Here is a 72,089-nt window from a genome sequence, read left to right on the forward strand (position 1 = left end):
TTGATTCCTTAACTCTGCCTATCTCTTTGTAAGAAACCCTTCATCCATGCCTTTTCATCTGAAACATCTGCAGTGAATTGTTTCCTATGGGACCCTGACTGTTACTACCCAAGACTGAATGGAGAAATAGTGGACTCCCCCGGCAAGGCTGGGACCTGAGCCAACCTTGTTCTTTAACAGAACTCTGGGCTGGGCTATTGGAAGCTTCAACTGCATTGCTATGAGGCTTTGGACAATTCCCTGCCCTTCTCTGAGTCCAAGTGGCTTGACCCATTAATTCAGGAGAAATTGAATTTGATGATTCTTTTTATCACTCTGAAAGCAATATTTTATGTTCTTTAGTGTCAAGTTTGTACTATGGTCTTGTGGGGAAGTTGGCCTTTTTCTGACCCAGTATCTCTCTTCTAGGGTTGGAACCTTGTCCCTGAAAATGCCTCACAGAAAAGGACTTAAAGCATTATGAGTCTGGCATAAACACAAGACCTCTCAGCGACCCAAATTGAAAGGGACAGTGGCAAGCATAGGCAAGTCGAGCCTCAGTTTTATTATCTGGAAAATGGGTATAAAGGGTGAGTATCAATGACCTCCTTGTTTGGGTTAAATAAGATAGTGTTTAGAAAGTGCCTGAAACACCAAGGTGCTTATATAAAAAGGCAGTTGTTGTGCCAATGATTATACCAAGAATTGCTTTCTGTTTGCTCCTCCAAAGAACCAAGGCAGGATACCTATGTCTAATTTTTTTTGAAGCCCAAAACCTTTGTTTCTCTCCAGCCATTTTGGGACTATCAGCCAGGCTGTTTCTTAGGTTGTTTGTGACTTTCCCGGCTGCCGGCTCCGCCCACTCTGGGCTCTGCTGGTGTGTTTGGAGGCCGGCACTGGCAAAGCGCCTGGGACTAGCTTATAAGAAAACCGAGGGTAGCAGGAGGAGCCTGGGTGACTGCAACTTTAGCCATGGCGTCCGTCTTGCTCTCCCTGAGCCTCTCTCACCTGAGCTTGTGGGCTTCTGGACTGATCGTGGTCTTAGGCTTGCTCAAGCTCATTCATCTGCTAAAGCGAAGGCAGTTCTTGGCCAGGGCTATGGACAGCTTCCCAGGGCCTCCCACCCACTGGTTCTTTGGGCACGCCCTTGAGGTATGTGGGGGTACAAGGAAGGAGGGGTAGAGAAAGAAACGGCTTCTTTTTCTTCAAAGAATTCAGAGCAACCTCCTGGGGCATGGAGGGAGACCATACTCGGGCAGAAAAATGATACTCTGAGAGCCATGGTTCCCAGTCAGCTTTCTCACCAGATCACCCCCCTGGTCTCGCCTTTTGAGCTCACCTGGCCAGGGGTACTTTAAAGTTGGGACCCAAGCAGGCCACAGATTCCTTCTCATTGTTCTGAAGTCCAAGGTTCAGACAAAGCTCTGCTAACGGCATGATGATAGCACTGGGGCCAAAACCTTGGAGAGTCTAATCAAATTAGGCAATCTTGTTTAAAGTTTAGCCAGCAGCCTCTTTGTTCTTTGTAGTGTAAAGATTTTAATTTTGAAGGCAGAAATTTAAAATGAAGATAGAGATGAGTTCTGTCACCTGAGAGACATCCCAGGACATCTAAACTGTTGGTGCCCCCAGAGGTGGGGTTCTCCTGGCCATGCCTATGGGCTGGCCCAGGGGCTTTGGCATCATCTTGTGTTCAGATCATGACTTGTCCTCCCTAGTTACTTCAGGATGGGGAGACTACCTTAACATACCATTGTCAGGGACAACGTTAGCTCCCTACCTTCATGGGGATCTAGACCAGAGATTTCTAAACACAGGGCAAGGACACCTGCATTGGAATCAACTGCAAGGAATCAAAAAGTAGATTCCAGCCCTGGCCGGTTGGCTCAGCGGTAGAGCATCAGCCTGGTGTGTGGAAGTCCCGGGTTTGATTCCCAGTCAGGGCACACAGGAGAAGCGCCCATCTGTGTGCCCGGGTGATGGGGACGGCTCCATGGCCTCCATCTCAGGCGCTAGAATGGCTCTGGCCACAGTGGAGCAATGCCTCAGATGGGCAGAGCATTGCCCCCCTGATGGGCATGCTGGGTAGATCCTGGTAGGGTGCATGTGGGAGTCTGTCTCTCTGCCTCCCTTCCTCTCACTAAAAATAAAAAAAATTAAAAAAAGTAGATTCCTTGGCCCATGGTCCCTGGAGATCTTAATTAACATATTGCAAATAGGTGTTTGAATTAAAAAATTTCCATGAGTGTTTTGTTCTGCAGCCAGGTTTGGGAGCCCAGGTATAGATGCCAGAGATTAAGGCTCAGAGAGAGGCATAATTACTTCTTCTACCTCCTGAGTACCTTCTCCCATTCTCACTCTGAGGGTAATTCAATGGGTGCATTGAGGCTATGGATCAGACTCAGGCCCTGCTCTCAAGGAGCTAGCAAAAACTGACACCAGAGCCTGGGGCAGCATGTGAGCATGTCTAACCAGGTGCTGGCATCAGCTTCATGCTGTATCTCAGCACTTGTCTTACTGGGTTGCAATTTTCTGTTTATTTGTTCATCTTCCCCTCTAGACCGTGACCTCTAGAGGATGGAGAGCAGTTCTGATTCATTCTTGTACCCACAGGGTCTAGCACAAAGCCTGGTTTATTCACTGAATGAACAAACAGTGAATGTTGGAGAGTAGGGAGGGGTATCAATAGAAGAGACAGTGACGGAGAAAACAAATGGAGGTAAATTCAATGGGTGAAGTCTATGAAAGGGAACTTTACAAAGAGGAAAAGCAGGGGCACACTTGTACAGACCTCAGCATGACTGACACACCCTACGATTCTGCAGTGCACAAATTATGTAACTAAATGCAGTAGCCCTGACAGACTTCAATGTGCAGAAGAAAATGTGGGGGCTCTCACCTAAGTTAGAGTGGTACAAACCTACAAGAAATAAGCAAGCAGTTCACATCTTTGAGCCTCAGTTTTCTCATCTGTAAAATGGGAGTAATTACCCATTCTGCATGAGACAATTTATGAACTCACTCACATAACACCTGACATGTAGGAGATACTCAATACATATCTGTTCCCTCTCATCTCCTATGTCAAGAGATAGAATGCAGGCCAAGGCTCAATTAGAGTGAGTTGGCCCCGGGCGCTGAGGATGGCTCCACGACCTCCACCTCAGGAGCTAAAGAATGTCTCCGGTTGCAATGGAGCAACGCCCCAGATGGGCAGAGCATCGCCCCCCTGGTGGGCATGCTGGGTGGATCCCGGTCGGGTGCATGCGGGAGTCTGTCTCTACCTCCCCTCCCCTCACTAAGATAAAAAAAAAGAAAAAAAAGATAGAATGCAGAAATAAACAGCAAATCTGGACAGTAGGGAGAGCAGGCCGGTTAGGGCCAGCTGGAAAAAACAAATAAAATTCTGCAATGTTGTTTGCCAAACTAATTCTCCAAATTGAGCAAAACTTTGGGCTGGTTCCTCATGAGACTGACTGCCTGTGGCCAGTGTTGACATTAGCCAGATGCTTCATATGCTCTTTCCCTTCCTCTCTTATCTTCCTTCTTTTTTTATTTCCTTTATTCACTTCGTTCATTCAACACACACTTCATCGAGTACGTACTATTTCCAAGACCCTGTGCTGAGCTCCATGGTGACCTGGAGATGCCACAGATATGATCTGTGCCATTGTAAACCCACAGCCCACAGTGGGGTCAGGGGTCCTGGGTGTCAATCCCAATTCCATTGCTAACTAACCATGTGATGAAGCTTCCTTTCTTCATCTATAGAGTGGGATTTATGATAGTGTCTATCTTGTAGAATTTTTTTAGGATTAAATGAAAGAATTTTTATGTCAGGCTTAGTGTGGTGTCAGACCACATTAAATCCTCATTAAATGCCAATTTTAAAGTTATTAAATATTTTGTCATGGATGCAAGCAACTATAACACAAAGCAAACCATGGGTAAGGACCAACAGGGCTGCACAGGCAGAGGAGGCAGATTTCTGTCCATGGAGGACGGAGAGGTTCCTGGGGCAGGGCATTCAGAATGGCCAGAAGTTGAGGAAGAGTCCCTACCGGCTAGAGGGTGTACATGGAGCAAGGAATGGTGTAAGTAAGACACCGAGATGATGCCACACCCCAGGAGGTCATCTAATTTTAAACATTCAGACACACAAGTTGCCACAGGTACAGTTAGCATCAGTCTAGTCTGAGGATATGGGCAGCTTGCCAGCAAGGCCGCGGCAGGCATTCCTCACAACATCTGCATCAGCCATCAGCCATCCATCAGCTCCTAAGGGGCTGCCAGGGGCCAGGAAATGAGATCCACATTGTGGGGTGTGGGTCCTCCTTGTGTAAGAATTCCCAGTCCCCATGGACTCCAGTGTTCACTGACTGCCAGGGTTCCTGAGAGGGCCATGCACTCACACTCAGGAAAGCCCAAAGCGTGTGTCCCCATCAGGTGCTTATAGTTCATTCATGCGTCTTCCCAGTACATGTGTTATTTACCAACCAAAGTTCATTTTGCCATAGCCATGTTGCCTAGTTACACAGTTGACATCCTGCAGGTATCAAGCATCCAAGGAACCAAGCTGGACAGTGTAAGCCAAGGTTATCTTCCCATGTAACAGGGGACAAGATTTGGTTAGTCTTTTACCCATAGGAGGAAGTATCTTAGGGCTTGTTCAGAGCACATTCTTCAGTGTAGGTGGGGCATTCGGGAGTAGGATGTGTCAGGAGATGCAGGGTGGAAGCTTGGAGGCCGATGTAGGAGAAAGGTAGGCTTGATGGGGACTGAACTACTTGGCGAGGGCTCACCTGGTACAGGATCCAGCTCTGGGTCCTTTCACTCATTTTATCAATTAAAAGCCTTAAATTCCATAGGACCTCAACTAATAACACACCCATATACCCTGCATGATTTCATTAATGTTGAAACAATTCTATAAGCTAAGTATTATCATCCTCATTTTACAGATTAGCTGAGTAAAATTTAGAGAGCCTAAAGAACTTGCCCAAGTTCACACATCTGACAAATAGGGGAAATCCATATTCAGGCTCAGTTCTGTCAGGCTCTGAAGATTGCTGGCCACGGAGCCAGCTTTTCTGGTTCTCATCCCACCACTCTACAAGCTGTGTGGTCTTTGGTAAGAAACCTCAATCTGTATACCTTAGGCTTCTCTCTTCTAAAATGGGACATCATGAAGTTGTTTAAGGATAAGGTGAGGTCAAGATGTAAGGTGCTCAGAAGAAGGCCTGGAACACAGGAAGTGCTTAATAAAGATTTGCTACACCTCTTCACAACTGATGAAGCCCAGACATTATTCTGAGTCTCATGGGCAGGTCACTGAAGGGTCTAAAAGACTCTCTCAAAGTAGAAACATGGATAAATACATAATATTACATCCCTATAGTGAAAAACTATGTATTAAAATACTGGTGACAATGAAATGCACTAGTGAGAAAAGAAGAACAAGATACGTTAAATGAAAAGAAAGACAGGTTTGGAAAATCACTTATTGTGCACTCTATTTTTACATAAAAACCTCTAGGAGAGTAGATGTGGTTAGGAAAACCCCTCAGAGAGCACACACCTGGCTGATCTCTCCAACCTCATCTCAGGCCACTGACCCACCAGAAGGCAGCTCCTGGAAGACAGCACACTTTTCCCACCCCAGAGCCTCTGTGCTTGCTTGGAATGCTTTTTTTCCTTTACTCTTCACATAGCCAGCTCCTTATCATTCTTTGGGTTTCACCTTCAATGTCATCTCCAACAAGAGGCCATCTGGGCCACTCTTACCCAAGCAAGTCCTCCCTGTTAGTCTCTGTAGCCAGTGTTTGTTTCCCTCGAAGCACTTTATTGTCTAAATCATTTTACTTAACTTGTTCCTTGTTTAGTATCAATATTCCCCATAGAATGAAAAGGCAGGACCATGTCTGTCTCTCCCTTGAGATGTCTAGAAAATGCCCTGCACATAGTAGGTCCTCCATAAAAATGTGTCAAATGACTTAGTAGGGGTGGAATTGAAATGGTTTCCTTTTTGCACAACAAGCTGGTATCATTTTTCTAATGAAAAGCTTTAATGCTGAAAATAAATGTTTTTGGCTGCCGTATCGTTGAGGTTGGTGACTGGCCGCAGAAGGAAGCAGGTTGGCTGTTTGGGGTTGTTGAGCTAACACAGTTGCAATAAAATAATGGCTTGAACTTAAAGCAGTGGCTCTGGTGCTGGACAGGAGACTGACCCTAGAGATGGCTAGGACTGGGTGACAGGCTGGGAGGGGTGTAAGAGTGAGAGGTATGCTAATAGGACCTGCCTGGGCCAACTCAGCGGCTTAGGGCATGGCTGGTAATGTTGGGGTCCTGAGTGATCTGGCCTTCTGTCACCATTACAGATGCAGCAGAAAGGGAACCTGGACAAGGTGGTGTCCTGGACCCACCAGTTTCCCCACGCTCACCCACTGTGGTTTGGACAGTTCCTTGGCTTCCTAAACATCTATGAGCCTGACTATGCCAAAGCGGTGTACAGCCGAGGGGGTGAGCATTCTCAGGAGAGGGTGGGACTTCCTGAGGGGGAAGGACTCAGGGCATCATGTGGGGAGGAGTCCTGGGCCTACACCGTACATCTGAGCAGCTGAGGTTCATATCCTTTTTATTCAGAAGCCTCCTTTGGGAATTTCCCAGTTTTGGCTTGTCCTAATCTCTGTCTCCTACAGACCCTAAGGCTGCAGAGGTGTATAACTATTTCCTGCCATGGATTGGTGAGTGGTTACCTTCCTTGCCTTTGATCAGTTACCAGGATCCCTCCCTGCCCTGTCTCCACTCAGTATCCTTCCACCAGACCACTTGGTTTTATGTTCTCTTTCTTTCTCTCTTTCTTTCTCTCTTCCCCCCTCTTTCCTCCCTCCCTCCCTCCCTTCCTCCCTCCCTCCCTCCCTCCCTCCCTCCCTCCCTCCCTCCCTCCCTCTCTCCCTCCCTCCCTCTCTCCCTCCCTCCCTCTCTCCCTCCCTCCCTCTCTTCCCTCCCCTTCCTCCCTCCCTCCCTCTCTCCCTCCCTCCCTCTCTTCCCTCCCCTTCCTTCCTTCCTTCCTTCCTTCCTTCCTTCCTTCCTTCCTTCCTTCCTTCCTTCCTTCCTTCCTTCCTTCCTTCCTTCCTTCCTTCCTTTCCCTTTCTTTATTTCTGCCTTTCTTTCAGAGGAGGTGGGGGGGAGACAGGGACAGACAGGAAGGGAGAAAGATGAGAAGCATCAACTCATAGTTGCGGCACCTTATTTGTTCATTGATTGCTTTCTCATATGTGTCTTGACTGAGAGGCTCAAGCTGAGCCAGTGAGTCATTGCTCAAGCCAGCAACCTTGGGTTTAAGCTGGCGACCTTAAACTTCAAGCCGGCAACCTTGGGCTTCAAGCTGGTGACCTTGGGCTTTAAACCAGTGACTTTGGGCTCAAGCTAGTGACCATGGGGTCATGTCTATAATCCCATCCCATGCTCAAGCCGATGTTCTCGGGGTTTCCCAGGCTAATGTTCTATCCACTGTGCCGCTGCTTGGTCAGGCTCATGTGCTATTTCTAAGCTCACCTGCTCATTGAGGAGACAGAGGAGGAGGCGGGAGAGCTCCTAGGTGGCCAGGGAAGTGGGGACCAGGTACCTTCTCCTGCTGCGTGTATCCCACCCCCTGCACAGGCAGGGTAAGGGATCTGGAAAATCTGTGAGTGTGAGGAAGAGCCTCCTGAAGGAGGTAGCACTGGGGTTGATCCAAGGAGATATTTCAGGTGGCACTGGCCAGGGCAAGGGCTTGAGGCAAGGTATGGTGGTGGGTACAAGGCTGGTGTCACCAGAGGCTGTGTGGCTGAAAGGAAGAGGCAGGTTGGGATGTGAGGCTGGGCAGGAGAACTAGGGAGGGTTGGGTGGGGTGGGGCCCGCTTGGCCCCAGGCTGCCAGAGATGGGGCATGATAGTGTGCACTGAGTACCCCTCCCTCTCTCATCCCTTCCCAGGGAAAGGCCTGCTGGTCCTCAGTGGGCCCAAGTGGTTTGAGCACCGCAAGCTGCTCACACCTGGCTTTCATTATGATGTGCTGAAGCCCTATGTGAAAATCTTTGCTGACTCTACGCACATCATGCTGGTAAGCTCCCCACGCCAAGCTCTGTGGCTGCTGGCCAGCTCCACCCCCTCTCAGTTATTCCTGGGGGAGAATAGTGAGCAGAATGCCCAGTGCAGTGCCAAGCCTCAGTATGCCTAACACCTACTGGGAGTTGTGCTGGGAGTTGACTAGGTGTGGGGCTTTAAGAGGCCAGCAACTGTGGGCCTTGTTTCCACTAGGAGACCCAGCCATTCTTCTCAGACCAAAGGGCTACTGTAAGACCCAATGAGGCTCTACTATTGAATATTTGAGGAATGCCTGTAATGATATGAGGAAGGCTATAGTGTCTCCTTCTCACTCCCTATCTACCACAATTGCCTAAAACAATGCCATTAGCAACTCATCCCTAAAAGGGATACCAGGGGGGCGGAGTTAGGCTCAGCATCGCAGGGCTGGATAACCCAGAGCTTATTCAGGGAAGGCTTACCCCTTGCAGGAAACTTCTCTCCCAGCATTACTGCAGGCCTGATTTACACACAGACCTAGCTGGGGAGCTCACCACTCTTGGCCCTTCTCTTCCTGTATATATATAGGCTGCCTGACAGGGAGAATGCATGTGTGTGCTGTGCTAGGCCTGCCTCCAAATCTGCCCCCTGAGCCTGAAGCTCAACCTGCGCCCCCCTTCCCCACCACCACCACACACACATTCCAGCAGAATAGAGGGCAAGCCAGGGACTGGGTATTGGAGAGAATAACAAGCTGTGGTCCTGGAGGAGGGGTGGGACACGCAACCTGCTGCTGGCCACCCACAGTACTTATCCTCTGGACTCCAGGACAAGTGGGAGGAAAAGGCTCGTGAGGATAAGAGCTTTGACGTCTTCTACGATGTGGGCCAGATGGCGCTGGACACACTCATGAAGTGCACCTTTGGCAAAGGACACAGTGGCTTGGGTGACAGGTCAGAGGGTCAGAGGGCACTTGGGGCTGATCACCCAAGCAAGCTCAGAATGGAGAGTTGGCAGGACTCCTGGGCTCTGGTCTGAGGATAGGAAACCCCTGTTTAGGGGATACGCACCTTGCCCATGGTGGGGAGACAGATTCTGTCTTTAATGGGAAGGCTTAATGGCAAGAAGAGGAAGGGAGAAGCACTGCAGTTGGGGCTGTATCCCTGGAATGGAGCAGAGCGGGCCTCTGCTGTGGGCCAGTGTCTGACCACCCCTCCCCCTCCATCTGCTGTGCAGGGACAACAGCTACTACATGATGGTCAAAGATCTCACTCTGCTGATGCAGCAGCGCCTAGAGTCTATCCAGTACCACAACGATTTCATCTACTGGCTTACCCCGCATGGCCGCCGCTTCCTGCGGGCCTGCAAGGTGGCCCACGACCACACAGGTGAACGCTTCCCAAACGGCCTACCCACAGAGAGTCTAGGTTCTAACCTAGCTCTCTGAGCCCCTTTGGGATCCTTCCCATTGTAGAACTTCTGTTCCCCTGTGGGCAGATGTTGGGGTTCCCAGACAGTGACACTCCATACCTCCGACCCAGATCAAGTCATCAGAGAACGGAAGGCAGCCCTGCAAGATGAGAAAGAACAGAAGAAGATCCAGAACAGGAGGCACCTGGATTTCCTGGACATCCTCCTGGGGGCCCGGGTGAGAGCACCGTTGCCCGCCCCCTCCTGAGAACTAGTTCCACAGGGGTCTTCAGACCATCCTCCTGGAGCAAGACTCACTGCAGAGCAGCAGGGTCTGTTAAGCGTTTTCCTCTTCTTCCTCTAGAAAATATGACCTGTTCCTTGCCCCATGACACATGTCAGTAAGGCTCAGAGGTGGGAAGGTGCAAGGTGTGCCTGGCTGTGGCAATGGAGAGAGCTGCAGTAGCGGGGATCCTGGGTAACATGCTAGGAGGCCTGAAGACCACGACTTCTGAGACTGAAAAATCTCAGCACCCTGGGATTTTAGAATCTTAGACTTTATTTATTCATTTATTCACCCTCTCCATAAACTCACCAAGCCCTACACTGTGTTAGTTCCTGTGATAAGGATGCAGATGAGGAAGACCTGGCACTGCCCTCCAGATGCTTACAGTCTAGAGGAGAAGACAAGAAGTGGATGTTGACAAAGTTCTCTTCCTCTGTCAGGGGCATTGTGTGTGTGTCAAATGAGCAGAACCAATAGCCCAGCTGGATAAGGTTACAGGTCATTTGGCCAGAGGGATCAGGGAAGGCTTACTGGAGTAGGAGGCATCCGGCTGAGTTTGTGAGATCAGGAAGAAATCCTAAATGAAGTTCCTAACCTCCAGCCTGAAGCACAGCTTTTATTACCTCCTTCAGACCTTCATGTGACAGCTACTGTTATGAGTAGTTCTTGGTTCCTACCGCAAATGCCTTAGCTTTGCCCATTACGCCTATCCTACCCAGGATGAAAGTGGAATCAAGCTGTCAGATAGAGAGCTCCGGGCCGAAGTGGACACATTCATGTTTGAAGGCCATGACACCACCACCAGTGGCATCTCCTGGTTTCTCTACAGCATGGCCCAAAACCCAGAGCACCAGCAACGTTGTCGGGAGGAGATCCGTGAGATCCTCGGGGACAGGGACATCGTCCAGTGGTGAGTGAGGCTGAAGGTGAGCCCAGTCTGTCCTGCTCATCTTCAGGGAAGGGCTGTGCCCTGCTGTCTGGTGTCATCACAGCTGACACAGGGCCATCCTGGAAACCAGGTGAAGGCAGCACAGCTGTCCTGTTATTTCCAGTGTGTGATGCAACCCTGAGCCCAGCCTCCCACAACAGAGTGATGTTCAGATGTGAGCAATATAGAAATGGTTGTCAATAGGAGGCCAATTTATTGTTTGTTGACTCTGGCTGTAGAATTTTGACTACTCTTTTGAGTTCCTGGATAGAGCAGAGAATGCTGGGAGAGAAGGAGCTGGGGTGGAAATTGAGGATGAACAGTGTTGGGAAAGCCAAGGGAGCTGAACCCTTCCCACCTGCCTTTGCCTGGTCGTGTGCAGCCTCCAAACTCTTCCAATGAAGAACAAAAAGCTGTTTTCTAAACTCTATCACTCAGGAACTTGAAAAAATTATGTCTCTGGTTTCAAGTTAAACTCATTAACACACACCATTGACGCTGCCCTTTCTTTGCAGCAGGCTCTCTGGGATCCCCCCAAATGTCTGCCCGCTCTTCCCACTCCTCCTGCCTTCTCCCCTCTTGTCAGTACCTGGGCTGGGCACAGGGCAGGGGTGAAGAGAATGCTCCGTTGATGGGAGGAAGTTTGGATTCATTTGAGACAGACACACACAGTTTTAGGGTCTAGATTTGGAGAATGAAGTATTTTTTTTTTTACAGGGACAGAGAGAGAGTCAGAGAGAGGGATATATAGGGACAGACAGACAGCGACAGAGAGACATGAGAAGCATCAATCATCAATTTTTCGTTGCGACACCTTAGTTGTTCATTGACTGCTTTCTCATATGTGCCTTGACTGCAGGCCTTCAGCAGACCGAGTAACCCCTTGCTCGAGCCAGTGGCCTTGGGTCCAAGCTGGTGAGCTTTTTTGCTCAAACCAGATGAGCCCGTGCTCAAGCTGGTGATCTCGGGGTCTCGAACCTTGGTCCTCCGCATCCCAGTCCGATGCTCTATCCACTGCGCCACCGCCTAGTCAGGCAGGAGAATGAAGTCTTGATTAATTATCAATATTTTTATTGATTGAATGTTGGAAACCAACCAGTGTGTCCAGCCAAGTGCCAGGAACTCTTGGGGGGTGTGGGTGGGAAGAGGAGGAGGAGGAGGAGCCAAATTGTTGCCCTTGGGATTTTTTAAAAAGATTAACTCACATAACTAAAAAGCTAGAGAAAGTGAAGGAAAAGCGACCCCACATTACAGGAAGATAAATCAGCAGGAGTGGGGCTTACATTGGCTTTCTAAGAAGGGGCGAAACTCAGGCAAAGGGGGAGCACTCCGGACAGTCTATGTTGGGTAATGACATGAACACAGCCTGGAGGCAGGGAGTTGAAATATTTATTTTATTTTCACTTCATTCTATCTAGAACTTGAAGCAACTTAAAGGATAGTTATTCAATAAAATAGTAAAACACAAATGAAAAATGAGGACTGGGGGGAAGCAATCTAGGGGCTATGTAAGAAGGTATTGATAGTTATATATGGACATCACATTTAGATCTGAGCATCCTAGTGGCAAAAGGGAAAAGAAAAATATGTATACATATATATATATATATATATATATATATATATATATATATATATATATATATATATATATTTACTTGAGCTTGTCATTCTTCACCCATTTGTTACTTCATTCAAGCAATACATATTAGCCCCTGTTCCTTTCCATTGCAGCTCCATAGGGGAACCTGAGTGGAACTTAAAGATGTATATCTTTGTGTGGCTTTTGAGTGCCTCTGAGAGACAAAGGAGTAAATTTGCCTTGGATGGCCGGGCACACACACAGCTCTCTAGGGTCCTGTCCTAGCAGAGAAGATGAGGGAGGGGTGGAGAAAAATGGAGTTAGAACCCCTGGGTCTGAGTGGCCACCCCACATCCAGGCAGACTGAACACTTGGAGCACTGTGTTTCTCTGACTCTTCAGTGTGTAGTGGTGGCGATGGTGGTGGGGGAAGGAGGGGCTGGAGCCTGCCTTCCCGCAGGACCCCGTTGCTCCATCTCCAGGAAAGACTGGTTGTGTTGCTGGCAGGGATGATCTGGGCAAGATGACCTACTTGACCATGTGCATCAAGGAGAGCCTCCGCCTCTACCCGCCTGTGCCCCAGGTGTACCGTGAGCTCAGCAAGCCTGTCACCTTTGTGGATGGCCGCTCTCTACCTGCAGGTGAGAGAGGATGGATTTGAGGTGGAACTGATTTCCTAAGGATGCTTCTCTGACACTCTCTGTGCCTTTGGCTGAATCTTGGACCAATGGCAAAGAACTCAGACTTCATGTTTGCCCTGGGTCCAATCCTGGCTCTATAACATGAGTAAATCTTTCTGCCTCTGAGCCTCTTGTTCCTCTTCTGTAAAATGGGGCCGAGGAGAGTTCCCACCTTACAAGGTTGCAGCCAGGATTCAGTTGTCAGGCTGTCATGTATCACCATGCAGGTGGTGCCCAGAACATGATCACAAAGCCTCATCTACTTAGACTTTCATGCTGTGCAGTGCACAGCCTGTACAACTGTGTGTGCAGCTCTGTAAAGGGTGTTCCCCTGTGTATCTGGCACATGGCATGCATCCAGTGAGCGAAAAGCAGCTGTTACTCTCAATAGCATAATGTATGAATGAGTTGCTTTGAGAGTCTGTCAAATGAAAGCAGAACATGTGTGATGGTCCTGGCCTGTCCTGCCTGGTTGCGAGGTGGGGTCGTCTCTTTTGCTCCATTCCACAGATGACTGTGTCAGTGTTGTGCCCAGTGTTGGGGCTCTGGGAAGAAGGTGCAACGATGATCAAAAGCTTTTTGATGTGTTGAGGGTTGTCAGGAACTTTTTGTCAGTAGCAGTGATGAGGCAGGGGCTGGTGCCTAGTTAGGTTGACATAAGGGAATTCTGGTCCTTTGAGGAGGTGGCCTGACTGTCGCAGGACCATCTGGTCACCTGACCTCTGCTCTGTCCACAGGCAGCCTGGTCTCTCTGCACATCTATGCCCTCCATCGGAACAGGGAAGTGTGGCCTGACCCGGAGGTACCCCATGTTTTGGGTTTGGAGCTCAGATGGGGTGGGAGGCTGTGGAGGTCACCCCCCTTGAACCTGGCAGGTATTTAAGTAAGGCCTGACCCCTCAGGTCTTTGACCCCCTGCGCTTCTCTCCTGACAATGTGACTGGACGCCACCCCTATGCCTTTATGCCCTTCTCCGCTGGACCCAGGTAAGGAGAGGCCTGACATTTCCAGGCCCTCAGGACTGGGGAGGTGAGGGTAGAAGAAGTTGTGGGCAATGCATCACTGTGTGCAACCCTGTGAAGAGGGGGACCTTGCTGGGTTTGTGGTGATCCTAATGCAGGGCAAGTTTCAGAGACCTTCTTGCCTTTAGTATATTCATCCCTTGCAGGTGGTCAGGTGGGTGAGTCATTTAAAAAAGACCCCTAAACCAGAACCCCCAGTGTGAATCTACTAGCTGGGACTTTACCATGTTTCCAAGATCTGTTTCTTAAGGCCAATCAATTAATCTGCAAATTATTCATCCAAAAATAGTTATTCTTGTTGGCCACTGAGAGCATGGGATTTCATCGCTCCAGATACCCCATAGCCTGGTGCCTCTTTGTGCTCACTGCAGGAACTGCATCGGGCAGCAGTTTGCCATGAACGAGATGAAGGTGGTCACGGCTCTCTGCTTGCACCGCTTTGAATTCTCCCTGGACCCCACACAGCCACCCGTCAAGTTGCTCCAGCTGGTCCTGCGCTCCGAGAATGGCATCAACCTCCGCCTAAAGCCAGTGGGCCGGGGTTCTGGGAAGTAGCTCTGCCAAGTGTAGGGCCCCAGACAGCCTGGCTGTGGCCTTAACCTGGGCATGGCCCTCTCCAGTCTGGATTGTGGAGCAGCTGTGACTCTGTCTTTGGGAGACTTGTACTAGAGAAGGGGAGTAGGTACCCACATAGACAGTCACCTGGAGGGTGGTGCCATAGAAACATGGTATCTATAAATGCTCACTGTGCATGCATTCTAAAGCTGACTCATTCATTCAACAGACATGTGATGTGTACCCGCTTGCTTCTAGAATCTTCCTTTTCCTCCCATAATTGGCAATCTTTCTAAAATGTAGCAGAAACTTACATCCCCACCCTAGTGATATGGTGAATGCAATGTAAGCTGAGCTTGGGTGCCGCAGTCCAGCTCCAGCTGGTCCAGGGGTCCCCAAAGGAATGGACGGTGTCAGCGAGAAATGAGTGAGAGAGCCAAACTCTTCAGTTCATCTGTCAGGCATCTCTGCCAATGGCTAGTATAGCTTGCTTTATTTATTTATTTATTTATTTATTTATTTATTTATTTATTTATTTATTTTACAGAGAGAGAGTCAGAGAGAGGAATAGATAGGGACAGACAGACAGGAATGGAGAGAGATGAGAAGCATCAATATCAGTTTTTTTGTTGCGACACCTTAGTTGTTCACTGATTGCTTTCTCATATGTGCCTTGACCCTGGGTCTTCAGCAATCGGAGTAACCCCTTGTTTGAGCCAGCGACCTTGGGTCCAAACTGGTGAGATTTGCTCAAACCAGATGAGCCCGTGCTCAAGCTGGCGACCTTCGGAGTCTCGAACCTGGGTCCTCGGCATCCCAGTCCTATGTTCTATCCACTGTGCCACCTTCTGGTTAGGCTAGCTTTATTTTTTATACACTAAGTTATAATCACATGTTATGCAGAACACATTGATTAATAGCTATTTTTGCTTTAATATGGATGAATATTCCAGGTAGAGTTTAGTACATTTCTTTAAGCTATAAATCAGGTGGTAAGCCATTCTATGTACAGTTACACAATACCTTGATTAGCAACAACAATATTGACATCAGCCTTATGCAGGCTTCTAAAAGGTTACGAATGATTAATAACTCTGCTTTACCGAATGGCCTATTGTCTAGTAAAATTATGTTTGTCTACTACTTTCATCTACTAGTTAAGTTCTAACTTTATTTTTCTCAGAGTTCCAATACATGAAGGTCAGTTATGTAAGAGGGATGGAAAGTTTTTCTATTCTCCTAAAAGGCTGAGGGGGCTAAGCAATCGATTAGGTAAAGGCTGAAAGATGCTTTTGTGTTTAGCCTCTGTTTCCCATCTATTCATAAGTCACAACCTATTTTCTCATAATATGATTTTTAGGAGGGAGTTGTCCTACAGACCTAGCCCCTTTTGGGGGATACCATAGCCAGCGTCCCATGTCTATGGGCTTAGGCAAGGGGGTTATATTCTTTAGAGGGGTTTCTTCAGGGAACTCCTGAGGGGAACAGCTTTGGCAGCGGGAAGTACAATCACCTTGATAATTGCCTCTAGCTCTTGTTTTGGGGGTTGTTAGTAAATTTTCTTAAAAAGAACACGGGGGCTCAAGTGGTCAAGGAGATACTCGTGTGGTTACTTTTAGAGTAATTCTGGAGAGACATATTCACAGACTGGTTGACCTCGGGGTCTCGAGTAGCCTGGGAAAGTATAGTATTGTTGGAATCATACCGTGGACCCATCCCAATAGTGAATGCACATAACCCTAATAAGGAAGAATTATCAAAGGAAGTGCCTAGATATGACCCAAAAAACATATGCTGTGCAAATGCTTCTTTCCTGCTGCGACTGTGTCAGACAGCAAGGTTGGATCGGCTCCTGACACTTGGGATTCATGGTCATGAGCCGGCACTCACCCACTCCACACGATGGAGAGAGGGTTTTCGGGGCTGCCCCTTCACTGAGATGGATGTCTTTATGTAACTTTGTGTATGTGTGTTTGGGAAATAGCACAGAGAAAATTTTCCTAAAACAAAAATACACAGAACAATGAATTTCTAAAGCAAACCACGCAAGTAAGCACAGCCAAGGTCAAGGAATGTGGAATATGATTTCACAGGTATGTCTTCTGCCTTCCTGAGATGTGTTTCTGTGGCACTCCTGACATCATCAATGTCTGTGCCAGTGTCACCCACTGCTTTGGGTATTTGGCTTTTGGCTGGGTAAGGTGGTAGAATGACATCAGAGGGGAATTTTCTGGAAGACACAGAGTTTGAATTATGCTTTTAGGCATGATGAGGTATGAGGGACAAAGAAATTTTGGAGGAGAGCCTCAGGCTAAGGCCACATGATGAACCATAGCTCCTTCCCTGGTTGTCACTGCAGCGGCTACCTGATGGCTACATATACCTCTAAGGTTCAAGGTCTAAGGCTATTAGTGAGCTCCAATTGAGGAATTAGGTCTGAAAGATAGGGCACTGCTAGTGGGGGAGGAACAAGAGAGGAGAATTCTAGCCCTGGGACACGGGAATGTTTTCATGCTGCCCAGAGAGGATGGCCCATCTGGAGACACATTCTTCCTGCTATTGAGGCTTCTCCTCTCAGAAGAAGGCCATCGCCCTTGAAGGTTGTCCATGAGCAGCTGCTCACTTTTGCAAAGCCCTGCTAAGACCCAGACCTCCTTGTCTGCCTAAGGCTGAGATGCAGAAACCTTAGCCAGAGTGTTTACCATGTCACTGATGTCCCTCTGTGTCCTGGCTTGAACAGATCTTTCTCTGCACAAGTGAAGATGTGGTTTCAATAGCTGTCACCTGGGAACTATGCAAGTGGTCATAACCAACCCTGGTGCATGGGGTGCACCCAGGTTTAAGACATATCTCCTTTTCTTTTCTTTCAACTGTCTGGAGATCTGTGAGGCAGGATTGCAGGAGGCCCTTATCCCACTTTAATATTAAGGGAAGGAGCCTGCCAAGATGCTCATCAGGGAGGAGCTTGAGCCGAGTCTTCTGATTCTGGGCTCCTATGACCAAGGCTCCATAGGGAGCATTGACTTCTCTGAGGACACGTGTTGGTGAGAATAAGAGCGGAGCTCTCTGGAGCCAGAGGGAAAGGGGAGGCTCCATGTGGGAGGAGAAGACAGAGGTTGGGGACCTGAGAGCACCAGAGATGAATTCCATTTCATCCTTCCCGCTCTAACCATACTACCTGCTGCCCTGTCTGATCACAGGCACTGGTGTCCACATGTGTGCACATATGTGTGGGTAGAGTGTGGTGTGTGAGGGTACATATGGGTCTGGCTGCACCTGAGAATCTCTGTGTATGTGTCATGCAGGTGAGCATATGACCAAGAACTCAGGCTAGATTTCTACCATTTTCTGAAGCCAGCAGGGTCACATCTTGGTCCCTGTTCTCACCCCAGTGGAATCTTTGCTTAGAGCACATAAGCATGGTTGACTACCAGCATTCCAAGCTCCCATTTTCCTGTGCTCTCTGAGCATGGCCACCGAGCCCTTTTGCACTCTTGATGTCGTGGGACCTGTGAACTTCCTGTTCAGCATGCTCTCAGCTCACTTTTCTGCTCTATGTCTCAGTAAGCACTGAGTGTCCACCCTGCCTCTTCTTAAAGCAGGGCTGAATTGGACCAGGGACCTAGGAGGCCAGGAGACTGGGAGGAAGAACCTGGATGCCAGTACTGGTTGGGAGAGAAGCCCTTCAGGGAGGCAGGATGAGACATCTCACCAAAGGCAGTGGGGTGCCTAGAGGTCTGTCTGTGCCATAGACGTGTGGCATTCAGGACCCTGGTCTAAGAATGGCAGGGAGTAGGAAAGGAGGAAGACCTGTGTTCAGAACCAGCAAGAGAACAGAACCGGGTTGAGAGAGGCTGGTGAAGGAGGACTAAGGGAACAGACCCCTGGGTCAGGAAGACCATCACCCACATAGTCACCACATGTGGCAGTGTTGCAGAAGCCCTTCTGCCTTAGAGTAGCTGACGAGAGATGCAGGGGACTGCCAAGAGCCTGTCCTGTGAAGAAAGTACTGCAAGCTCTTTGGCCTCACCAATTTAAACACTTGAACTCTTCCAAGTCCCTTCTGGACAGCGGCTCATCCCACGGCCGCTGAGGTGATGTGTCCTGGCACCACAGAGCAGATATTGTCTCCCTTCCTTGTCTCTCAAGAGAAGACAGACATTGTTAACTTTATTCCAGGGAGAAAGAAAAGTGAGGGTTTGTTATGACAAATGTGCAGAGATGTAGCACACAGAAGGGATTTGGGAACACAGGCCAATGAAGATCACATAGGGATATGTTAGGCTGAATAATGACTCCCAACATATCCATGGTCTAATTCTCTCAAGGCGTGACTATGTCCTGTTGGAACTGAGTGGGCCCGTGTAATCACAAATGTCCTCATAAAAGAGAAGGAAGTGTGAAGACAGAAACAGAGAGACATTTGAAGATGCTGTTGGATTTGAAAATGGAGGAGAGCTCCAAGAGGCAAGGAAAGTAATGCAGCTCAGATGCTAGAGGGACAATGACAGGGATTCTCTCCGAGAGCCCAGGATGTGGGGGCTCTGCCAACACCGTGGTTGTAGTCCAGTGAAACACATTTCAGGCTTCTGACTCCAGAACACAGGAGAAAAAATTTTTGGTGTTTCAAGTCACTGAGGCTGTTATAAATTATTACAGCAGCTAAAGGTAACTAATATAGGGACAGACAAGCAGGCAGAGAGTGGAAAAGACAGGGAGAGGGCAGACAGGCAGAGGACTGGAGGAGGAGATCAGGTAGATTGGTAGGTGTGCGGATGGAAGGCAGGAATTGATAAGAGAGACAGGGGATGGGAGTGGGTAACAGGAAGGCAGGAAGGAGTTCCTCAGAGCTTGTCCTTGTGTCATCAGGGTTAGAGGAGCTTCCTGAGCTGCAGGTGGATCCCATTCTTGGATTTCAACACAACTTCTTCTATAAGGATGGGAATTCTGAAAGGATCCACTACCAGCTCAAAGCGAAGCAGGGTCAAGGCCACGGCCACCTTCAGCTCATTCATTGCAAATTGCTTCCCGATGCAGTTCCTGGACCAGGGAGGGAAATGACATGAGAAATGGTCTCACACCCCCCAACATTTCCCTCCCCCCTTTTTTTTTGCTGGGTAGGTATTGGCCACTGACCCATAGCCCTTGCCAGGACCAAGGGATTCCAATGTGAGTCAATCTGATCCCCTTTCTGTTAGGTTGTGCAGACTTTTACCCCACCAGTCTACCTTCACATTCTGCCCCTGAACTTTGACAAAGTCTATTTTTCCTCCACAGGTAGCTCCTAACTCCTATTTCTGCTCCCAGCAGGCATGGGATCCTGTTAGGGGAAGTTCAGTGCCCTAAGATACTGAGTGAAGTCAAATGAATCACCAAAAGATTTTTTTTTCTTGAGAGAGGAAAGAGAGAGAGAAGATGGGCAGAAGTGGTTCTCATATGTGCCTTGGCCAGGCAAGCCCAGGTTTTGAATTGGCAAACTTGGTGTTCCAGTTTGATGCATTATCCACTGCACCATCACAGGTCAGGCAACCAAAAATTAATTATTAGCTTGTCCATTCCTTCTATAAGCAGTTTCTGGTTTCACAATGTGGAAGCCAGGTCAAGGCATGATATGGAGTGTGTGGGGGGGTAGGCACACACTCAGGTCTTCACTACTCAGAGGGACGCACTGGGACCTCGATCCTCAAAGAGAAGGAAAGGTTCACAGAGAAGGAGACATGAAATTGTGTGAGGAAATGAAGATGACAACAGGGAAATTTCCTGGGGTAACAAGACATTATCGACCTTCAACCAATTTTATTACCTGCCTCCTAATAATGGTCTAAACTCCTGCCTTTCCCTCCTCCCTCAGTCTACCAGCTTCTGTAGCCTTCCCATTCGCCTGAAGAAATGTAGCTCCTTGACATTCAACAGTCTCCTCCTCTGGACTTTTGTGTCTCTGTCTTCCCTTCCTCTAGAATGAAGCCATGACTTATCTCAGTCCCTCCTATGCTCCAAATCACAGGTAGCCCTCTATGGGTTGCTGCCCCCCTCACCTCCTACCTGTCCATCTCCACTTCCTAACTCAGCTCATGTTGTTGAGATCACAGACAATGCCCTCCCTCCACCTCTTCCTGCCACATGCTCAAGGCTAAATCCAATGACATCCCGTCTTCACTCTGCTGGCTGTACCTTTTCTTCCCCAGACCCCAAGGCCATTAGTATTTAATTCAGGGGTACATCACCATCAAGTTCCCGGGATATTGTAAGGACCATGTGTAAGGTCGGTGGATAGAGGTATGGTCACGTGGGAACCCAGGCCCGGGAACTTTGGCTAGGACTGCCCACAACCAAGTCCGCCAAAGGAAGCTTCCCAGGAACCATTTGGAAAGAAGTGATCGTCTGCCAGCCAGTGAAATTTCACCACGTCATAGCAGCTCCATTTCCCTAGAGGGACCCTTTAAATATCTCCCACGTGGTTTAATCCGTGCAACTTCCCTGACCTCCATCTTTCACCTCCATCTCTCTTTCTTTCCTCGGGGCCAGGGAACCTTGCCAGGCGGGATGTGCGCTCTGTACTCAATAAAGCCATTTATTATTCCACACTTTGTGGCTCCAGCCCTCTTCCTTCCTTCTCGGCGGGGAAAAATACCTTACACCATGGGACATTCATCAATTTGCTCAATGAGTGAATGAGTGAGTGAAACAAAGAATGAATATATGATGTCTGTCTTGAGTAGAAGTATTTATTGTTTTCTTAACTCTGAACTACTAGAGGCAGGGACATTATCTTATTCATTTCCTAACACAAGAGTTAGCACAAAAAGATAGGCTTAAGAAATCTTTATTATATGCGGCTTAAGTGTCTGTTTGTCGCCGATAGCTTATTGGTTGCTTGCGTAACTGTACTAGCCAATGGGGTGAAGTTGCCATGGCATTCAAATAGCCCCGCCTTCTGGCATGCCACCTCACAAATTGAGGTTAAAGATTGGAGCAACTATTATGCTGTTAAGAAATCTTAGCATCAGAAGGGGTCTTTGCAATGGTACAAGACTAGAGGTTCTCCAATTGAAAAATAATGTCATAATAGCTAAGTCTTTGACTGGCTCCTCTAAAGGTGAAATACATGTCATTCCAAGAATTGATTGGGCTCCATCTCAAACAGGGTTGCCATTTCAATTGAGACGTAGACAATTTCCTGTAAAACTTGCCTTTGCTATGACCATCAATAAGTCTCAGGACCAAACGCTTAAGCGTGTTGGCATTTTTTTACCTGAGCCTGGATTTGGACACGGTCAACTTTATGTTGCCTGTTCAAGAGTTCGTGAAAGAATGGACGTAAAATTAAAAATAATTGATGGTCCTCTGCAAGGCGAGCTTAAAAATGATGGAAAGATCTACACAAGAAATATTGTGTACAAAGAGATCTTTGACATGTGAATTAACATTTTATTATTTAAATCACCTTTATTTATTGAGCTAGCGGTGGCTCTTAAGAAATGTACCGCCAGTGGTTTCCTTCATTGCACTCTACTTTAAGCAATTAAGCAAGTAGAAGGGGGAAACCCCATGGGGCAGTAAGCAAAGGGGCGTCCTCGCCGCCTGCCCTGGGTAATTCAGTTTGAATTAGCAGACACCTTTGCACAAATCATTTTAATTACAATTTATAATATCTAGAACAGCGGTCATTTTGTATGACCGCCGGGCTTTCTAGTACTTTTATATGTGAATAAAGTTAATCTAATTGAAAAAGTAAATAAAAATTGAAAAAAAAAGTAAACATGATTTCTGACCTAGGAATTAAGTTGCCTAGTGCTCTCCTGCCCTCTAGTGGCAGATATATGACTTGCAATCAAGGTCTATGAAGAAGGACTCCATCCCAGGAGAAATCAAATGCTGGAGCCAGTTAGTCTCTAGAAGAACAATTTGTTTAAAGTCTGTTCCGTTAAATCTGATTCACTGTTTGAAGAACTCACAGACTTATGGATTCTGAAAAATCTTGTTTCTTGTAAGCAAGTTCAAAACTTATGGAAGTTACTACGTATTTCACAGGAGGATTTCTGTAGCATTTGAAAAAACAGCATCAGTTCTGGAGTGTATTCAACAGCTATTTCAAGTGTGCTGTGTAGTTTACACACTGGGAAGCTTTCAATGTATATGTCATATACAAAACGTGGGTTTTCTCTCAAAATCAGTGATTGTCTTTATTTTTATGCTGTTTGCCAATGTTGGACTCTGTAGACTGTGGGGCTATGATATTTAAATTCTACTTTATATATAGAATTCTGTCAAAACTGAAAGAACTGTCACACTTATGTGGATATTCATGTCAAGTCAAACTTTTTTGGGGATAGATTGCAAACCTAGAGAGGCACACATTGAATCAAAGCTCCCTTTAAATACTTATAGCCCCATTTGTGCACTGTGCTTGAATAATTGACACAAGGAAGGTGGCTGGAAATCCAAACAGACACAAATATCACGGACATGTGAGTGGCAGATCAGTGAAGTAGAAAAGGCAGTGGCTGGACTTCCCTGAGGGAAGATGAAAAAAAATCTCTTTTACTGATAATTGAGGAAATCAATCTGAAGTCTAATTTTTATGGAAAATTATAAGTCTGAGAAGCTGTATTCCTGAAGTGAGGGAAAACTCCAGAATAACTGAACTTCAGAACAATGACTGACACTGCATTGTGGGTGGCTATTCGAAAAGTAGCCACTGAAGAGTGTTTCAGACCAATGTGTTCCTCACAGTTTTTGCAATCTATCTCAACAAAAAGTTTGACTACATATTAATATTCACATAACCATATGAAACTTTCCAAATGGAAAAATTTATTATATAAAGAGAAATTTGTATACCATATCCCCCTGTCTACATAGTCCAACATTGACAAACAGCATAAAAAAGGGAATCAATTGTTTTTGAGAGAAAGTCAGTGAGTAAAGTGTCTGTGTCATGTCCTGAAATGCCACTTTTCCTTTGTACATATTGACAAATGCTCACTCCCAACACACCCTCATATAAAACCATAACTGCAGACACCACATATAAATGTAGTGGTCACAAACATCAGGGTATGCTCCCATGATACCCCACCCAAGTATAGAACACTCACCTTGATCCTCCTGAGAAGGGCAGGAAAGCATGGCTGTGTATATCAGAACCCGGTGCAAAACGGGATGGGTCAAACACCTGCAGAGAGAGCACCAGGGCCGGGACAGGTAGATCACACCCCTCCTTCCAATCCATGAGGACACGAGACTCCCAGGGGTTGAAGCAGGAGAAGGGATTGTCTCGAGAGATCAGCCCATCCTCCCTCCCACAGCCATCATACCTCTGGATCTGGCCACACCTTTGGATTGTGGTGAAGGGCATAAATGGAAAGTGTGACTATGACTCCTGTAGGGCAGGGAGAAGAGAGAAGAGCAATCACACACATGCCAGGAGGGGACAGGTGCATGCACACAAACCTTGGGAGCCACAAAGAGAGTCACTTCAAGAAGAATGATCCTATTGCAATAGAGGTAGTTGCACACAGTAAAGTCAGGTGTACACATACATTAATGTAGATAACTATGACCCAGGAATGAGGGGCAAGAAAGAATTGAAAGCTTATTTTATTTTCAGAAAATCAAGTTAAAACCCACATTTATCAATGCCACCTATGAGTCCTTGGGGATTATGCATTAACTCATTCAATCTCATGACAGCCTTCCAAGGGGCACATTCATATTCCCATCGTTCGAATGAGACATCTGAGCTTCAGAGAGGTTGAGCAGCTTAGCTTGCCTATTATGACAGTTAGGATGTAGCAGGGTTAGGAATCAGACCAAAATTGAGCCAAGGGTGGTCTCTAATCATGGCAGGGGTCTCAGATCTGGCCCTCAGCTGCTCTCTGCCATCAGATTGAGGGCTCTTCAGAGACTGAACCAGTTGACCTATGACAATGGATTTCTTGATCTACCTCATTTGCCTACATCCCAGAAGAAAGAAACCACATGTACCCTAGCCTTGTCTGATGGTCTCTGCAACCCTTATTCTCAGAGATTAAAATTTTAGAGAAGAATTCTGGAAGCCACATTCAGATTCTAACATCTCCTTGTAAAGAAGATTCCATCGACTGAGTCATTATTAAATTAATTGTCATGTTTATGGTTCTTTGCATTTATCACAAAAGAGTTGTGCACATATTATTTCAGATATGAGGGATATTCAAATAGATGAGAAAATGTGGATATATTTGTCCCTAGAATTTTGTAATCTGTAGTTGGGATTAGAGCATGAAGTGTTAGAATTAAGGGTAAAGGGTTGAAGCAAAAAGCAAAAACTAAAATAACAACAAAAACAACAACAAAAAAACCCCAACTCCTAGACATTGGCAACAATATGGTGATTACCAGAGGAAAAGGGAGGTGGTGGGAGGCAAAAGAAAGTCAATGGTTGATAAATGGTGATGGAAGAAAATTTGACTTTGAATGATGAGCACACAATATAATATACAGATGATATATTATAGAATTTTACACCTGAAACATATGTAATTTTATAAACAGGTGTCACCCCCATTAATTCAATAAGAATTAAAAAAAAAAAAAAGAAAATCGTAGGGAATCATCCTACCAATCAAATTGTTTCTGCATGTAAGCTTGCTCTCATAGTATAATATGCTTTAATATTAAAATAAAAAAAGAATCACAGGACACTAGTGCCTTCAAATGGAATGACTATAGCACCATAAAACCAGGGATTCTAAATGTGATGGAATGCTAGTCTTGGAGAATAAGAGAAGATTAGGATTCTAGTCATGTGAGATGACAGAATTGAGACAGATCCTATTTAGGTGAATGTACCAAAATGATTTTTTTTCTCTATGAGTTGAAGGATAACTCATATTTAATGAACTTTTGCTGTGGTCAAAATATGAGCCAGACATTTTATGTTCTTCACCCAAACTACAAAGTAAGCATCCACATAATGGTGAAGACACAGAGCATAGAGTTTCAGAACTGATCTAGGTATATGGATCTGATCTCCCATGTGTTCTTGCAGAGTGCCTAGGATAGTGAGTGTGGTGAAGTTCAGATCTATGGGTAAGGAGCGTCCATTAGGGAAGGTGATGGGCTTGCTAAGCTCTCTGCTGACTCGTGGTACAGGTGGATAGAGTCGCAGTGCCTCCTTGATGCACATGGTGGTGCAGGTGATCCCTGAAATGAATGAAGCACAACCTGAGGGCAGGCAGGGCCCAGACAGACCAGGGCTTCTTGTCTAGCTGAGTGGGCGGGGCTCTTTCATCTCCTGAGCACTCACCAGGTGATGGAGGCGCCATCCCCCAGGAGGCTCTGGACCTCCTTGCAGCACCTCTCTTGATGCTCAGGATACGCAGCCAGAGCATAGAGGACCCAGGAAATGCCACTGGCAGTGGTGTCATGACCCTCAACATGAATGTGTCCACTTCGGCATGGAGGTCCTTGTCAGACAAGGGCTCCCATCCTTCATCTGGGGAAGGCACGGGAAGAGAGTAGGGTTTGCCCTTTTCTCTGGATTTCTGGGCAAAACCTCAGGCCTCCTACACACACTCACTCTTGCAAAGAGGAGGATGTCCAGGAAATCTAAGTGCTTCTTTCTCCTGACCTTCTCCAGCTCTTCCTGCTCCTGCAGATGTGCCTCCCTCAGCTTGATCACTTGGTCTGTAAAGAACAGTGGTCCCCAGGCAGAGCTCAGAGTGCAGGGGGCCCAGAAACTGAAACCCAGAGTGACTGCTGCACCTACCCTCACCCTGCTCCAATCTGGGTGCCAGTGAATCAGGATGAGCATGGCAGTGGGTGTGCACATCAGGGGTGAGAGCTCTAGCACCCTCTGATTGCAGGTCAGGCCTCCTCTCAATAGCACAGTCATGGTGTAGGATATAACTGAATGCTGCTTGGAGGGGGTGACATCTCCAGTGCGATGACACATGTAAACCCCTGCACAGCCTCATGCAGCCTAACATCTTGGTTCCCAAGAATTGCACCAGAAAAGTATCAGCTGTCAGTATGTCTCAGCTCCTGAAGTGCAACAGGGGCCAGGCTCTTGAGGGTCAGAGCCAGTCCCTTTGCTATGAGCCTGATGACAGAGGGGATCAATTTGGGGGATGGAGACAAACCTGTGTGTTCATGGGCAACCTGGCAGGACCGGTCGTTCCAGTGGCTTTGAGGAGTCAGCCAGTAGATGATGTCATTCTGGTAGAAGAAATTCCTCACTCGATTATGAAAATGATTTTTCAGGTCTCCAATGGCCTGGATGTAGGATTGGGAGTTTCTGAAGGGAGCAGATACATAAAAGACTCTGGTATTTGGTGGCTTCTGACTTGGAGGTGTAGTGGGGCTCTTTGTGGGTGTTCCCACAAACATTTAATGCTTCTGTCTTACAGCCCTTGAGCGCCTTTATAAGTGCTATGAGCAACCAGGCTTCTCCCTGTGTCAGGGATCAGGGATCTGTGGCTGAGTCAAGGTTTGATTTGGACTGGAATTTGTTTGTGGTCAGGAGCTCTCAACACACTTGCTTTTAGTGTGATGAGCATCTCAGCTGCCTGAACTGCCTCTTCAGGTAGTTTATGTCAGATGGTAAAACAAAAGCCCTGTAGCAGAAGGATTATTGCTGACCTGTCTGTCTGGACGCTGCCCTGCTGGCTGAAGGCGCACTTCATGATGGTGTCCAGGGTCATCACGGAGACGTGTTCAAAGATCTCCAGATGTGAGTCCTGGCTGACGAGCTCTTCCCATCTGTCCTGTAGTGGGAGGAGGACATTGACCCTGCTCTACTCCCTCCGAGGGCCTCTGGCGACACAGCTAAGCTCTCTCTCTTTCTCCAGAGACCTCACTTTCCAGAACCGAGGCATTATAGCACATTAAGAGTGCAAACAAATGTTTGAAAAGTGAGGATTATTTTCTGAGAAAGTTTGAGTGTAAAATTAAACAGGCTCTCTCATAATAATCTGAGTTCATTTTGAATTTGAGAAATAAGTTAGGGTGGTAACAATATTTTAGCAGACCTTAAAACATTGTTTCTCAGGGAACAAAGAGGGTGTCTTCTCTGAGTTTGAGCTAGACCTGAGGAACAAGTGCACCTCTCTCAAGGCAAGAGGAAACCTAAGTGACTAGCACCAGGGCTAAAAGAAGGTACAGCAGGGATTTTAATTTCTTTCATTCGTCAAATGGTAGCTGAGCATAGCTGGAGAGGTCAGAGACCTGATGGGAGGTGACATGATGGCAGGAGTTGGCTCTGTAAGTGAGAACCGAATCTCCACTTCCTTCCATGGAGTGGCTCAAATCATGCTGAAGCCTTGGACCCTTGGTCAGAGCCCATCTGAATGACATCCTGGGATGTACACCCTGCCGTGAAGTTGCCACTGCCAAGGAATGCCAGTAGCAGTTTGTCTTGTCTAGAGAAATGACTGTTGCTGGGCGTGGTGGCGCGCGCCTTTAGTCCCAGCTACTCGGGAGGCAGAGGTAGGAGGATCGCTTGAGCCCAGGAGTTCTGGGCTATAGTGCACTATGCCGATCGGTGTCCGCACTAAGTTCGGCATCAATATGGTGACCTCTTGGGAGTGGGGGACCACCAGGTTGACTAAGGAGGGGTGAACCGACCCAGGTCGGAGAAATGACTGTTGTTCTAGTTCACTCTGTTGAAGACATCGAGGTGAAAGAAGAGAAGGCCTTGTTTTCCTCTGTCCCTCTTTTCCCTTGGCAATGACAAGGTAGTGTTGATCCAAGCTGGTGCTTAGGCACTTCCTGTCCTATCCACTGTTGGGAAGCTCTGTCACATAGTAGGTTCTGAGCATGTTATTCTGGTTGGCTGTGTCTGATGGATGTCAGAAGAACACACATGTGTATTATGTAAGTTGTGGTGTGAGTGGGTATGAGCAGGTGAGAATGGAATGGACTTACCAGCATCACTTGGAGAGAGTTGGCCATGATCCCCACATAGGGCTTCAGGATGTCATAGTGGAAGGCTGGGGTCAGAATCCGCCGATGCTGTGTCCACTTCTGCCCATTCAACAGGAGCAAACCATACCCTGGACCACAGATAAAAGTGTGGGGGAAGGGTGATAGAATCAGAAGGATGACTGGGGACAGTTTGGGAGGAACCAAGCATGTCAGAAGAAGAAGGCATTTCGTGGGCAAAGCAGGAAGGGCCTGTACATTTCAGGAATGTGAACTTCCCCAAATAGCATGTTCATAGGATGTCATGACAGCTATGAGATGAAGGCTGAGATAAAGTAGGCATGGTAGGGGGCAAGTCATAGAAGAATGTAAATAAATGTAACTCTAAAAACATTGGAGGACACTGAGAAGTGATAGGAAAAAGTTGAGTTTCAGGGAACCTCTCACCACCTCCTGGAATGGGTGAGGGTTTTATTAGAAGAGAAATGAGGCTTGATTCAGAGATGAGGGTAGTGATATGGTGCAATATGGTTCTGGATACCTGTTGTTCTCTGTGAGCCAGAGAGTTAGCTCTTGGTAAATCAACCTGGCAGGTGGACTGCAGTCCTGTTTAGACATACTTACCAATCCAAGGAGCCAGGAATCTGTAGAAAACATGAGACGTTGGGTCTGAAATACAAGAAAGGGCATTACAGAAACTGGAGGGGAAAGAAAACAAGGCAGGCAGTCCCCAGGAGGCAGCTGTGGTCCAGACCATGGGCTGCCATCCCTTTCTGATGACTGTCAGCTGCTTGTTTGTCTCAAGTGACCTTCCACATGCCTCCCATATCCATGTATCCTTGTCTTTTTTTTTTTTTTTTTTTTTTTTTGTATTTTTCTGAAGCTGGAAACGGGGAGAGACAGTCAGATAGACTCCTGCATGCGCCGGACCAGGATCTACCCGGCACGCCCACCAGGGGCGACGCTCTGCCCACCAGGGGGTGATGCTCTGCCCCTCCGGGGCGTCGCTCTGCGGCGACCAGAGCCACTCTAGCGCCTGGGGCAGAGGCCAAGGAGCCATCCCCAGCGCCTGGGCCATCTTTGCTCCAATGGAGCCTCCTCTGCGGGAGGGGAAGAGAGAGACAGAGAGGAAGGAGAGGGGGGTGGAGAAGCAAATGGGCGCTTCTCCTATGTGCCCTGGCCGGGAATCGAACCCAGGTCCCCCGCACGCCACGCTGACGCTCTACCGCTGAGCCAACCGGCCAAGGCCCATGTATCCTTGTCTTAATAGTCACTGTGGGCTCAGAAAGGCAGACTCAGTGTCCCAGCAACAGAATACCCACAGGACTAGCATAGTGAATCAATCTTCAGTGCCAGAGGAAAAAATATGTGGTCTTCCTACAACTGATGGGGGCTTAGTCATCCCATGACCCTGGATAGGCAACATTTAGAGGTGCCAAACCCAGTCAAGGTGGATGGGAAATAGTTTTTCAGATCTGTGGGAATTTACTTAACAGATTTTCTTAATCTGTTTAAAAAAAAAAGGAAGAAAGAAAAAAGATAGAAAAAAAAAGAAAAAGAAACAAAGAAAATGAAAATGAAAAAAAAAAAGGTAATAAAAATTGGCCTTGGACAGCTATGAAACAATTCATTTTAAGTAGGTATTGTTAGCCTTATGCTATCTTGTGGGCTGACAGTGCAGTTGGGAGAGGGTCAGGTGATGATGGCAGAAAACTAAGAGTCTCTTCTGGAATTTCACAACCCAAGGGCGTGAAACCAAGAAGGAAGAGCTGCTCCAGCCACACTGCAGGTATCACTTTCACCTGATCTTCCCAGGATGACCTTCATGTAGTCAGGGTCATAAACCACAAAGATGACCTGGCTGCCCCATAGCCAGAGAGGACAGGCATACGGGAATTTCTCTATCCATTTCAGAAGCCTTTGTAGCTTCTGGTCCTTTGAGAACTGTAAGTAAGGGAAAGACAAATCAATAAAACCTTTCTCTTTAGGTCTAGTCTTGGAGTGGTGGTGAAGGGTAGGATGACCACAGGGAGACAATTCTGGATCTGTCATGAATGCTTAGGAGTTTGGAACTGTTTCTGATGAACCAGGCTCTAATCTGGATTCTTTTTTTTGGTGAGAGAGAGAGAGAGAAAGAGAGAGAGAAAAAAGGGAAGAGGGAGAGATGAGAAGCATCAACTCGTAGTTTTGGTACTTTTGTTGTTCATTAATTGCTTCTTATATTAATTAATTGTTCTTCTTACATTAATTACTTGTTCATTAATTGCTTCTTGATTGGGGGAGCTCCAGCTGAGCCAGTGACCCCTTTCTTAAGCCATTTACCTTAGGCTTCAAGCTGAGCGACTTTGGGCTCAAACTATGCGATCATGTTGATGATCCCACACTCAAGCCAGTGAACCTTGGAGTCTTGAACCTGGGATCTTAGCGTCCCAGCTATACACTCTATCTACTGCACTGCCACTGGTCAGACTAATCTGGATTCTTGCTCTTTCTCAACACTTGGTCTAAGGTCATATTCTGGCTTTGGAGACCTTATGCAGAACTGCCTTTAGAATCTTATACATATTATGTGTTTGATAGCTGTTCAGTTGTGAATGAAATGGTGTACAAGCCTTTTTCATGGACTTATATTAGAGTTATTGATTGAACAAAGTCCCTTTCATCTTCATATGTTGAAGACTTAATTCCCTGTACCTCAGAATGTGCTTTATTTGAAGATATGGTCTTTATAGGAGTAATTAACTTAAAGAAAAAAGGTCATTAGAGTGGGTCCTGTCTAACATAACTATCTTTATAAAAAGGGAGAAGTTTGGACATAGAAACAGTCACTCCTAGAGGGGAGACGATATGAAGAGACATGTGGGGAAGACAGTGGCTTATTAGCCAAGGAGAGAGGCCTGGGGCTGATGGTTCCTTCACAGTCTGAAGATGGAGCCAACCTTGCCAACAACTTGATTTTGGACTTCTGGTCTCCAGAAATGTGAGACACTCAATTTCTGATGTTTTTAGCCACCCAGTTTGTTAAGCAGCTCTAACAAAGTAGTACGATTGGGTAATACTCAAGGCATACCTATGATTGGGGAAGAATTATTACTTTATCCTGTTTCACTGAAGAATGAGGAAACTGTTAAAGAATATGCCCAGGTGAGCTGCACTTACACCCATGCCTGCTGACCCCAGGGTTCTCAGAGCTCCATGTTGTCTCTATTATATTTTAACTCAATATTCTAATTTCTGGGTCTTCTGTTGGTGAATTTACCTTTAAAATTTATAATTTCTATGTACTTAGAGCTGCATAGAGCATGCCTTATAGGAATTATGCTTTATTTTTAAAAGAATGAAGAAATGGGAGAAAGAATAAATGAGTGCGTGTGAGAGAGTGGATGAGTGAGTCTTGTTTAAAATTCTTGTTGCAAATGACAGATACTGTGTTTCCTCGAAAATAAGATAGTGGCTTATATTAATTTTTGCTCCTAAAGATGTGCTAGGTCTTATTTTCAGGGGATATCTTATTTTTCCATGAACAAGAATTCACATGTATTGTTGAACAAAAAAAATATCAACATTTATTAATGTACTATAATCATGTCATCACAAGCATCAGCATAACCAGCCAAACTCTGAATTCCCTCAAGAATTTCTTATGACTCTATTTCCATGTACAACAATCTACCCTGTTTCCCTGAAAATAAGACAATGTCTTATATTAATTTTTGCTCCTAAGGATGTGCTATTTCTTATTTTCAGGGGAGGCCTTATATTTCTAATCTTGAAAAAAATTTGCACTAGGTCTTATTTTCAGGGAAACAGGGTATAATCTTGAGCTAATGTAAGAGAGAAAAAAGACAAAGAGGAGGCTGAGGGCCCTGGGCTGTGGAAGGGGCAGAACCAGGGACTGGAAAGTTCCCGAACTGAGTCTCTCATTCTTTCTCTCTGTATGTACATGCATTCATTGTCTTTCCAAGTGTTTATTGGGGTTCTTCCTGACAGTTTTCTAGAAGCTGGCAATATAGATACAAATAAATAAACAACAGTCCCCGTCCTCATGGTGCTGTGTCTACGTGGTGGAAGAGAGCACTTGTAACCTTCCCAATGCTACCATTCTATCACATGTCATGTCTGAATGGCTCTGTGAATCCTATTTGAGAATCTAATTGCAATATGGCCAAGTGTTCACCTGCTAAAATCAACTGTGGTTGAGGGCATTCAGAACCCATCCTTTGTGGAGGAAGAGCTCTCAAAGCAGCTGAGCTCAGTAGACATCCCAAAATGATTCCACTGCAGTGAATGAACAAAGACATAAATGAGTAGATGCGTAGATGGATCCGCTATTCATTTATTTGATAAATATGTATTAAGGACTTACTCCAGGTCAGTTGCCATCCCAGGTGCTGGAGATTCAGCAGTGAACAACAGAAGTCCCTGCTACCCTGGAGCTTATGTTTGAGTGGGGATGCAGGTAGGCAAATAATCCTACAGTGACCTGAGAAGTTTCCTGTGGGAAGTGCGTCAGAAGGCTACTTTATGTTCCCAGGTCATGTGCATTATTGGGGCTGCCCTTCTCCTTTGATCCAAGGTGGGGAATGACCAATGGGAGCCTCTTACTACCCTGGCTATGTTACCTGGTCCTCTAGGTCATCTCCTTCTGGCCCACCAGGGGCCTGGGAGACCCTGTTTTCAGCACAGGAGCCTGCTTTCTTTCTGATTGCTTGGTGGCCAAGCCAGTCAGCTTCCCGGAAATTCTGTTCCTGGGCACCATAGTTAGTCCCTTTGGGGACCCACAGGAGCTAAACTGTGTTCTTCTTTTTTCATTCTTATCTCTAGGCCATTTGACATCTACTGCTCCAGTAGAGCAGTTGGGACTGCCGCCTGTCCTTGTGCATGTGTAGCCAGAGCCAGTAGGGACTATTGAAGAGGGGAGGGTGCCCATGGTGGCAGGGGTGACAACACTGTAGGCAAATATCTAGTGCCCACCTGGCCTCCAGGCTTGGGCTACTCCTTTCAGGAAACTTTGCAAGAGAGTTGTCCTCACCTGGCTATCTCTGCGAAAAGCAGCCACAAAGAAATTTTCCCAAAGGGAGACAAAAAGAGTTGATGCACAGGTAACAGTGTGGCAACTCAGGCAATTGTCAGATGTAGATTTTGCTGGAGGGGCATGTATGCCTGTTTTGCAGTGAGAACACGGTGGAAATGGTTTGTTTGAGTTATTATTTTTCCTTTTAATTGAATTTATTGGGTGACATTGTTCAATAATATTAGATAGGTTTCTATAATAAATCCTCTGTATATTGTATTTTGTGTTCACCATGTTAAATGAAGTCTTCTGTCATTACCATTTATTCCTCTATATCTCTTCTACCTCCAACCATTTCTCTTTCCCACTGTTGTCTGTGTCTATGAGGTTATTTTTATTTTCTCTTCTTTTCTTTTCTTTTTTTTTTTTTTCTTTCTTTCTTTCTTTCTTTCTTTCTTTCTTTCTTTCTTTCTTTCTTTCTTTCTTTCTTTTTTTTACAGAGACAAAGAAAGAGTCAGAGAGAGCGATAGATAGGGACAGACAGATAGGAATGGAGAGAGATGAGAAGCATCAATCATCAGTTTTCCGTTGCGACACCTTAGTTGTTCATTGATTGCTTTCTCATATGTGCCTTGACCGCGGGGCTACAGCAGGCCGAGTGACCTCTTGCTCAAGCCAGTGACCTTGGGTCCAAGCTGGTGAGCTTTGCTCAAACCAGATGAGCCCGCGCTCAAGCTGGTGATCTTGGGGTCTCGAACCTAGGTCCTCAGCATCCCAGTTCGATGCTCTATCCACTGCGCCATCACCTGGTCAGGCTATTTTTCTTTTTAATATTTTTACCTTTTTATCCAGCTTCACAACCCCTCTTCCCTCTGACAGCTGTCAGTCTGTACTTTAACTAGGTGTCTGTTTCTATTTTATTTGTTAGTTTATTAGATTTCACATATGAGTTAAATCGTATGGTACTTGTCTTTCTCTGACTGGCTTATTTTATGTAGTATAATGCTCTCCAGGGCCATTCTTGCTGTTGCAAAGGATAAGATTTCTTTCTTTTCATGGGCGAGTGGTTTTCTATTGTGTAAAGGTACTACAGCTTTTTTATGCACTCATCTACTGATGGACACTGGGGCTGCTTCCAAGTCTTAGCTATTGTAAATAATTGTGCGATGATCATCTAGGTGCTTTAACTCTTTTTTTTTTCTTTCTTTTTCCATTTTTCTGAAGCTGGAAACAGGGAGAGACAGTCAGACAGACTCCCGCATGCGCCCGACCGGGATCCACCCGGCACGCCCACCATGGGGCGAAGCTCTGCCTACCAGGGGGCGATGCTCTGCCCATCCTGGGCGTCGCCATGTTGCGACCAGAGCCACTCTAGCGCCTGAGGCAGAGGCCACAGAGCCATCCCCAGCGCCCGGGCCATCTTTGCTCCAATGGAGCCTTGGCTGCGGGAGGGGAAGAGAGAGACAGGAAAGCGCGGCGGAGGGGTGGAGAAGCAAATGGGCGCTTCTCCTGTGTGCCCTGGCCGGGAATCGAACCCGGGTTCTCCGCACGCTAGGCCGACGCTCTACCGCTGAGCCAACCGGCCAGGGCTGGTGCTTTAACTCTTTTGAACTGGTGTTTTGGATTTCATCATATATATTCCCAGAAGTGAAATCACTGGGTCATAAGGCCGTTCCATTTTTAATTTTTTTGTGTGTGTGACAGAGACAGAGAGAGAGATAGAGATAGGGATAGATAGGGACAGACAGAAAGGAAGGAAGACAGATGAGAAGCACCAGTTCTTCGTTGCAGCACCTTAGTTGTTCATTGATTGCTTTTTCATATGTGCCTTGACTGGGGGCTACAGCAGACCAAGTGACCCCTTGCTCAAGCCAGCAATCTTGGGGTTTTGAACTTGGATCCTCTGTGTCCCAGTCCGACGCTCTATTCACTGCGTCACCACCTGGTCAGACCATTTTAAATTTTTTGAGGTAACTCTATACTACTTTTTATAATGGATGTACCCCCACCAACAGTATAACACCCGGGCCAATACTTGTTGTTTGTTGATTTATTGATGATAGACATTCTGATAGTTGTGAGGTGATAACTAACTGTGGTTTTAGTTTGCATTTTCTGATGATCAGTGAGCTTGAACATCTTTTTATATTTCTATTGGCCAACTGTATATTTTCTGTGGAGAAGTGTCATTCTTCAATTGGATCACTTATTATCTTTAGTGTTGAGTTTTATAAGTTCTTTACACATTTTGGATATTAACCTCTTATGAGATGTATTATTGGTGAATGTATTCCCTCATTCAGTGGGTTTTCTTTTCATTTTGTTAAAGGTTTCCTTAGCTGTGCAACATTTTTTAAAAAAGATTTTATTTATTAATTTTACAAAGAGAGAAGAGAGAGGGAAGAGGAATGAGAAGTATCAACTTATAGTTGTTTCAGTTTGTTGTTTATTGATTACTTGTCATATGTGACTAACCTGGGCAAACCCAGGGTTTTAAACCCACAATTTTAGTGTTCCAGGTTGATGCTTACTCACTGTGCCACCACAGGCCAGGCCTGCTTGCAAAAACTTTTAAATTTGATGTAGTCTCATGTTGTTAACTTTATTTATTTATTTATTTATTCTTTTGCTTGAGGATACATATTAGAAAAAATATTGTTAAGAGAAGTGTTTGAGATTTTACTGCCTATGTTTTCTTTGGGTTATTATTTTTTTTAATAATTTTATTTTTTTAATAGGGCGACATCAATAAATCAGGATACATATATTCAAAGATAACATGTCCAGGTTATCTTGTCATTCAATTATGTTGCATACCCATCACCCAAAGTCAGATTGTCCTCCGTCAGCCTCTATCTAGTTTTCTTTGTACCCCTCCCCCTCCCCCTTTCCTATCCCTCTCCCCCCTCCCCACGTAACCAACACACTCTTATCAATGTCTCTTAGTCTCGCTTTTATGTCCCACCTACGTATGGAATAATGCAGTTCCTGGTTTTTTCTGATTTACTTATTTCACTTCATATAATGTTATCAAGATCCCACCATTTTGCTGTAAATGATCCGATGTCATCATTTCTTATGACTGAGTAGTATTCCTAGTGTATATGTGCCACATCTTCTTTATCCAGTCATCTATTGACAGGCTTTTTGGTTGTTTCCATGTCCTGGCCACTGTGAACAATGCTGCAATGAACATGGGGCTGCATGTGTCTTTACATATCAATGTTTCTGAGTTTTTGGGGTGTATACCCAGTAGAGGGATTGCTGGGTCATAAGGTAGTTCTATTTGCAGTTTTTTGAGGAACCACCATACTTTCTTCCATAATGGTTGTACTACTTAACATTCCCACCAACAGTGTATGAGGGTTCCTTTTTCTCCACAGCCTCTCCAACATTTGCTATTACCTGTCTTGTTAATAATAGCTAATCGAACAGGTGTGAGGTGGTATCTCATTTCAGTTTTGATTTGCATTTCTCTAATAACTAAAGAAGATGGGCATCTTTTCATATATCTGTTGGCCATTTGTATTTCTTCCTGGGAGAAGTGTCTGTTCATGTCCTCTTCCCATTTTTTTATTGGATTGTTTGTTTGTTGTTGAGTTTTATGAGTTCTTTGTAAATTTTGGATATTAGGCCCTTATCTGAGCTGTTGTTTGAAAATATCATTTCCCATTTAGTTGGCTGTCTGTTTATTTTGATATCAGTTTCTCTTGCTGAGCAAAAACTTTTTATTCTGATGTAGTCCCATTCATTTATCTTTGCCTTCACTTCTCTTGCCATTGGAGTCAAGTTCATAAAATGTTCTTTAAAACCCAGGTCCATGAGTTTAGTACCTATGTCTTCTTCTATGTACTTTATTGTTTCAGGTCTTATATTTAGGTCTTTGATCCATTTTGAATTAATTTTAGTACACGGGGACAGGCTGTAGTCGAGTTTCATTCTTTTGCATGTGGCTTTCCAGTTTTCCCAACACCATTTGTTGAAGAGGCTTTCTTTTCTCCATTGTGTGTTGTTGGTCCCTTTATCAAAGATTATTTGACCATATATATGTGGTTTTATTTCTGGGCTTTCTATTCTTTTCCATTGGTCTGAGTGTCTATTTTTCTGCCAATACCATGCTGTTTTGATTATCGTGGCTCTATAATATAGTTTAAAGTCAGGTATTGTAATGCCCCCAGATTCATTCTTTTTCCTTAGGATTGCTTTGGCTATTCGGGGTTTTTTATAGTTCCATATAAATCTGATGATTTTTGTTCCATTTCTTTAAAAAATGTCATAGGAATTTTGATGGGAATTGCATTAAATTTATATATTGCTTTGGGTAATATGGCCATTTTAATTATGTTTATTCTTCCTATCCAAGAACAAGGAATATTTTTCCATCTCATTGTGTCTTTTTCTATTTCTCTTAATAATGCTTTGTAGTTTTCGTTATATAGGTCCTTTACATTCTTTGTTATGTTTATTCCTAGGCGTTTTATTTTTTTTGTTGCAATCGTGAAGGGGATTATTTTTTTGAGTTCATTTTCTAATATTTCATTGTTGGCATATAGAAAGGCTATGGACTTTTGTATGTTAATTTTGTATCCTGTGACCTTACTGTATTGGTTTATTGTTTCTAGTAATCTTTTTGTGGAGTCCTTCGGGTTTTCGATGTATAGGATCATATCATCAGCAAAAAGTGATACATTTCCTTCTTCTTTTCCGATATGGATGCCTTTTATTTCTTTGTCTAGTCTGATTGCTCTGGCCAGAACTTCTAGCACCACGTTAAATAAGAGTGGAGAGAGTGGACAACCTTGTCTTGTTCCTGATTTAAGGGGGAAAGTCCTCAGTTTTATGCCATTTAATATGATGTTGGCTGATGGTTTATCATATATGGCCTTTATCATGTTGAGATATTTTCCTTCTATACCCATTTTGTTGAGAGTCTTAAACATAAAATTGTATTGTATTTTATCAAAAGCCTTTTCTGCAACTATTGATAAGATCATGTGGTTTTTGTTCTTTGTTTTGTTGATATGGTGTATTACGTTAACCGTTTTACGTATGTTGAACCATCCTTGAGATTCTGGGATGAATCCCACTTGATCATGATGTATTATTTTTTTAATATGTTGTTGTATTCGATTTGCCAGTATTTTGTTTAGTATTTTAGCATCTGTGTTCATTAGAGATATTGGTCTGTAGTTTTCTTTTTTTGTGCCATCCTTGCCAGGTTTCGGTATGAGGGTTATGTTGGCCTCATAAAATGTGTTTGGAAGTATTGCTTCTTCTTCAATTTTTTGGAAGACTTTGAGTAGAATAGGAACCAAGTCTTTTTGAATGTTTGATAGAATTCACTAGTATAACCATCTGGGCCTGGACTTTTATTTTTGGGGAGGTTTTTAATAGTTTTTTCTATTTCCTCCCTGCTGATTGGTCTGTTTAGGCTTTCTGCTTCTTCATGACTCAGTCTAGGAAGGTTGTATTGTTCTAGGAATTTATCCATTTCTTCTAGATTGTTGTATTTGGTGGCATATAGTTTTTCATAGTATTCTACAATAATTCTTTGTATATCTATGATGTCTGTGGTGATTTCTCCTCTTTCATTTTGGATTTTATTTATTTGAGTCCTGTGCCTTTTTTCCTTGGTGAGTCTTGCCAAGGGTTTGTCAATTTTGTTGATCTTTTCAAAGAACCAGCTCCTTGTTTTATTGATTTTTTCTATAGTTTTTCTGTTCTCTATTTCATTTATTTCTGCTCTGAATTTTATTATCTCCTTTCTTCGGCTGGTTTTGGGTTGTCTTTGTTCTTCTTTTTCTAGTTCCTTAAGGTGTGAAGTTAAGTGGTTTACTTGGGCTCTCTCTTGTTTGTTCATATAGGCCTGAAGTGATATGAACTTTCCTCTTATTACTGCTTTTGCTGCATCCCAGAGATTCTGATATGTCGTATTGTCATTTTCATTTGTCTGTATATATCTTTTGATATCTGCGCTTATTTCTTCTTTGACCCATTCATTTTTTAGAAGTATGTTGTTTAGTTTCCACATTTTTGTGGGTTTTTCCCCCTCTTTTTTGCAGTTGAATTCTAGTTTCAAGGCTTTATGATCAGAGAATATGCTTGGCACAATTTCAATTTTTCTAAATTTGCTGATATTGTCTTTGTGGCCCAACATATGGTCAATTCTTGAGAATGTTCCATGTACACTAGAGAAAAATGTATACTCTGTCACTTTGGGATGAAGTGTCCTGTAGATGTCTATCATATCCAGGTGTTCTAATATTTCGTTTAAGGCCACTATATCTTTATTGATTCTCTGTTTGGATGACCGATCTAGAGCCGTCAGCAGTGTATTGAGGTCTCCAAGTATGATTGTATTTTTGTTAGTTTTTGTTTTAAGGTCAATAAGTAGCTGTCTTATATATTTTGGTGCTCCTTGGTTTGGTGTGTATATATTAAGGATTGTTATGTCTTCTTGATTCAACTTCCCCTTAATCATTATGAAATGACCATTTTTGTCTCTGAGTACTTTTTCTGTCTTGTAGTCAGCATTATTAGATATGAGTATTGCTACACCTGCTTTTTTTTGGGTGTTGTTTTCTTGGAGTATTGTTTTCCAGCCTTTCACTTTGAATTTGTTTTTATCCTTGTTGCTTAGATGTGTTTGTAGGCAGCATACAGTTAGATTTTCTTTTTTAATCGATTCTGCTACTCTGTGTCTTTTTATTGGTGAGTTTAATCCATTTACATTTAGTGTAATTATTGACACTTGTGGGTTCCCTATTGCCATTTTATAAATTGCTTTCTGTTAGTTTTGTATCTTGTTTGATACTTCTCTTTTGTTTTTCTATCATTTGTTTTTGTTTGTTTGTATTCCATTCTTCTTTCCTCTGTTGCTACCTTTTTTAAGTCAAGTGTTTTTGTGGTGGTTTTTTCAAGGGTGGTTACCATTAAGTAATGAAAAGGGTACCTACCATATTCATTGTAGTACCCTATCTTATGAGTATTTCTGCACTTCATCGTCCTTTGCTACTGTTAATCTTCATCCTCTCCCCCCTTTTTTTCTTTTGTTGTCACAGTTTAAGTTTGGTTTTATTGTGTTCTTGGTGGAGCTGTTACTTGTGGTTTTGTTTTCTTTTGTTCTTTGAATCTGGTTGGAAAACCCCCTTTAGTATTTCCTGGAGTGAGGGCTTTCTGCTGATAAATTCTCTCATCTTTTCTGTATTTGTGAATGTTTTTATATCTCCTTCGTACTTGAAGGATAGCTTTGATGGGTATAGTATTCTTGGCTGAAAGTTCCTCTCTTTCAGGGCTTTAAATATTGGGGTCCACTCTCTTCTAGCTTGTAGAGTTTCTGCTGAGAAATCTGATGATAATCTAATAGGCCTTCCTTTATATGTTGTACTCTTCTTTTCCCTGGCTGCTTTAAGAATTTTTTCTTTGTCATTGGTTTGTGTCATCTTCATTATGATGTGCCTTGGAGTGGGTTTGTTGGGGTTAAGAAAACTCGGTGTTCTGTTTGCTTCTTGAATTTGAGGCTTTAGTTCTTTCCACAGGCTTGGGAAGTTCTTGTCTATTATTTGTTTGAGTATATTCTCCATTCCATTTTCTTTCTCTTCTCCCTCTGATATACCTATTATTCTTATGTTATTCTTTCTTTCTTTTTTTTTTTTTTAATTTTTCTGAAGCTGGAAACAGGGAGAGACAGTCAAACAGACTCCCGCATGCGCCCGACCGGGATCCACCCGGCACGCCCACCAGGGGCGATGCTCCGCCCACCAGGGGGCGATGCTCTGCCCATCCTGGGCATCGCCATGTTGCGACCAGAGCCACTCTAGCGCCTGGGGCAGAGGCCACAGAGCCATCCCCAGCGCCCGGGCCATCCTTGCTCCAATGGAGCCTTGGCTGCAGGAGGGGAAGAGAGAGACAGAGAGGGAAAGTGCGGCGGAGGGGTGGAGAAGCAAATGGGCGCTTCTCCTGTGTGCCCTGGCTGGGAATCGAACCCGGGTCCTCCGCACGCTAGGCCGACGCTCTACCGCTGAGCCAACCGGCCAGGGCATGTTATTCTTTCTGATGGAGTCAGACAATTCCTGTAGGGCTTTCTCATTTTTTATTATTTTTGAGTCTCTTTCTTCTTCTCTCTGTTGTGCCTCAAGTTGCTTGTCTTCTATTTCACTAATCCTATCTTCTATCTGGGCTGTTCTGTTAGCTAAGCTTGTTACCTTGTTTTTCAGCTCGTGAATTGAGTTTTTCATTTCTGTTTGATTTGTTTTTATAGTTTCAATTTTCTTGGTAATATATTCTTTGTGATTGTCAAGTTGTTTTCTGATCTCCCTAAATTGCCTTTCTGTGTTTTCTTGTATATCTCTGAGTATTTTTAAGATTTCTATTTTAAATTCTCTGTCATTTAGCTCCAAGGCTTCCAATATGTTAAATCTTTTCTCCATAGATTTTTCCACATCTATTTGTGTTACCTCTCTATCTTTTGTATCCATAATATTTGATTTCCTCTTTCTTATTGGCATCTGAGGGTGGTCTTGTTGATAGCACTAATTAGAATTAATAAAGAGTAAAAAGTAAAAAAAAAAAAAAAAAAAAGGTAAAACACCCCACAAAAAAAACAGTAATAATTTATTATTTCCCAGTTTTTTCTTTCTTCTCTTCTCCTCCTCTCCCCTCCTCAGGGAAATATCGTGATGACCTGTGAATTATATTATGCTAAATGAAACAAAAACTGCCTATAACGGAGGGCCTGATTTGGGGTGAAGAGTTCAAGGGGCAAAAAAAGGGAGTAGGGACCTACTAAATGCAAAAAAAAAAAAAGGAGAAAATCTTAGACAAGCATAAGATAATTTGCTTGTAAGTGATGGTTGACTAAGAAATATAATGAGAGGGATAAGAGGGAACCAGAAAAAAGGGGGGAAAAAGAATAACAAAGAAGAAAAGAAATAAAAATAAAAAGTAAAAATCTGTTGTAATAAGTGGAGCGAAGACTAAATACAATGGAGACCTTGGGTTGGGAGGAATGCTAGTGAGTTAAAAAGCAATGTAAAAAGTACCCAAAATGCCACAAAAACAAACAAACAAACAAACAAACAAACAACCAAAAACAAAAGCAAAAAAAAAAACCAAAAAAAACTTGAGTCCCAAATTAAATAATTTGTTTGTGATTGAGGATTAAATGGGAGGAAAAGTAAAAGGAGAAAAGAAGAAACGAATAGAAAGGAAAAAATAGGAAAAAGAGAAAAACAAAGGAAGTAAAAAAGGAAGAGAAAAAAACAGAATAAAGCAAAACAAAAAAAAACAAAAGGGGAGAGAGTGAGAGTTAAGTGTTTTGGAGTGTAACCTTAAAGGGGAGTGGGGATGAAGAAAAGAAATAAAATGTAACACTCATGGGTAGTGTAGTTCAAGAAAAGGGAAGCATAAGACGGGCAGAGAATAAACGGACCGAGGTGGAGGAAATAGAAATAATAATAATAAAGGCAATAAGATAGAAGAAACAAACAACAACAATGAAAAATTAGTGGAACAAGTTATAAAGTCTGTGGATTTTTCTTGATTTTGAGAGGTTAACTTCTTCCTTTTTCTTTTCTCTCCCTCTTCCTGGTCAGTGACTCTGTACCCCAGGCTCTGTCCCTGTGTCACACTTAGGTAGGGATTTGCAGTTGATGGGATTCTATGGCAATGTCACATAATTGGCTTTAGTCTTGCTGGTAGTCAAGGCTTGTTGGCGTTTGCAGGGTCCAACAATGAGAGAGTTTGCTTTCCTGGAGTCTCTCTCCTAGTCTCCCCTTCCTGAATTAGCAGCCTGGTGATCCAGCTATAAGGCTGCTACTGCTTCTGCCTGGGGAGTAAGAGGCTCAAAGAACTAGGAAATCCCCACTCTATCCCCACTCAGTGCAAGGCTTTGGGAAAGGCTCTGGCAGTCAGAGCCTCCAGCATAATCAGGCGGGGCTGGGAGTCAATTGTTGTCAAGGTGACTGTTCAGCACCTAGCATTCAGTTGGACCACTCAACCCAGGCTTTCCACACTTTGTAGCCTGTTTTGGCTGGGAAGAAGAGGCACTAGTCTCTGCTTGCGACTAGTGTAGTATAGATCTTATTATCTGCCAAGTCCCTCTTGTTAGCGTTTATTCCTGAATATGGAGGCTCTGTCAATCAGAAGTTGCCCCCGCCCCTTTAGCGAGAGGCACTAAAAAATATCACGCCTCTTGTCTTGGATCGCTGAACTGAGAGAGATCTTATCAATTAGAGCCCCGTGGGTGCACAGATTTCATGGGTTAAGCTAATTTCAGTGATTGGATCCGCAGCTGTGCTCCAGAAAGTATTTCAGGCTGCCCGCGCGCCCATCCCCCAATGCTTGATTGTTAGCTTGAATGGCTGGGTGAGGTGCCCTGCCCACGCAGAGAATCTCCCAAGTAGGAAGACAGCCCTGGCGCCTCTCCCGCTTGCCCCGCCGCTGGCGGCTGGGGCACACCAGGCGCGCGGGATAATGGGGCACCCTGGGTGTGCGGGCCAGTGGGGTGCTCTGCGCTCATGGGACGCCCAGGGCACGCGCGCGAATGGGGTGCTCCGGGCACCGGTGGCTGGGGACTCTCACTCGCAGTGCGCGGGCCGCTGGGGACGCTGGCGGTGCTCGCTCTGTGACCGGACCCCGGCACCGGGCACGTGCCGGCTGCTCGCCGCTCCCGAGTGTGGGCCGACTCACCACAGGCGCACTCCCTCCGTGGCTTGAATGAACGTCCCTGTGGTAGTTAGCTTCCTCCACACCCTCGTCTCTCAGATTCAAGTGATAACAGTCCTTTCGCTTTCAGTTTGTGTGGAACTCCGGAATGCTCCGAGGATAAATTTTTCTGTTTCTAGTTGAGATTTGGGGAGATCTGTCGGACGCGCTGCTCACGGCGCCATTTCCATGACATCACTCCGTCTTGTTCCTGATTTAAGGGGGAAAGCCTTCAGTTTAGTGCCATTTAATATGATGTTAGCTGATGGTTTATCATATATGGCCTTTATCATGTTGAGATAGTTTCCTTCTATACCCATTTTGTTGAGAGTCTTAAACATAAAATTGTGTTGTATTTTATCAAAAGCCTTTTCTGCGTCTATTGATAAGATCATGTGGTTTTTGTTCTTTGTTTTGTTGATATGGTGTATTACGTTAACCGTTTTACGTATGTTGAACCATCCTTGAGATTCTGGGATGAATCACACTTGATCATGATGTATTATTTTTTTAATATGTTGTATTCGATTTGCTAGTATTTTGTTTAGTATTTTAGCATCTGTATTCATTAGAGATATTGGTCTGTAGTTTTCTTTTTTTGTGCCATCCTTGCCTGGTTTTGGTATAAGGGTTATGTTTGCCTCATAAAATGTGTTTGGAAGTATTGCTTCTTCTTCAATTTTTTGGAAGACTTTGAGTAGAATAGGAACCAAGTCTTCTTTGAAGGTTTGATAAAATTTGCTGGTATAGCCATCTGGGCCTGGACTTTTATCAATGAACACATTTTAAAAAATTATTTTATTGATTGATTTTAGAGAGACAAAGGAAAAAAGGGAGAGAGAGAGAGAATCATTCATTTCTTGTTCCACTTAGTTGTACATTTTTTGGTACATTTATTGGTTCCATTTAGTTGTACATTTATCTTCCATGTGCCTGCAAGCTTGGTGTTTTGGGATGATGCTCTAAATGACTGAGGTAACTGGCTGGTGCCCAGTGAACATATTTTAAACTTGATCCTTGTCTCAGGAGCACTTGACAGTCATGTTTTACTTCAAATGTCTGTGTTCTCTGCATGTATTTCACAATACTTGATGCTCCTGTTTTCTCTCACACTTCAGTGCTTGCTTCTTTTCCTTTTCTGGAGGTTCCCACTTCTCTACCCAGTTTTAAAATATGAGAATTGGTTAAGGTAACAGAGCAATACAATAAGACACATTCAGAGGTTTCTGTGCTTCACTGGTTGTGTCTTGCAGAAGGACTGGGGAAATCAACACATCTGGCGTGGCTCAGAGGTAACAAGAAGGAGAAGAGAAAGGATCTTAGAATTCCCAGTCCACAGAGAAGGGGCTTAGGGCAAGCTACTTTTTCTTTCTTTAGTTGAATTTATTAGGGTGATACTAGTTAACATAATGATTTAGGTTTCGGGTGCCTAAATCTAAAACACATCTCTATACACTGTATTTTATGTTCATCCTCTCAAATCATGTTTGTCCATCACCATCCGTCTCCCCATACCCTCCTTCACCTTTAGTGTCCCAGCAATCACCACACTTTTGTCCAAGTTCATGAGCTTTTTTGGTCCCTTTTTTATCTTATCTTTCCATACCTTCTCCCAGACCTCTTCCCCTGACAGGTGTTAGCCTTCTCTCTATGTATGAGTCTGATTCTATTTTTTTTATTTCTTTTTGTTCATTAGAGTCTCCATATGAGTGAAATTATATGGTACTTGTCTGTCTCTGACTGGCTTATTTCACTTAGAATAATAATATCCAGATCTATCCATACTGTTACAAAAGGTAAGATTTCTTTTTTTTTTTTTTTTACGGCCACATGGTATTCCATTATGTAAATGTACCACAGCTCTTTAATGTACTCATCTACTGATGGCCACTTGGGTTGTTTCCTGATCTTGGCTATTGTAAATACCACAGCAATGAACATAGTGGTGAATATATTCTTTTGAATTAGTTTGGAATTTTAAGATATATTCCAAGAAATGCATTGCAGTGTCAAAAGGAGTTTCAGCTTTAATTTTTTTGGATAACTTCATACTGCTTTTCACAATGGCTGTACCAATATATATGCATTCCCAGCAGTAGTGCATAAGGGTTCCCTTTTCTCCACACCCTCAGCAGCATTTGTTGTTTGTTGATTTACTGATAATGGCCATTCTGACTGGTGTGAAGTGATAGCTTATTGTGATTTTAATTTGCATTTCTATGATGGTTAGTGAGGTTGAGCATCTTTTCATATTGGCTATCTGTATGTACTCTTTAGAAAGTTTCTATTCAGGTCATTTGTCATTTTTAATTAGATTTTTTTTGGTGTTGAGTTTTATAAGTTCTTTATAAAATTTGGATATGAATACCTTATCATATGTATCATCAAATATATTCTCTTATTGTATCAGTGGGCTGTATTCATTTTTTTGATGGTATCTTTTTTATGAAAATATTTTTTAGTTTGATTTAGTTCCAATTGTTTGCTTTTTCTTTTGCACAAGAAGATATATCTGAAAAAATATTGCTATGAGAAATATCTGAGATTTTACTGCTTAGGTTTTCTTCTAGAATTTTTTTTTTTAGTTTTGTGTCTAATATTTAAGTCTTTAATCCATTCTGAGTTTATTCTTGTGTATGGTGCAAGAAGGTGGTCTAGTTTTATATTTTTGCACCTATTGTCTTATTTTCCCAATACCATTTATTGAATAGGCTGTTTTTAACCCATTGCATGTTCTGGCCTCCTTTATTAAATATTAGTTAACCATATAGGTGTAGGTTGAATTCTGGGCTCTCTATTCTGTACCATTATTTATATGTCCATTTTTATGCCATATCATACTATTTTGGTTACTACATACTTATAGCATAGTTTGACATCAGGTAGTGTGATTTTTTCCAACTTTATTCTTTTTATTTAGGATTGCTGTGGCTATTCAAGGTCTTTTGTGGTTCCAAAATTTTTTTGTTCTGGTTTTATGAATTACACTATTGGTATTTTGATGGGAATTGCTTTGAATCTATAGTTTGCTTTGGGTAATGTGGAACTTTTAATGATGTTAAATTTTTCTTTTTTTTTCTTTTTCTTTTTCTTTTTTATTCATTTTAGAAAGGAGAGAGAGAGAGAGAAGGGGAGAGGAGCAGGAAGCATCAACTCCCATATGTGCCTTGACCAGGCAAGCCCAGGGTTTCGAACCGGCAACCTCAGCATTTCCAGGTCGACGCTTTATCCACTGCGCCACCACAGGTCAATGTTAAATTTTTCTATCCATGAACATGGTATATGCTTCCACTTGTTTGCATCTTCTTCAATTTCTTTCTTTAGAATCTTATAAATGTCTGAGTACAGGTCTTTTACATTCTCAGCTAAATACATTCCTAAGTGTGGAGCTCCAAGAGGCCTGGTATCTCTGGCCCTTTTCACCACCAGGAGACCCATACTTTATTCACACACCATTGGGTCTCTGTGGGAAGTAATCAGGCTTCTACTGTTGCAGACTTGAGGGATGCTTATTTTCAAGAATATGAGGAAAGCCATTCATGTCTAAAAATCATTTCTCCTTCACCATCTACCACAACTCTCTAAAACAACGTGTGGTGCCATGGCCAGTTGGCTCAGCGGTAGAGCATTGGCCTGGTGTGTGGAAGTCCTGGGTTCGATTCCTGGTCAGGGCACATAGGAGAAGCACCCATCTGCTTCTCCACCCTTTCCCCTCTTCTTCCTCTCTGTGTCTCTCTTCCCCTCCTGCAGCCAGGACTCCATTGGAGCAGAGTTGGTCCAGGTGCTGAGGACAGCTCCATGGCCTCCGCCTCAGGTGATAGAATGGCTCTGGCTGCAATAGAGTAGTGCCCCAGATGGGCTGAGAATTGCCCCTAGTAGGCATGCTGGGTGGATCCCGGTCGGGTGCATGCGGGAGTCTGTCTGACTGCTTCCCTTCTTCTAACTTCAGAAAAAACAAACAAACAAACAAACAAACAAACAGAAACAACATGTGTCAATTTATTTTTCAAATGATGCTAGGGTTCTGGATCAGTCTTAGCATCACAGGATTGGATAATCCCCAAAGCTTAGTCAGGGTAGAGTTTCCTCTAGCAGGAAACTCCTTCTGTAACATTACTGCAGATCTGACTTACACACAGACTGTACAGAAGAGCTCACCATTCTTGGCCTTTCTCTTCTTTTATATCTGGGCTGCTTGACAGGGAAAAAGTGTGTGTGTGTGTGTGTGTTGTGTGGGAGTAATGACTCCTGGTCCTGCCCTGTCAACCTGAATCCCTACCTGTCAGGAAATGCTTTCTGGAGTAGGAGGCATACAAGCTGAGTTTGCAAGATCAGAAAGAAACCTGGGAGGAAGGTCCTAACCTCCAGTCTAAAACACAGCTTTAACTACCATTCTTGTACCTTCATTTGACAGCTATCATTATGAGTAGTTTTTGGACCTTAACACTGTGTATGTGTCATGCAGTTGTGCATGTGAATGTAAACTCAGGCTGGTTTTTTTCCATTACCCGAAGCCAGCAGGGTTACATGTTGGTCCCTCTCCTCACCCCAGTGGAATATTGTGGTTGAAGCACATGAGCATAGCTGATCACCCAGAAGTCCATGTTTCCATTGTCCTGTGCTTTCTCACATGGGTGCTGAGTCTCTCTGCTTCACCTGATATCATTGGACCTGCCAAACTTCCTGTTCAGGATGCTCTCAGCTCATTTTTCTGCTCTATGTCTCATTAAGCACTAAGTGTCCATCCTTTCCCTTCTTAGAGCAGGGTTGAACTTCCCCAGTGACCTAGGAGGTCAGAAGACTGGGAGGGAGATTCTGGCTACTGGTACTGATTAAGGGAGAAGCCCTTCAGGGAGCACGATGAGGTATCCCACTGAAGGCAGTGGGGTGCCGGGAGGTCCATATATGACATATAGGATCATGGACTAGGAATGGCAAGGGTTTGCCCAGGAGGATGACCTGTGTTTAAAATCATCAAGAGAACATCTTTGAATTGAGAGAAGCTAGTGGAGAAGGACAAGGAGAGCAGACCCCCAAGGGCAAGAGGACCACCACTCACATATTCACCAAATGTTGCAGGTTCGTAGAAGCCCCTCTGCCATTTGGGTATTTGACAAGAGGTGCAGAGGACTGCCAAGAGCCTGTCCTGGGAGAAGGTGCAACCAGATCTTTACTGACATCCCTTCTCCCTGGTCACACTTATTTGCCCACTGGGATATTCCAAATCTCTCCTGGATAGCAGCTTAACTCCTGGTCTCTGAGGTAATGGGTCCTGGCACCACAGATCAAATATTTTTTCCCTTCCATTTCTCCTTTATCTATCCTCCACTTCTCTCTTCTCTTCACCCATCTCCTCCTAGGAGTAAACACTTCACATGACATTATGAACTTTATTCCAGGAAAGTAGAAAGAAGGTGAGGTTATGAAATGACACATGTGTAGACAGGTAACCCACAGAAGGGACCTGGGAACAAGGAACGATGGTAGTCACACAGGGAGTTTTTAGGTAGAATAAAGGCTCCCAATGTCCAAGGTCTAATCCCTGCATGTTGTAACTATGTCTTATTCTTTATTTTTTAATTTTTAATAATTAATACTTATTAATTTTTTAGACAGATATGAAGAAGGAGAGAGAAAAAAAGAGGGAGAGAGAGAAACATTGACTTGTTTTACTTATTCATGCATTCATTGGTTGTTACTTGTATGTGCCCTGACTGGGGATAGAACCTGCAACTTTGTCATGTCAGAACCACATTCCCATAAACTGTACTGTCAAGCCAAGGCCTATGTCCTGTTTTATTATAGTGGGCCCATGTAATCACAACTGTCCTATAAAAGAGAAGGAAGTGTGAAGACAAAAGCAGAGAGACATTTGTAGATGCTGCTGGATTTGAAGATGGAGGAAGGCTCCAGAAGGCAAGGAATGTAACAATGCAGCTCAAATGCTGGAGAGACAATGGCAGGGATTCTCTCCTAGAGCCTGGGAGGTGTGTGTATGTGTGGGGCTCTGCGAACACCTCAGTTGTGTCCCGAGAAACCCATTTCAGATTTCTGACTCCAGAACCCAGGAGAAAACTATTGAAATGTTTTAGTCACTGATGCTACGGTAAATTACTATACCAGCTAAAGGAAACTAATACAGGGAAAGACAGCAAGCAGAAAATGGAAAAGACAGGGAGAGGTCGGACAGGCAGAGGCCCGGAGGAGATCAGGGAGATTGGCAGGCACGCAGATGGAAGGCAGGAATTGATAAGAGAGACAGGGGATGGGAGTGGGTAACAGGAAGGCAGGAAGGAGTTCCTCAGAGCTTGTCCTTGTGTCATCAAGGGTTAGAGGAGCTTCCTGAGCTGCAGGTGGATCCCATTATTAGACTTCAACACAATTTCTGGTATAGGGATGGGGACTCTGGAAGAATCCGCTACCAGCTCAAAGCGAAGTAGGGTCAAGGCCACGGCCACCTTCAGCTCGTTCATGGCAAAATGCTTCCCGATGCAGTTCCTGGACCAGGGATGGAAAACAACATGAGAAATGGTCTCAAAACCTGTATTGAGCTAGGCAGGCAATGGCTACTGAGCCCTTGCCAGGACCAGGGGATTCTGATGTGAGTCAATCTGATTTCCTTCCTGGTCAGTCACGCACTCTTCTGCCACACGAGCCTTGCTTCACATTCTGCCCCTGAACTTTGACAAAGTCTATCTGTCTTCTACAACTAGCCCCTAACTCCTATGTCTGTTCTCAACAGGCATGAAATCTTCTTAGGGAGAGGTCAGTGCACTAAGCTACCAGGTCAAGTCCAGTGAACCACTTTAATGTTCATTATTAGTTTGGTTACTCCTGACATAAGCAGTTTCTGGTTTCACAATGTGGAAGCCAGGTCATGGCATGATATAAAGGGGGGTGAGGCCACATTCTCAGATCTGGTGGACACAGTGGGGCTTCTATTCTCAAAGAGAAGGAAAGGTTCACAGAGAAGGAGGGATGAAATTGTGTGAGGAAATGAGAATGACAACAGGGAAGTTTCCTGGGGCAACTAGAAATTAGCGACTTTCAATCAGTTGCTCACAAATGGTCCAGACTCCTGCCTCTCCCACATCTTTCACCCTACTAGCTGATGTAGCTTTTCTTTTCTGTAGCATAAATGTTTTTCCTTGACATTTGTCAGTCTCCTCACCTGGACTTTTCTGTCTCTCTGCCTTCTCTTCCTCTACATTGAAGCCAAGACCCAGCTCAGCCCTTCCAATAACTCACCACAGGTAGGACATGACCAAATCAAAGCCCTCTATGAATGGTTGCCTCACTTACTTCTTACCTGTCAAACTCCACTTCTAAGTCATCTTATGTTGTTGAGATCATGGATAAAGACATCCCTCCACCTTTGCCTGCCACATGCTCAAGGCTAAGCTGAAAGACGTCCCGTCTTCACCTCCTCTGCCGGCTGCATGTTTCCTTTCCTGACTCCAAGTCTCCATTAGAGTTTTACTCAAGGGTACATCACCATGCAGTGCCCAGGAAAGTGCAAAGAGCATGTAACATTCCACAATCTTCAATAAGGGAATCTTCAATAAGTGAATAAGTAAGTGAAAGAAAGAATGAATGAGTGATATCTGTCTGAAGTAGAGGTACTGGTTTCCTGACTCTGAACTCCTAAAGGCAGGAACATTATCTTTCCCATCTCCTAACTCAGGACTTGTCACGCAGAGATAGGCTTAAAATACTTTAATATTAGAATGAAGTTAATTGAATTGAAAAAGTAAATTAAAAATTAAAAAAAAAAACCCCATGGGCCCTGGCCAGTTGGCTCAGTGGTATAGCGTTGGCCTGGCGTGCAGGAGTCCCGGGTTTGATTCCCGGCCAGGGCACACAGGAGAAGCGCCCATCTGCTTCTCCACCCCTCCCCCTTTCCTTCCTCTCTGTCTCTCTCTTCCCCTCCTGCAGCCAAGGCTCCATTGGAGCAAAGTTGGCCTGGGTGATGAGGATGTCTCTATGGCCTCTGCCTCAGGTGCTAGAATGGCTCTGGTTGCAACAGAACAATGCCCCAGATGGACAGAACATCGCCTCTTGGTGGGCATGCCGGGGTGGATCCCAGTCAGGTGCATGCGGGAGTCTGTCTGACTGCCTCCCCGTTTCCAACTTCAGAAAAATACAAACAAAAACAAAAACAAGCCTCCCCACCATGATTTCTGACCTAGAAATTAAAGCTGCCTAGTGCTCTCCTGCCCTCTAGTGGCAGCAACATGACTTGCAATTCTGGGAGAAACCAAACCCTGGAGCCAGTCTCTGGAAGAACGATTTGTTTAAAGCCTGTTCTGTGAAACCTGGTTCACTGTTTGAAGAACTCATAGACTTATGGATTCAGAAAAAGCTTGTTTCTAGTAAGCAAATTCAAATTTTATGAAAATTACTATTTCACAGGAGGATTCCTGTAGCATTTGCAGATTTTCAAACAGAACCCATTCAGTAGTATACTCAACAGCTGTTTCAAGTGTGCTGGATAGTTTACACACCAGGAACTTTTCAAATGTATGTGTGATACAAAAAATCGTGTTTTTTTTCCCCCCAAAACCAGTGATTGTTCACCTGACCAGGAAGTAGTGCAGTGGATAGAGCATTGGCCTGGGACAATGAGGACCAGATTTGAAACCCTGAGGCGGCCGGCTTGAGCACGGGCTCATCCAGCTTGAGCATGGGATCAACAGCTGAGCACAGGATTGCTTGCTTGAGCATGAGATCATAAACATGATCCCATGGTCGCTGGCTTAATCCCAAGGTCACTGGCTTGAGCGAGGGGTCACTGGCTCGGCTGAAGCCCCTCGTCAAAGCACATATGAGAAAGCAATCAATGAACATCTAAGGTGCCACAACAAAGAATTGATGCTTCTCATCTCTCCCTCTTCCTGTCTGTCTGTCCCTATCTGTCTGTTTCTCTTGCTAAAAACAACAACAACAAACAGTGTTTGTCCTTATTTTTATGCTGTTTGCCATTGGACTGTGTAAACTGTGGGACCATGGTATTTAAATTCCACTTTAAATAAAGAATTCTCACTGGTGACGTCACAGAAATGGCACCGTGAGCAGAGCGTCCGACAGATCTCCCCCAAATCTCAACAAATTTATCAACTAGAAACAGAAAAATTTATCCTCGGAGCATTCCAGAGTTCCACACACACTGAAAGCGAAAGGACTGTTATCACTTGAATCTGAGAGACGGGTCGGAGCTGAGGGTGTGGAGGAAGCTAACTACCACACGGACGTTCATTCAAGCCGAGGAGGGAGTACGCCTGTGGTGAGTCAACCCACACATGCAATTGCCCGCCCACACTTGGGGAGCAACAGCCTGAGCGCTGCGAGCAGCCGCTGGCGTGCCGTGAGAAACCGCACGCGTGCCCCGTGCTGCGGTCCGGTTGCAGAGTGAGCTCCCTTGCGCCGTGAGCATCCCCAGCGGCCGGCGCACTGCGAGTGAGAGTCCCCAGCCACCCGTGTGCCCAGAGCACCCCATTTGCTCGTGTGCCCTGAACGTCCCACTCGCCCCATGGCAGCAACATGACTTGCAATTCTGGGAGAAACCAAACCCTGGAGCCAGTCTCTGGAAGAACGATTTGTTTAAAGCCTGTTCTGTGAAACCTGGTTCACTGTTTGAAGAACTCATAGACTTATGGATTCAGAAAAAGCTTGTTTCTAGTAAGCAAATTCAAATTTTATGAAAATTACTATTTCACAGGAGGATTCCTGTAGCATTTGCAGATTTTCAAACAGAACCCATTCAGTAGTATACTCAACAGCTGTTTCAAGTGTGCACACTCCCAGAGCACCCCACTCGCCCGCACACCCAGAGTGCCCCATTCTCCAATGCGCCCAGTGCACCCCAGCCACCAGCGGCAAAGCAAGCGGGAAGGGCGCCAAAGCTATCTTCCCTACTCCGGAGATTCTCTCCGTGGGCGGGGCATCTCACCCAGCCATTCAAGCTAACAATCAAGCATTGGGGGAGGGGTGCGCGGGCAGCTTGAAATACTTTCTGGAGCACAGCTGCGGATCCAATCACTGAAATTAGCTTAACTCACGAAATCTGCGCACCCACGGGGCTCTAATTGATAAGATCTCTCTCAGTTCAGCGATCCAAGACAAGAGGCGTGATATTTTTTAGTGCCTCTCGCTAAAGGGGTGGGGGCAACTTCTGATTGACAGAGCATTCATATTCAGGGATATACGCTAACAAGAGGGACTTGGCAGATATTAAGATCTATACAGCAAGCAGCGACTAGTGCCTCTTCTTCCCAGCTAAAACAGGCTACAAAGTGTGGAAAGCCTGGGTTGAGTGGTCCAACTGAATGCTAGGCGCTGAACAGTCACCTTGACAACAATTGACTCCCAGCCCCGCCTGATTATGCTGGAGGCTCTGACTGCCAGAGCCTTACCCAGAGCCTTGTGCTGAGTGGGGATAGAGTGGGGATTTCCTAGCTCTTTGAGCCTCTTACTCCCCAGGCAGAAGCAGTGGCAGCCTTATAGCTGGATCACCAGGCTGCTAATTCAGGAAGGGGAGACTAGGAGAGAGACTCCAGGAAAGCAAACTCTCTCATTGTTGGACCCTGCAAACGCCAACAAGCCTTGACTACCAGCGAGACTAAAGCCAATTATATGACATTGCCATAAAATCCCATCAACTGCAAATCCCTACCTAAGCATGACAAGGGGCAGAGTCTGGGGTACAGAGTCACCGACCAGGAAGAGGGAGAGAAAAGAAAAAGGAAGAAGTTAACTTCTCAAAATCAAGAAAAATCCACAGACTTTATAACTTGTTCCACTAATTTTTTTTTGTTGTTTGTTTCTTCTATCTTATTGCCTTTATTATTATTATTTCTATTTCCTCCACCTCGATCTTTTTATTCTCTGCCCATCTTATGCTTCCCTTTTCTTGAACTACACTATCCATGAGTGTTACATTTTATTTTTTTTCATCCTTACTCTCCTTTAGGGTTACACTCCAAAACCCTTAACTCTCACTCTCTCCCCTTTTGGTTTTTTTTTTCTTTTCCTTTTTTTCTTCCTTCATTTTTCTCTTTTTCTTATTTTTTCCTTTCTATTCGTTTCTTCTTTTCTCCTTTTACTTTTCCTCCCATTCAATCCTCAATCACGAACAAATTATTTAATTTGGAACTCAAGTTTTTTTTGGATTTTTTTTTTTGCTTTTGTTTTTGGTTTTCTTTTGTTTGTTTGGTTTTGTGACATTTTGGGTACTTTTTACGTTGCTTTTTAACTCACTAGCATTCCTCCCAACCCAAGGTCTCCATTGTATTTAGTCTTTGCTCCACTTAATACAACAGATTTTTACTTATTATTTTTATTTTTTTTCTTCTTTAATTTTTTCCCCTTTTTTCTGTTTCCCTCGTATCCCTCTCATTATATCTCTTAGTCGACCATCACTTACAAGCAAATCATTTTATACTTGTCTAAGATTTTCTCATTTTTTTAGCATTTAGTAGGTCCCTACTCCCTTTTTTGCCCCTTGAACTCTTCACCCCAAATCAGGCCCTCCATTATAGGCAGTTTTTGTTCCATTTAGCATAATATAATTCACAGGTCATCACGATATTTCCCTAAGGAGGGGAGAGGAGGAAAAGAGAAGAAAGAAAAAAGGGGGAAATAATAAATTATTACTGTTTTTTTTTTGTGGGGTGTTTTCCTTTTTTCCTTTTTTTTCTTTTTATTCTTTATTAATTCTAATTAGTGCTATCAACAAGACCACCCTCAGATGCCAATAAGAAAAATGAAATAGAATATTATGGATACAAAAGATAGAGAGGTAACACGAATAGATGTGGAAAAATCTATGGAGAAAAGATTTAACATATTGGAAACCTTGGAGCTAAATGACAGAGAATTTAAAATAGAAATCTTAAAAATACTCAGAGACATACAAGAAAACACAGAAAGGCAATTTAGGGAGATCAGAAAACAACTCAACGATCACAAAGAATATATTACCAGGAAATTGAAACTATAAAAACAAATCAAACAGAAATGAAAAACTCAATTCACGAGCTGAAATACGAGGTAACAAGCTTAGCTAATAGAACAGCCCAGATAGAAGATAGGATTAGTGAAATAGAAGACAAGCAACTTGAGGCACAACAAAGAGAAGAAGAAAGAGACTCAAAAATAATATAAAATGAGAAAGCCCTACAAGAATTGTCTGACTCCATCAGAAAGAATAACATAAGAATAATAGGTATATCAGAGGGAGAAGAGAAAGAAAATGGAATGGAGAATATACTCAAACAAATAATAGACAAGAACTTCCTAAGCCTGTGGAACGAACTAAAGCCTCAAATTCAAGAAGCAAACAGAACACCGAGTTTTCTTAACCCCAACAAACCCACTCCAAGGCACATCATAATGAAGATGACACAAACCAATGACAAAGAAAAAATTCTCAAGGCAGCCAGGGAAAAGAAGAGTACAACATATAAAGGAAGGCCTATTAGATTATCATCAGATTTCTCAGCAGAAACTCTACAAGCTAGAAGAGAGTGGACCCCAATATTTAAAGCCCTGAAAGAGAGGAACTTTCAGCCAAGAATACTATACCCATCAAAGCTATCCTTCAAGTACGAAGGAGATATAAAAACATTCACAAATACAGAAAAGATGAGAGAATTTATCAGCAGAAAGCCCCCACTCCAGGAAATACTAAAGGGGGTTTTCCAACCAGATTCAAAGAACAAAAGAAAACAAAACCACAAGTAACAGCTCCACCAAGAACACAATAAAACCAAACTTAAACTGTGACAACAAAAGAAAAAAAAGGGGGGAGAGGATGGAGATTAACAGTAGCAAAGGACGATGAAGTGCAGAAATACTCATAAGATAGGGTACTACAATGAATATGGTAGGTATCCTTTTCATTACTTAATGGTAACCACCCTTGAAAAAACCACCACAAAAACACTTGACTTAAAAAAGGTAGCAACAGAGAAAAGAAGAATGGAATACAAACAAACAAAAACAAATGATAGAAAAACAAAAGAGAAGTATCAAACAAGATACAAAACTAACAGAAAGTAATTTATAAAATGGCAATAGGGAACCCACAAGTGTCAATAATTACACTAAATGTAAATGGATTAAACTCACCAATAAAAAGACACAGAGTAGCAGAATCGATTAAAAAAGAAAATCTAACTGTATGCTGCCTACAAACATATCTAAGCAACAAGGATAAAAACAAATTCAAAGTGAAAGGCTGGAAAACAATACTCCAAGCAAACAACACCCAAAAAAAAGCAGGTGTAGCAATACTCATATCTAATAATGCTGACTACAAGACAGCAAAAGTACTCAGAGACAAAAATGGTCATTTCATAATGATTAAGGGGAAGTTGAATCAAGAAGACATAACAATCCTTAATATATACGCACCAAACCAAGGAGCACCAAAATATATAAGACAGCTACTTATTGACCTTAAAACAAAAACTAACAAAAATACAATCATACTTGGAGACCTCAATACTCCGCTGACGGCTCTAGATCGGTCATCCAAACAGAGAATCAATAAAAATATAGTGGCCTTAAACGAAATATTAGAACACCTGGATATGATAGACATCTACAGGACACTTCATCCCAAAGCAACAGAGTATACATTTTTCTCTAGTGTACATGGAACATTCTCAAGAATTGACCATATGTTGGGCCACAAAGACAATATCAGCAAATTTAGAAAAATTGAAATTGTGCCAAGCATATTCTCTGATCATAAAGCCTTGAAACTAGAATTCAACTGCAAAAAAGAGGGGGAAAACCCCACAAAAATGTGGAAACTAAACAACATACTTCTAAAAAATGAATGGGTCAAAGAATAAATAAGCGCAGAGATCAAAAGATATATACAGACAAATGAAAATGAAAATACGACATGTCAGAATCTCTGGGATGCAGCAAAAGCAGTAATAAGAGGAAAGTTCATATCACTTCAGGCCTATATGAACAAACAAGAGAGAGCCCAAGTAAACCACTGAACTTCACACCTTAAGGAACTAGAAAAAGAAGAACAAAGACAACCCAAAACCAGCCGAAGAAAGGAGATAATAAAAATCAGAGCAGAAATAAACGAAATAGAGAACAGAAAAACTATAGAAAAAATCAATAAAACAAGGAGCTGGTTCTTTGAAAAGATCAACAAAATTGACAAACCCTTGGCAAGACTCACCAAGGAAAAAAGGCACAGGACTCAAATAAATAAAATGCAAAATGAAAGAGGAGAAATCACCACAGACATCATAGATATACAAAGAATTATTGTAGAATACTATGAAAAACTATATGCCACCAAATACAACAATCTAGAAGAAATGGATAAATTCCTAGAACAATACAACCTTCCTAGACTGAGTCTAGGAAGAAGCAGAAAGCCTAACAGAAGAAGCAGAAAGCCTAAACAGACCAATCAGCAGGGAGGAAATAGAAAAAACTATTAAAAACCTCCCCAAAAATAAAAGTCCAGGCCCAGATGGTTATACTAGTGAATTCTATCAAACATTCAAAAAAGACTTGGTTCCTATTCTACTCAAAGTCTTCCAAAAAATTGAAGAAGAAGCAATACTTCCAAACACATTTTATGAGGCCAACATAACCCTCATATCGAAACCTGGCAAGGATGGCACAAAAAAAGAAAACTATAGACCAATATCTCTAATGAATACAGATGCTAAAATACTAAACAAAATACTGGCAAATCGAATACAACAACATATTAAAAACATAATACATCATGATCAAGTGGGATTCATCCCAGAATCTCAAGGATGGTTCAACATACGTAAAATGGTTAACGTAATACACCATATCAACAAAACAAAGAACAAAAACCACATGATCTTATCAATAGATGCAGAAAAGGCTTTTGATAAAATACAATACAATTTTATGTTTAAGACTCTCAACAAAATGGGTATAGAAGGAAAATATCTCAACATGATAAAGGCCATATATGATAAACCATCAGCCAACATCATATTAAATGGCATAAAACTGAGGACTTTCCACCTTAAATCAGGAACAAGACAGGGTTGTCCACTCTTTCCACTCTTATTTAACGTGGTGCTAGAAGTTCTGGCCAGAGCAATCAGACTAGACAAAGAAATAAAAGGCATCCATATCGGAAAAGAAGAAGTAAAGGTATCACTTTTTGCTGATGATATGATCCTATACATCGAAAACCTGAAGGACTCCACAAAAAGATTACTAGAAACAATAAACCAATACAGTAAGGTCGCAGGATACAAAATTAACATACAAAAGTCCATAGCCTTTCTATATGCCAATAATGAAATATTAGAAAACGAACTCAAAAAAATAATCCCCTTCACGATTGCAACAAAAAAAATAAAATACCTAGGAATAAACATAACAAAGAATGTAAAGGACCTATATAATGAAAACTAGAAGGCATTGTTAAGAGAAATAGAAAAAGACACAATGAGATGGAAAAATATTCCTTGTTCTTGGATAGGAAGAATAAATATAATTAAAATGGCCACATTACCCAAAGCAATATATTAATTTAATGCAATTCCCATCAATATTCCTATGACATTTTTTAAAAAATGGAACAAAAAATCATCAGATTTATATGGAACTATAAAAAACCCCGAATAGCCAAAGCAATCCTAAGGAAAAAGAATGAAGCTGGGGGCATTACAATACTTGACTTTAAACTATATTATAGGGACAAGATAATCAAAACAGCATGGTATTGGCAGAAAAATAGACACTCAGACCAATGGAACAGAATAGAAAGCCCAGAAATAAAAGCACATATATATGGTCAAATAATCTTTGATAAAGGGGCCAACAACACACAATGGAGAAAAGAAAGCCTCTTCAACAAATGGTGTTGGGAAAACTGGAAAACCACATGCAAAAGAATGAAACTGGATTACAGCTTGTCCCCATGTACTGAAATTAATTCAAAATGGATCAAAGACCTAAATATAAGATCTGAAACAATAAAGTACATAGAAGAAGACATAGGTACTAAACTCATGGACCTGGGTTTTAAAGAACATTTTATGAACTTGACTCCAAAGGCAAGAGAAGTGAAAGCAAAGATAAATGAATGGGAGTACATCAGAATAAAAAGTTTTTGCTCAGCAAGAGAAACTGATATCAAAATAAACAGACAGCCAACTAAATGGGAAATGTTATTTTCAAACAGCAGCTCAGATAAGGGCCTAATATCCAAAATTTACAAAGAACTCATAAAACTCAACAACAAACAAACAAACAATCCAATAAAAAAATGGGAAGAGGACATGAACAGACACTTCTCCCAGGAAGAAATACAGATGGCCAACAGATATATGAAAAGATGCTCAGCTTCATTAGTTATTAGAGAAATGCAAATCAAAACTACAATGAGATACCACCTCACTCCTGTTAGATTAGCTATTATCAACAAGACAGGTAATAGCAAATGTTGGAGAGGCTGCGGAGAAAAGGGAACTCTCATCCAGTGTTGGTGGGACTGTAAAGTAGTACAACCATTATGGAGGAAAGTATGGTGGTTCCTCAAAAAACTGCAAATAGAACTACCTTATGACCCAGCAATCCCTCTACTGGGTATATACCCCAAAACCTCAGAAACATTGATATGTAAAGACACATGTAGCCCCATGTTCATTGCAGCACTGTTCATAGTGGCCAAGACATGGAAACAACCAAAAAGCTCTTCAGTAGAAGACTGGATATAGAAGATGTGGCACATATTCACTATGGAATACTACTCAACCATAAGAAATGATGACATCAGATCATTTACAGCAAAATGGTGGGATCTTGATAACATTATACGGAGTGAAATAAGTAAATCAGAAAAAACCAAGAACTTCATGATTCCATACATTGGTGGAACATAAAAACGAGACTAAGAGACATGGACAAGAGTGTGGTGGTTACCAGGGGTGGGGGGAGGGAGGACATGGGAGGGAGGGAGGGAGAGAGTTAGGGGGAGGGGGAGGGGCACAGAGAAAACTAGATAGAGGCTGACGGAGGACAAACTGACTCTGGGCGAGGGGTATGCAACATAATTTAATGATAAGATAACCTAGACATGTTTTCTTTGAATATATGTACCCTGATTTATTAATGTCATCCCATTAACATTAAAAAATTTATTAAAAAAAAAAGAACACTAAAAAAAAAAAAAAAAAAAAGAACCCCAACAGTGGAAAATGCTCTCAGTCCTTTTCAATCCAATCAGTACGTTCAGTAATAGTCTTTCCCGCACTGCTCAACTGAGTCACCAATTCACCAACCCTTGCATTTAATGTGTTTCTTGTTAAGGTACAAGTCACCCAGAAAGTCAGAAATTGACCAGCCTGGAATGCAAGTTATAAATGACCACTAACATTCCATTTGATGCCCAAACTTCCAAATTTGGCCTGCCCTGATAAAATCCTTTACAGAACATGCATCACCACCACCACCTTCCAATGAGCACATGGGTACAGATATGGATACGAGTTTGGCAGCAGGCTCTGCTGAAAACCACCTGACGAAGTGACATAAGGCTCATCGGCCCCTCCAGCCTTATTTCTCACTACCCTGCAGCTTGGGTGTCCCAATCTAGTTACATCACTTTACTCCCTTTAAAAAAAATAATAAACTTGCATCTTCTCTCCAAAAAAAAAAAAAAAAAAGAATTCTGTGGGAGATGACATCAGAGTAATGGGGCAGTAGGAAGTGATACCAATAAATCTCCCCCAAAACTCAACAAGATCTTCAATCAGAAACAGGAAAACCTATCCTTGGAGCCTCCAGATGTTTCAAACCCGAAGGTATCGTCAAGCGAAAAATTGGCTAAATATATAATCAAACCCCGAAGGAAATAGGGAGTAAGAAATGCTCTGCCTTCCTCACTAACCTAAATAGGGCTGTTTTCACTGGGAACTGAGAATATAGAAACTAAGGTGGGCAAAGGGGGTGAATAGATCCAGGCCGCAGCACAAACGGCCGAACCAGGCTGTGGCACAGAGATCCAAGCCGAGGAAAAACTGTACCTGTGGCAACCCAGGCAATACAAGCTAATGCTCGCACCAAACCCAGACAAAGAAAGACAAGTGGGGCAGCCATTTTCCCTGATCTCCTGGTCGGCGCGCGCAGATAGTGGGCAAGAGATTCCTTCGAAAGCCCCAGGAGTGGGTGCCTGTGTTATCCCACAAAGAGTCAGAGTCAGAGGCCTTTGTGTGGTCCAAAAGCGGAATCTCTGGGCCACCCCAGCACCCTGAAAAAGCCATGCACGGGGAGGGAGCAAGAGCCAATTCCAACACTGGAACTTTCCCGTGTGGGCGAAGGTTTCACTCAGAGGGTGAGACGGCTGGCCTGATATCCTGGTCTGCGCGCATGGAGAGTGGGCAAGAGATTCCTCCAAGCACCTCAGCAGTGGGAGCCGGTGTTATCCCACAGAGGGGCAGAGTCAGAGGCCTTTGTGTGGGCCAAAAGCAGAATCTCGGGCTGCCCCAGCGCCCTGAAAAAGCCATGCATGGGAAGGGAGCAAGAGCCAATTCCAACGCTGGAACTTTTCTGTGCAGGCAGGGGTTTCACTCAAAGTATGAGGCGGCCGGCCTGATATCCTGGCCTGCGCGCACGGAGAGTGGGCAAGAGATTCCTCCAAGCACCTCAGCAGTGGGCGCCCGTGTTATCCCACTGAGGGGCAGAGTGAGGGGCCCTTGTGTGGGCCAAAAGAGGAATTTCCAGGCCGCCCCAGCACCCTGAAAAAGCCACGCATGGGGAGGGAGCGGGAGCCAATTACAATGCTGGAATTTTTCCGTGCGGGCGGGGGTTTCACTCAGAGTGTGAGACTGCCGGCCTGATATCCTGGACTGCGCACAGAAAGTGAGTGAGAGTTTCCTCCAAGTGCCCCAGGAGTGGGCACCTGCCCATGGTACCGGACAGAGTGGCAGAGCCAGAGGTCTTTGAGTGGGCGGAAGCCCTGCCTGATTATGCTAGCAGCTCTGACTGACTGAGCCTTACCCAGAGCCCTGTGCTGAGTGGGAATAAAGTGGGGAGTTGCCAGCTCTTTGAGCCTCTTACTATCCAGGCAGAGGCAGCAGCAACCCCATAGCTGGATTATCAGGCTACTAATTGAGGAAGGAAAGACTAGGAGAGAGGCTCCAGGAACACAGACTCTCTCATTGTCAGAGCCTATAAATGCTAATGAGCCTTGACTGCCAACGAGACTGAAGCACAATACATGACATCGCCATAGAGACTTATCAACTGCAAACCTCTACCTGAGCATGCCAAAGGGGCAGAACCCTGGGTACAGAGTCACCGACTAGGAAGAGGGAGAGAAAAGAAAAAGCAAGAAGATAACCTCTCAAAATCAAGAATAATCCACAGACTTTATAATCTATCCCATTTTATTATATTTGTTCGTTTGTTTCTCTTCATTCTTGATTTTTTTTTTCCTCCTCCAATTTGGTCGTTTAACTCTCTACTGGTCTTACTCTCTCCTCTCCTTGAACTACACTACTCATAAGTGTTACATCTCCCATTATCTTTTCTTTCCTCTTCCTTTCTCTCTATGAGGGTTGCACTCCAAAACCCTTAACTCTCTCTTTCTCTCTCCTCTTTTTTCTTCTTTTAGTGATACCCTCTTTTTTTCTCTTTCTCTCTTTCTTTTCTCCCTCTATATTAGTTTCTTCCTTTCTCCTTTACGTCTCCTCTCATTCAAACCTCAATAACGAACAAATTATCTTATCTGGGACTCAAACTTATGTTTGTGGCATTTTGGGGGGTTCTTCCTTCACCTTTTTAACTCACTAGCAGTGCTCCCATCTCTGGCTCTCCATTTTATCTAGTTCTTGTTCCACTAAATACAATAGTAATTTTTTAATTTGTCCCCCCATTTTCCTGTTTCTCTCTTATTCCTCTCATCATAACTCTTAGTCAACCAACACCTAAAAGCAAATCATTTTATTCTTGACCCTAATTTTTTCCTTATTTGCTTTTTGTGGGTCCATACCCACTTTTTTTTCTTTTTTTTTTTTTGCCCCTTTATTACTTCTCCCTAATTCAGGCCCTCCATTACAGGCATTGTTTGTTCTATTTAGTACAATATAATTCACAGTTCACCACAAGATTTTCTCAAGAAAGAGGGGAGAGGAGAGGAGAGGAAAAAAAGGGGGGGGGGAATAATTTCCTTTTTTTATTTTAATTTAATTTTTCTTTATTATTAATTTTTTTTAAAAAACAACTCTTTTATTTTTTATTTTTTTAACTTTTTATTCTTTATTAAATCTCATTAATACTATCAACAAAACCACCCTCAGATGCCATTAAGGAAGAGAAAATCGAATATCATGGATACAAAAGAAAGAGAGGTAACACAGATAGATGAGGAAAAATCTATGGAGAAAAATTTAATATATTGGAAATCTTGGAGTTAAACGACAGAGAATTGAAAATAGAAATTCTAAAAATACTCAGAGATATACAAGAAAACACAGAAAGGCAATTTAGGGAGCTCAGAAAACAACTCAATGAACACAAAGAATATATTTCCAAGGAAATTGAAACTATAAAAACAAATAAACCAGAGATAAAAAACTCAATTCATGAGCTGAAAAACGAGGTAACAAGCTTAGCTAATAGAACAGGCCAGATAGAAGGTAGGATTAGTGAAATAGAAGACAAGCAACTTGAAGCACAACAGAGAGAAGAAGAAAGAGACTCAAAAATTAAAAAAAATGAGGTAGCCCTACAAGAATTATCTGACTCCATCAAAAAGAATAACATAAGAATAATAGGTATATCAGAGGGAGAAGAGAGAGAAAATGGATTGGAAGACATACTCAAACAAATAATAGATGAGAACTTCCCAAGCCTGTGGAAAGAACTAAAGCCTCAAATTCAAGAAGCAAACAGAACTCTGAGTTTTCTTAACCCCAACAAACCTACTCCAAGGCACATCATAATGAAATTGGTACAAACCAACGACAAAGAAAAAATTCTCAAAGCAGCCAGGGAAAAGAATACAACATATAAAGGAAGGCCTATTAGATTATCATCAGATTTCTCAACAGAAACTCTACAAGCTAGAAGAGAGTGGACCCCAATATTTAAAGTCCTGAAAGAGAGGAACTTTCAGCCACGAATACTATACCCATCAAAGCTATCTTTCAAATATGAAGGAGAAATAAAAACATTCACAGATACAGAAAAGATGAGGGAATTTATCATCAGAAAACCCCTACTCCAGGAATTACTAAAGGGTGTTCTCCAATCAGATACAAAGAAAAAAAAACAAACAAAGCCACAAGTAAAAGCTCCAAGAAGAACACAATAAAACCAAATTTAAACTGTGACAACAACAAAAAGAAAGGGGGGGAGAGGATGGAAATTAACAGTAGCAAAGGACGATGGAGTGCAAAAGTACTCACAAAATAGTGCACTACAATGAACAGGGTAGGAACCCTTTTCATTACTTAAAGGTAACCACCATTGAAAAAACCACCACAGAAGCACATGATTTAAAAAAGATAGCAACAGAGGTAAGACATATGGAATACAACCAAATAAAAACAAAAGATAGAAAAACGAAAGAGAAGGATCAAACCATACACAAAATTAACAGAAAGCAAGATATAAAATGGCAATAGGAAACTCACAAGTGTCAATAATTACACTAAATGTAAACGGATTAAACTCACCAATAAAAAGGCACAGAGTAGCAGAATGGATTAAAAAAGAAAATCCAACTCTATGCTGCCTACAAGAAACTCATCTAAGTAACAAGGATAAAAACAAATTCAAAGTGAAAGGCTGGAAAACAATACTCCAAGCAAATAACATCCAAAAAAAAAGCAGGTGTAGCAATAGTCATATCTGATAATGCTGACTACAAGACAGCAAAAGTACTCAGAGACAAAAATGGCCATTTCATAATGGCTAAGGGGACACTGAATCAAGAAGACATATCAATTCTTAATATATATGCACCAAACCAAGGAGCACCAAAATATATAAGACAGCTACTTATTGACCTTAAAACAAAAACTGACAAAAACACAATCATACTTGGAGACCTCAATACACCGCTGACGGCTCTAGATCGGTCATCCAAACAGAGAATCAACAAAGATATAATGGCCTTAAACAAAACACTAGAGCACCTGGATATGATAGACATCTACAGGACATTTCATCCCAAAGTGACTGAGTATACATTTTTCTCCCGTGTACATGGATCATTCTCAAGAATTGACCATATGTTGGGCCACAAAAACAACATCAGCAAATTCAGAAAAATCGAAGTTGTATCAAGCATATTTTCTGATCATAAAGCCTTGAAACTAGAATTCAACTGCAAAAAAGAGGAAAAACATCCCCAAAAATGTGGAAACTAAACAACATACTTTAAAAAAATGAATAGGCCAAAGAAGAAATAAGTGCAGAGATCAAAAGATATATACAAACAAATGAAAATGACAATACGACATGTCAGAATCTATGGGATGCAGCAAAAGCAGTGATAAGAGGGAAGTTCATATCACTTCAGGCATATATGAACAAACAAGAGAGAGCCCAAGTGAACCACTTAACTTCACACCTTAAGGAACTAGAAAAAGAAGAACAAAGACAACCCAAAACCAGCCGAAGAAAGGAGATAATAAAAATCAGAGCAGAAATAAACGAAATAGAGAACAGAAAAACTATAGAAAAAATCAATAAAACAAGGAGCTGGTTCTTTGAAAAGATCAACAAAATTGACAAACCCTTGGCAAGATTTACCAAGAAAAAAAAAAAAAAGAACTCATATAAACAAAATCCAAAATGAAAGAAGAGAAATCAGCATGGACACCGTAGATATACAAAGAATTATTGTAGAATACTATGCAAAACTTTATGCCACTAAATTCAACAACCTAGAAGAAATGGGTAAATTCCTAGAACAATACAACCTTCCTAGACTGAGTCAAGAAGAAGCAGAAAGCCTAAACAGACCTATTAGTAGAGAAGAAATAGAAAAAACCATTAAAAACCTCCCCCCAAAAAGAAGTCCAGGCCCAGATGGCTATACCAGCGAATTTTATCAAACATTCAAAGAAGACTTGGTTCCTAGTCTACTGAAAGTCTTCCAAAAAATTGAAGAAGAAGCAATACTTCCAAACATATTTTATGAGACCAACATAACCCTCATACCAAAACCAGGCAAGGATGGCACAGAAAAAGAAAACTACAGACCAATATCTCTAATAAATACAGATGCTAAAATACTAAATAAAATACTAGCAAATTGAATACAACAACATATTTAAAAAAATAATACATCATGATCAAGTGGGATTCATCCCAGAATCTCAAGGATGGTTCAACATACGTAAAACGGTTAACGTAATACACCATATCAACAAAACAAAGAACAAAAACCACATGATCTTATCAATAAACGCAGAAAAGGCTTTCGATAAAATACAACACAATTTTATGTTTAAGACTCTCAACAAAATGGGTATAGAAGGAAAATATCTCAACATGATAAAGGCCATATATGATAAACCATCAGCTAACATCATATTAAATGGCACAAAACTGAAGGCTTTCCCCCTTAAATCAGGAACAAAACAGGGTTGTCCACTCTCTCCAGTCTTATTTAATGTGGTACTAGAGGTGTTCTGGTGCCAGAGCAATCAGACAAGACAAAGAAATAAAAGGCATCCAAATCGGAAAAGAAGAAGTAAAGGTATCACTTTTTGCTGATGATATGATCCTATACATCAAAATCCCCAAAGAGGCCCTGGCCGGTTGGCTCAGCGGTAGAGCATCAGCCTGGCGTGCGGGGGACCCAGGTTCGATTCCCAGCCAGGGCACATAGGAGAAGCGCCCATTTGCTTCTCCAATCCCCCCCTTCCTCTCTGTCTCTCTCTTCCCCATCCACAGCCAAGGCTCCATTGGAGCAAAGATGGCCCGGGTGCTGGGGATGGCTCCTTGGCCTCTGCCCCAGGCGCTAGAGTGGCTCTGGTCGCAGCAGAGTGACGCCCTGGAGGGACAGAGCATTGCCCCCTGGTGGGCAGAACGTTGCCCCTGGTGGGCGTGCCGGGTGGATCCCGGTCGGGCACATGCGGGAGTCTGTCTGACTGTCTCTCCTGTTTCCAGCTTCAGAAAAATACAAAAAAAAAAAATCCCCAAAAGAATCCACAAAAAGACTACTGGAAACAATAAGCCAATACAGTAAGGTCGCAGGATACAAAATTAACATACAGAAGTCAATAGCCTTTCTATATGCCAACAATGAAACATTTGAGAACGAACTCCAAAGAATAATCCCCTTCAGGATTGCAAAAAAAAAAAACCAAAAAAACTTAGGAATAAACATAACAAAGAATGTAAAGGACTTATATAATGAAAACTATAAACCATTGTTAAGGGAAATCGAAAAAGATATAATGAGATGGAAGAATATTCCTTGTTCTTGGTTAGGAAGAATAAATATAATCAAGATGGCCATATTACCCAAAGCAATATACAAATTTAATGCAATTCCCATCAAAATTCCAATGACATTTTTTAAAGAAATGGAACAAAAAATCATCAGATTTATATGGAACTATAAAAAACCCCAAATAGCCAAAGCAATCCTAAAGAAAAAGAATGATGCTGGGGGCATTACAATACCTGACTTCAAACTATATTATAGGGCCACAACAATCCAAACAGCATGGTATTGGCAGAAAAATGGACACTCAGACCAATGGAACAAAATAGAAATCCCAGAAATAAAACCACATATATATAGTCAAATAATTTTTGATAAAGGGGCCAACAACACACAATGGAGAAAAGACAGCCTCTTCAATAAATGGTGCTGGGAAAACTGGAAAGCCACATGCAAAAGAATGAAACTCGACTACAGTTTGTCCCCCTGTACTAAAATTAACTCAAAGTGGATCAAAGATCTAAACATAAAACCTAAAACAATAAAGTACATAGAAGAAGACATAGGTACTAAACTCATGGACCTGGGTTTTAAAGAACATTTTATGAATTTGACTCCAAAGGCAAGAGAAGTGAAGGCAAAAATTCATGAATGGGACTACATTAGACTAAGAAGTTTTTGCTCAGCAAGAGAAACCAATAACAAAATAAACAGACAACCAACTAAGTGGGAAATGATATTTTCAAACAACAGCTCAGATAAGGGCCTAATATCCAAAATATACAAAGAACTCATAAAACTCAACAACAAACAAACAAACAATCCAATAAAAAAATGGGAAGAGGACATGAACAGACACTTCTCCCAGGAAGAAATACAAATGGCCAACAGATATATGAAAAGATGCTCATCTTCTTTAGTTATTAGAGAAATGCAAATCAAAACTGAAATGAGATACCACCTCACACCTGTTAGATTAGCTATTATTAACAAGACAGGTAATAGCAAATGTTGGAGAGGCTGTGGAGAAAAAGGAACCCTCATCCACTGTTGGTGGGAATGTAAAGTAGTACAACCATTATGGAAGAAAGTATGGTGGTTCCTCAGAAAACTGAAAATAGAACTACCTTATGACCCAGCAATCCCTCTACTGGGTATATAACCCCAAAACTCAGAAACATTGATACGTAAAGACACATGCAGCCCTATGTTTATTGCAGCATTGTTCACAGTGGCCAGGACATGGAAACAACCAAAAAGCCCTTCAATAGATGACTGGATAAAGAAGATGTGGCACATATACACTATGGAATACTACTCAGCCATAGGAAATGATGACATCGGATCATTTACTGCAAAATGGTGGGATCTTGATAACATTATACGAAGTGAAATAAGTAAATTAGAAAAAACCAGGAACTGCATTATTCCATACGTAGGTGGGACATAATAGCGAGACTAAGAGACATTGATAAGAGTGTGGTGGTTATGGGGGGAGGGGGGAGAGGGAGAGGGAAGGGGGAGAGGGAGGGGCACAAAGAAAACTAGATAGAAGGTGACAGAGGACAATCTGACTTTGGGTGATGGGTATGCAACATAATTGAACGACAAGATAACCTGGACATGTTATCTTTGAATATATGTATCCTGATTTATTGATGTCGCCCCATTAAAAAAATAAAATTATAAAAAAAAAAGAATTCTGTGAACTGGAAAAATTGTCATACTTATGTGAATATTCATATACAGTCAAATTTCTGTTGGGATAGATTGTAAACCTAGAGACACACACATTGGAGTGAAACTCTCTTCAAACGGCTACTGCACTGTTCATGCACTGCGTTTGAACAGTTAGCACAAGGAAGGAGCTGGAAATCCAATCAGATACTAATATCACAGACACTGTGAGTGGCAGATCAGTGAAGTAGAAAAGGCTGGACTGCCCTGAGGAATATGAAAAAACCTCCTTTTAATATTACTGATAACTGAGGAAATCAATCTGAAGCTTAATTTTTATGGAAAATTATAAGTGTGAGAAGTCATATTCCTGAAGTGTAGAAAACTCTAGAATTACTGAACTTCAAAACAATGACCAACACTGCATTGCGGATGGCCATTGGGAGAGTAGCCACTGAAGAGTGTTTCTGACCATTGTGTAACTCTATTTTTGCAATCTATTCCAACAAAAGTTTGACTATATATTAATATTCACATAATCATGACAACTTTTCCAGTTGGCAAAGTTCTATTTTTTATTTTTTCTTAAAAAATTTTAATATTTATTTATTTAGAAATTAAATTTAATGAGCTGACATAGGTCAATAAGAATGCATAGGTTTCAGGTAAGCATCTCTATAACATTTGAACTGCTTGATTGTATTGTATGTCCATCACCCAAAGTCAAATGGCAAAATTCTTTATATAAAGTGGGATTTATATACCATAGTCCCACTGTCTACATAATAAAACGTTGGCAACACAGTTCAAAATAAGGACAATCAATTGCTTTTGAGAGAAAGTCAGTGAGTAAAGTGTCTGTGTCATGTTCTGAAATGCCACTTTTCCTTTGTACATATTAACAAATGCCTCACTCCCAACACACCCTCATATAAAACCATAACTGCAGACACCACATATAAATGTAGTGGTCACAAACATCAGGGTATGCTCCCGTGATACCTCACCCCAAGTACAGAACACTCACCTTGATCCTCCTGAGAAGGGCAGGAAAGCATGGCTGTGTATATCAGAACCCGGTGCAAAACGGGATGGGTCAAACACCTGCAGAGAGAGCACCAGGGCCGGGACAGGTAGGTCACATCCCTCCTTCCAATCCATGAGGACACGAGACTCCCAGGGGTTGAAGCAGGAGAAGGGATTGTCTCGAGAGATCAGCCCATCCTCCCTCCCACAGCCATCATACCTCTGGATCTGGCCACACCTTTGGATTGTGGTGAAGGGCATAAATGGAAAGTGTGACTATGACTCCTGTAGGGCAGGGAGAAGAGAGAAGAGCAATCACACACATGCCAGGAGGGGACAGGTGCATGCACACAAACCTTGGGAGCCACAATGAGAATTATCTGAGTGGAACGATCTTATGGCAATAGAGGTAGAGTGGACCTGACAAAGCATATGTGCACACATTAGAAGTAGATAAGCATGACCAAGGACTGTGAAACAAGAAAAAATTGAAGGCTTATTTTTTGGAGCAACTCAAGTTAAATCCCACATTTTTCAAGTGCCATTCATAAGACCTTGGGTATTATGGATTAACTCATTCAATATTCACAACAACCCTGCAAAGAGGGACTGACATTTCCACTGTACAGATGATGCAACTGAGCTTCAGAGAGGCTGAGCAACTTTCCTTCTATCACACAGATAAGATATGGCAGGGTTGTAATCCAGATCAAATGTGGGCCAAGGGGTGGTCTCTACCCATGGCAGGAGTCTCAGATCGGGTCATCAGCTGTTCTCGGTCAACTCCTCAGAGACTGGATCATCTTCTAACCCATTACAAT

At 43.1% G+C, this 72,089-nt stretch overlaps 2 protein-coding genes and 1 pseudogene across 2 annotated transcripts in view; 1 reads left to right on the forward strand and 2 right to left on the reverse strand.

Annotated features, from left to right (window-relative positions):
• Positions 1–902: 902 nt before the first annotated feature.
• On the forward strand, positions 903–14,714 carry CYP4B1 (cytochrome P450 family 4 subfamily B member 1). Its single transcript, XM_066376201.1, has 12 exons — positions 903–1,131; positions 6,357–6,498; positions 6,678–6,722; positions 7,955–8,082; positions 8,874–8,998; positions 9,282–9,433; positions 9,587–9,693; positions 10,461–10,651; positions 12,758–12,891; positions 13,668–13,732; positions 13,833–13,915; positions 14,323–14,714. The coding sequence occupies exons 1-12, from the start codon at positions 952–954 to the stop codon at positions 14,504–14,506; spliced, it is 1,536 nt and encodes a 511-aa protein (XP_066232298.1). The 5' UTR covers positions 903–951; the 3' UTR covers positions 14,507–14,714.
• Positions 14,715–19,266: 4,552 nt separating this feature from the next.
• LOC136398306 (cytochrome P450 4A11-like) lies at positions 19,267–31,576 on the reverse strand (annotated as a pseudogene).
• Positions 31,577–50,323: 18,747 nt separating this feature from the next.
• Positions 50,324–72,089, reverse strand: part of LOC136400106 (cytochrome P450 4A11-like) — a 31,045-nt gene continuing 9,279 nt past the window's right edge. The window contains exons 10-12 of the mRNA XM_066376202.1: positions 71,489–71,553; positions 71,270–71,346; positions 50,324–50,627 (exon numbers count right to left, since the gene is read on the reverse strand). Of these exons, the coding sequence (XP_066232299.1) occupies positions 50,459–50,627; positions 71,270–71,346; positions 71,489–71,553 (311 nt within the window). The 3' untranslated portion in view covers positions 50,324–50,458. The remainder of the gene's footprint in view (positions 50,628–71,269; positions 71,347–71,488; positions 71,554–72,089) is intronic.

Source organism: Saccopteryx leptura, chromosome 3 (genome assembly GCF_036850995.1).
Source record: "Saccopteryx leptura isolate mSacLep1 chromosome 3, mSacLep1_pri_phased_curated, whole genome shotgun sequence".
Classification (NCBI taxonomy): Eukaryota; Metazoa; Chordata; class Mammalia; order Chiroptera; family Emballonuridae; genus Saccopteryx; species Saccopteryx leptura.

What these genes read in the sequence shown, in the direction of transcription:
- CYP4B1 (XM_066376201.1), top strand. Translation starts at nt 952, where the DNA reads ATGGCGTCCGTCTTGCTCTCCCTGAGCCTCTCTCACCTGAGCTTGTGG. An exon ending in TCTTTGGGCACGCCCTTGAG is followed by an intron (nt 1,132 to 6,356) that starts GTATGTGGGGGT and finishes TCACCATTACAG; the next exon opens with ATGCAGCAGAAAGGGAACCT. An exon ending in CTATTTCCTGCCATGGATTG is followed by an intron (nt 6,723 to 7,954) that starts GTGAGTGGTTAC and finishes ATCCCTTCCCAG; the next exon opens with GGAAAGGCCTGCTGGTCCTC.